A 72,089-nucleotide genomic window follows, 5' to 3' on the forward strand; every position below is an offset into this window, starting at 1 on the left:
TCAAAACGTCTAACCGTTGTCTCACTCTCTGCCTCTGCAGTGTGCATGTACAAGGAACCTTCGCTGCACGAGATCGCGGATAAGCGCAGCTTACAAGGCTCAGGACCAGGGACACCGAGCATGAACGGAAGGAAAGAGCCGACCCAGGACTTGACCCAGCAGGATGGCTCATAGCTGCTCAATCACACAATAATACACTCGCACACACACTCACAATCACACACACCTACTCCACTATACATACAGCACCTCCCGGAGCTCGCACCTCAGCAGGAGAAAAAAAACCCCCCAGAAACCCGACAATAGAAAGCAGACTGAATCCTGCGATCCTGTGAATGTCTCCGAAAGGGAAAAAAAAGCCTGGATTTGAAATCAGGACATTTTATGCAAAGCCTGTCAAGTGTGTGTACGTTACCTCGGACACAGAACAACGATAGTGTGTGTGTGTGTGGATGTCTCTGCGTGATAGTGTGTGTGTGGTTGTGTGTTTGTATGGAAGTTTAAGCTTTAAAGCCATGTACCCAATCCTCACGTGTCTGTTCGCAGTTGCACTTTCATGCGCTTAAGTACGTGTGTACGTGTGTATGTGTACGTGTGAGTGTGTGTATGCGTATGCCGTGACCATCGCTAGCGATCATGCGTCTCAAGTCCTGCTCTTCAACCCGATCCGCTTGAGTGGCGTGCTGTGACTGGCTGATGGGCTGTGTTGTGATCTCAGTGGTATAAAAGCGACATCATACGAGAAGTAAAAGGCACATTCAGGAGTATTTGTGTTAAAATCTAGTCACATTTTACATCCGCATACAATACGGTACTGTATGTCGCTACCACGTTACCACGTTACATAAAAGCTTTAAACGATAGTTATATTTTTTAGCCTTATAGTCAGATCTGACTAAGACTGTCTGATCTATCGTGTGTTTTAATTCTAATAATTTTTTAATGAATTTTTAAACCCCTTTTTGCACCTTTAAGACTCATTATGCTGTTATTTACTAAAGCTACTTAATATTAGCCTGCCTCATTTAAAATCATGCATGAGCATGTCTGATCTCATCCCATCTCATCTCATCATGCCTGACGTCTTACTTTCTGAATATAATCATGTCGCCTAGTGTCTAATCTGACTAATTAATCTCTAATTAATCTCTCTGTCTAATAATATTTCGCTGCATGATAGATACGTTAGATTTCTCGACCATTTTTTCACATCTCTTGCTGCCTTTTGTTCAATTTGTCCACTCAACATCTGATATACACCCTCCAAGCACTTTATTACTATCTCTATGTTAGTCTATTACTGTGTATGTTCTCTACATTGTCTGATCTGATCTCATTTCTGTGATTGGTGGCTGCATATCTCGTCCCACCTCCATCTACATTGTGCCAAACACATTTCACATGCATCTCTGGATCTTAAGCCAAATCCATATCAACTTTTTGTCTCTAAAATCTCTCAGGATGATTTCTCCAGATCTGATCTTTCCTGTCCTATGTGGTTTTACTGTGTCTAATCTCTTTAGTATATCTGCTTATGTTACATCTGTCTGATCTGGTTCTATATATATATTTTAATCTCATATCATTGCATGAATCTATTTATCAGCAGTCGGTTGAATTTGTCCATGTCTGATCTTTTATTTGTTGATCAACATCTGATTGCGATGCGAGCACTTTATTAGGTACACCTATCTGGCACATACATTCATTAATTATTTTACCGTAAGCTACAGCTAACATATTATGTTATTTTAGGGGTAAATGATTAATGATGTTGCCCATCTGTTGCTCTGTACATTTTGACACCCCTGTACCTCATTTATCAAGCAAAAAAAAAAGATCCGCAAGGGACTCGTACTGACCAGATGTTATTCGGGTTGTGGAACATTCTCAGAACTGCAACGACACTAACATGGTCAAAGCATGGTAGTGTGTGTTGTACTGCTATAAGTATATCAGGTGCAGCAGTGTTGTTGGGATTTTTAAACACGTCATTGTCAGTGCTGGGAGGAGAACAGTGCTCCAACCAAACATATAAAACCAGCAGTGTCCGGTGATCATAAAATCTCCACTAATAAACGACTAGAGGACGATTAAAAAAGAAGACAGGCTGGTCTCTAACTGTACACCTACACCACTGTAACGTGGCATGTGTTCCTAATAAAGAGGCCAGCAAGTTTAAACAGTATTTAATATCCTAATAACACTGCTGCACTTGATACACTCATCCCAGAACAACACACACTACCATATTTAAACGTTAGTGTCATTGCTGTGCTGATAATGGTCCGCCACCCAAATATCAACTGGTCACTGGGGTCCTACTGGGATCTTGTTCGACTGTCAAATAGGGTGCAAGGTGTACCTAATAAAGTGCTCGGTGAGTGTATGTCCACTGCTACATCATCTCCTTCATGTCAGCTCTCTTTCCCTGCCTAATATCTCATTGTTTGATGCCATTACATCTGCTTTTGCCTTGTTTTGTGTCTAAACTTTCATTTTTAGGTCTAATTTGATCTGATCTCTGTCTGGTGGCTCTTTGAAGTCATTGTGTCTGATCTGTGTGTGATCAGACTAATGATTATAGCACTCTTTTCCCTCTGTGAGGCAGAGTGTGTTTTCCTGCCAAAAGCACAGACTGCCCTTTACACACACACACACACACACACACACAACACACTAGCCACACCACACTGAAAGCAGGGGTTAAGCAAGCTTGAGGATATAATTGGCCACTGAGATCACACTTCATTTATCTCATTGGTTAGACTGACATATGAAGTAGCCAAATAGCGGTCTGTAGTCAATGTGGTGGGGTTTGTAAGAAGTCTTCCATTAGAAGAGCAGCACCAGCATCCGCTGCACAGGTTAGGGATCAGGGGTCTGAGGTTTTGGGCTCGTGTGGGTGTCCCTGACTGGTAACTAAAGATGTCTGCCTGCATTTAAAGAAGATTGTAATTTTTAATGACTGCCTCAAGCTGGGCGATCATCTGTGTTTGCAAGCCTGAATGTTTCTTTGTGTTTATATTAATGTTTGCACCTTAATTAATTAATGAATGAATTGAAAAATGCAGATGTTTAATGTACAAACAGTGTGTGAACAATGCAGTGTGTGCACACAAGGCTAACCATCAGGACAGCCAGATCATTTACATTAAATTAATAAATCCAAATCAGTGTATCAATGTTTGATTCTCTGCACGCACACACACACATAAACCAGACGTCGTCGCATCAGGATTTCGCCTCATAGGGGATCCCCGGCTATTTCTAAGCCAGCTGTGAAATCGAATTGTTGTAGCGGATCTTGGATCTGTCCCATCAACTCCATCGCGTGGGATGTGACTTAAACAGCTCTAGCAGGAGCCGACCAGAAAGCATTCTTCAATTTGCTTTAATTAGTCCAAGGCCCTTATGAATTACCAATCTCTTTGTCCTGTCATAAAAAATAAATTCCAAACACCCCTGCTGCACTTGATACACTCATCCCAGAACAACACATTGCAATATTATTACCAGAAAGTGTCCTTCAATTTGCTTCTCTTAATCTGTAAGATCAGAGGGTCTAGTCCAAGGCACTTATGAATTACCAATCTCTTTGTCCTGTCATTAACAGTACAGTGCTGTGAAAAAGGAATTGCCCCTTCATAATTTCTTCTATATTTTGCATATTTGCATATACATCAAACTATTATACTAATATTAAGCAGTCAAAGATGCTGCTTAGCACTATTTATCCCTGTGTAAACTAAATTCAGCAGTTAACCAAATTCAGTTGACATTTTGGTTCACTTTACTAGCCACACCCAGACATGATCACTGCCAGACCTGTTCAATTAAAACATTACTTAAAATAGCAGGCTAGAAGATCTCAAAAAGCAGCACAGGATGCCACATTTTACTGAGGTTCCAATACTGATTTAAACTTTTGGAGAAGGTTATAAAGCCACTGCTAAGCGTCTGGGACCCACTATCCACAAATAGAGAAAACTTGGAACAGCGGTGAACCCTCCTAGAGGGTGATGAAGTGCTTTGATGAAGTGCTTTGAAAAACTGGTTCTGAAGCACATACAGTCTTCACTCCCGCCCACCCTGGACCAACATCAGTTTGCCTACAAAGGCAACAGGTCAACAGAAGACGCCATCAACACTGCTCTCCACGTGGCACTGACTCACCTGGAACATCAGGGAACATATGTGAGGATGCTGTTCGTGGATTTCAGCTCTGCGTTTAATACAGTTATTCCCAGCAGACTGGTATCCAAGCTGCTAAACCTGGGTGTCAGCCAGCACACATGCAGGTGGATTGAGGACTTTTTAACAAACCGCCCACAGTCTGTTAGGATGGGGGCCCATCTCTCCCCTGTTCTGACACTGAGTACTGGAGTTCCACAGGGCTGTGTGCTGAGCCCTCTTCTTTACTCCCTCTACACCCATGACTGTACACCAACCCACAGCACAAACTCAATCATCAAGTTTGCAGATGACACCACTGTAATTGGATTAATACAGAATGGAGATGAGTCTGCCTACAGGGAAGAAGTCCTCAAACTGTTTGAATGGTGCTCCATTAACAACCTGGCACTCAACACCTCTAAAACAAAAGAAATGGTCATCAGCTTCAGGAGACAGAGAGAGGAACCTACACCCTTAGACATCGGAGGAAACACAGTAGAGAGAGTGTCTAATTTCAAATTCCTAGGCACACACATCTCCCAGGACCTCACATGGACCACCAACACCACCTCTCTAGTGAAAAAAGCACAGAAGCGGCTCTACTTTTTAAGGACACTAAGAAAGGCCAACCTGTCCAAGCAGCTACTGGTGTCCTTCTATCGCAGCACGGTGGAAAGCATACTCACCCATGGCATTCTGGTGTGGTATGCCAGCTGCTCTGAGGCTGACAAGAAGGCTCTTCAGAGGGTAATCAAATCAGCTCAGAGAACCATCAACACTGAGCTGCCTTCACTAGAGAACATTTACAAAACCCGATGCCTGCGTCGGGCCACAAACATCATAAAGGACTCATTTCACCCTTGTTGCAACCTGTTCTCCTTGTTGCCCTCTGGTAGGCGCTATGGGAGTATCAAGGCCCGTACTTCCAGACTCCTGAAAAGCTTTTACCCCTCCGCCATAAAAACACTAAACTATCAAACTTTACATCCTAGGAAATAATGTGCAATTTATAGAGACCGTGCAATAACCTTCTTCTTCTTTTCTTTTCTGGAAAGTTCTTAAAACCACACGTTTATTTCTGTATCTAGATGTGTATATGTTTATTTTGTAAATACATGTGTATATATATGTCTGTGTGTACATACATGTACCGTCAAGGAGATGCTCAAAAAATTTCGTTGTGCACTGTGCAATGACAATAAAGGCATTCTATTCTATTCTATTCTATTCTATTCTATTCTAGAGGAAACTGTCCTTCCAAAATTCAACATTTTAGCTCCTTTTGCAATTGCAAGTTAAAATCAACGTTTGTTTAAAAGAATTTTAAAAATCGACCAACATTTCGACAATTGACTGAGTTATAGGCAAAGGTAAAATGGTCGCATTTTGAGTCAAAGTGAGTTACTTTATTACTGCTGACAGTGTGGGCATGTTGATATGTCATCACATGTCTAGAAGTCCCATTTTGACTTATTGTAGTTTTTACAGATGCAGTTGTTTACATCTGCAACGTGGGGCGGCACGGTGGCTCAGTGGGTAGCACTGTCGCCTCACAGCAAGAAGAAGATATACTTCATTTGTCATATATACATATACAGGTGTACAGTACAATGAAATTCTTTCTTCGCATATCCCAGCTTGTTTGGAAGCTGTGGTCAGAGCGCAGGGTCAGCCATCGTACGGCGCCTCTGGAGCAGAGAGGGTTAAGGGCCTTGCTCAAGGACCCAACAGTGGCTGCATAGCAGAGCCTGGATTTAAACCGCTAATCTTCCGGTTGATAGTCCAATGCTCTACCCACTAGGCCACCACTGTCCCCCTGGGTTCAAGGTCCTGGGTTCAATCCCCAGGTGGGGCGGCCCGGGTCCTTTCTGTGTGGAGTTTGCATGTTCTCCCCGTGTCCGCATGGGTTTCATCCCACAGTCCAAAGACATGCAAATGAGGTGAATTGGAGACACTAAATTGTCCATGACTGTGTTCCATATAACCTTGTGTAATGAGTAACTACCGTTTCCAGTCATTAATGTAACTAAAGTGTAAAACATGACGTTAATAAAACATCTACAGTGTGAGTTGTTGGTGTTAAGCTTTAGTGGGGCCCATGATGGGTCTTTTTCACTGTAAGGTTTAGTCAAATAGTGAAACATTCAGCGAGTTTTTGTGTAGCTTGACTTTGACAGGCTTAAAGCTTGTTTTCTTTAAAACATTTGTGCTCTTTGTCTGGTCTTCCTAAGCAAGAACTAACTAGATGTTCGTATTTATTTTGTAATTTGTCCCCGTCGAGGTATATGGCTAACGGTAACTGACTACCTGAAACTACACATCCCACAGTCCTCTGCGCTCAGCTTGCCTGCGTCACGCAGGCAAGCTGAAGCGCAGGGGACTGTGGGATGTGTAGTTTCAGTCAGTGCGGGGTTTTCCACGGGAGGAGCTTGACCGCACGTCGGATTTCACAACGTTTCCGTTCATCCAGAGTTGAGCAGAGGAGAGCTGAGCTGAAGCCCTTCTGAAGACGTTCAGAAATGCGAACCAGAACCGAATCGGTACCTCCGAGGAGCCGAATGAACTGTGCTGTCAGGTAAGAGTCTCAAACTCCGAGAGCTGCGTGTGTGTGTGTGTAAACTTCAGGTTTATGAACTATCATCTAATGTACATGATTTATATGAGTCCTAATGAATCCTAATTCTACAGAACAAGACAAGTTATACACCTTATATTTATATACATTCATATACATTAGGACCACTTGTCCAAAAATGTGCATGGTAATGCCTATTGCGTAACAGTTGTTCATGTCATGGTCAGTGACTTGTCAGATGTTGGGCTGATGGTATGAACTCAAGAATTATATATATCATTAAGCATTGAGTGACATTGATAAGGACCGGATTGTTAGGACCAGGCGACTGGGTTAAAACAGAAGGGGTGCTTACAGGCAGTGGTCCGAGGAGGGACAAGCAACAAACCACTGACAGGTTGTTGGCCAGCCAAGATTTAACAACACACATGGCATCAGTGCCCAAGCGTACACCTGCCCACCATCTGAAATACCTACAATCGACACACACTCATCAGAAAGGACATCTAAGTGATGGAGGAAGGTGGACTGGTCGGATGAATCCTCTTCTCTTTAACATCATGCGGACAGCCTGGCACCAGGACGATCCACCTTTCAACAAACAAGCTGGTAATGTCCAGAGTGTTATGGAGCTCTCATTGGTCGTACCAATAGCCGTACCTGCTTTGTCACGTAAACGTCCGTATGCATAAAATCGTACATACACGGGTAAAAAGCTTCAGGTAATGTTCACGTCAGACCTCAGAATAGTGAAAAAAAGGGCATCTGATACACCTTTTCCACCGACGCGGAACGGTTCCGGTTCTGGTTCGCGAACTTGATTTTGAACCGGTTCCACGTGTTTTCACCAAAAAAAAAAAAGAGGTTCCAGACAGCGAACTAGCGTTCTAATCTGGCACCACAGAATACTTCGTTTTTCAGCGCGAACCATGACGTCATCTGTGGGCGTGTCAAAGTGACCCGGACAGAACGAACACCGCTTAACGTGAAAAATCAAGCGTAACGTGGCTTGTTGTACTAAAACAACGACCGATGAATTTGGGTAGTACAGAGCACTTATAACCAGTAATAACGGTGAGAAATGTAGTGTTTTTATGTCGTGCTTTTAGTACATTCATCCACATTACGCTTTATATTTTACGTGAAGCTTGGCTGCAACAACTGGCTGGTCTTTCAATGTCAGAAACTGATTTTTACATTTACATATTGACAGTACAGTACTATGACAGTATATTGTCTAAGCAATTAAAGGTTAATGGTTTTGCTTAAGGCAGCATTGGGGCTTGAACCAGCGACCTTTCGATTACCAGTCCAGTTCCTTAACCATTAGGCTACAAGTAGTGGTTAAGGAGCTGGACTAGTAAGAGTTCACACAAAGACATTTACATTTTTATACCCTGGTATGAAAATGAAAATGAATCCCATCAGTGGTGGAATGAAATGGAACCTGTTGTGATCTTTGGAATGGTTGTAAAAAGTGGTCACTCACCGCCTCACACTCGGATCACGTTTTTCCCATTTCTGATGTTTAATGTGACGCTCCTTCCCCGAGTCTTCACGCTTTTATGGGTTTTGCTTCTGCAGCGTGACTGGACTGACTGATTGGCTAATTACCATGTCTGTGGGGACTTTTGCATATTTTTCCTGCGTCCATATCAGTTTTCTTTGGGTATTCTCCCCCCCCCCCCTCCCAATGTGTATTAGACACACTGATTTATCATTCACAGCCCAGACATTAAAAAGTACGTGAACCCTCGCGTCGTAGACGTGTGCGTAACGTGTCTGATCCGACAGCAATCTGTTTTAATGGTTACGAGGATTTATAACACATGCTGCCACTGCAAGTGTGTGGGAGGGCGTCCTCCCTCCTCTTACCCCCCTTCTCCCTTCTATTTTCCATCTGATTGGCTGGCTATTAGGGGCTTTAAGACCAGCCCGATGTACAGGCCGTACACACCTTGTGTCTCCCTCTTTTCCATCCTGTTCGTCCACCGTGCAGCACCGCTCATAGGTAGGAAACGCTCTCGTTCTGTCTATAAATCTAGTGTCAGGAGGTGTGTTTGGGGGAGTGTTTATTACATTTAGTGCTACCACTATTTTTAGTAGTGTTAGTAGGGTTTTCTTACAGGTCTGAAGTATCTTTTGTGTGTAAGGATGGATATAGCAGTCGGGGCTATTAAGGTTTATTTACTGATATTTTAGATCTGATTAATATTAACCTGATGTAACCAGAAGTGCCTGACTACTCAGACCCGATCGATAAATAAAATGCTGGGACAAAATACATAGGATGAAATATACGTGGATGGATGGAGGGAGGCAAACAAGGTATAAACTGTGTGGGGACTCTGATGACCACGCTTATAATTCAGAACTGTATAATGATTTATAACTGTGTGCACACACACACACATACATTTAAGAAACAAAGTTGTCCAACACCTATATTACCTTAGCTGAGTGCACCACCTTAAACAGCAAAGACTGCAACAAAAAATTTTCTATGACAAAATGCCAGTGTTTTGGGCATGAACGTCTCTTCTCAGGTCTCACTACAGCATCTCAATTGAGTTTAAGTCTGTACCATGACTAGACCCCTCCAAAACCTCACCTTCCTTTCTTTTTTGACCTTCCATTTGATCGGATCGGGGCGGCACGGTGGCTCGGTGGGTAGCACTGTCGCCTCACAGCATGAAGGTCCTGGGTTTGATCCCCGGGTGGGCTGATCTTGGTCCTTTCTGTGTGGAGTTTGCATGTTCTCCCTGTGTCTAAGTGGGTTTCCTCCCACAGTCCAAAGAAGTGCAGTCAGGTTAATTGGAGACACTGAATTGCCCTATAGGTGAATGGGTGTGTGTGTGTGTGTATATGTGTCTGCCCTGCGTTGGACTGGCGCCCTGTCCAGGGTGTTACTGTGTGCCTTGCACCCATTGAAAATCTGGGATAGGCGCCAGCACACCCCCACCGCCCGGAGTGGCTGTTCTTCCACCACAGTCATGTTTAAATGTCTGTTTTTTTTACAACATGCTGTCCAGATCGTTCAAATTTGGACTGGTCTTCCTGTAGAACATTTATTATACCTTAAAGGTTTGGAGATGATCCATCACATCCAGTGAAAGAACTTCAACGTTTATGCATGAGAGCAGACTAGATGCTGAAGGTTATTCATCTTATTCATTTTAATCAGGGTCTGACGCCACCCGTAAACACTCGGGTCCCGGTCCTCGAGATATTTTCGGCCCTGCTTAGACTCTGGCCCCCAGCAGCTATCTGTGCAGGAAATTGTGTGTTTGTGTGTAACCACCAGCTCATCGATCATCCTACCTTATCCAATTAATCTCTCTTTGTGTGTGTATGTGTGTGTGTGTTTGGTGTGTGTGTGTGTGTGTGTGTGGGGGGGTGCTTTTTAACCGAATCAATGAATAGTACTTGTAGTGTTAGTGTAATAAGCATAATTAGTATTCCAGTTCTCCCATGATGCATTGCAGTGAAAGTGAAGTACACCGGTCTGGTGGCTTTATCTACTGTGTGTGTGTGTGTGTGTGTGTGTGTGTGTGTGTGTGTGTGTGTCACTTAGCGTAATCTAATTTTCCTGAATAAACCTCCATTAGGAAAAGTGTGTGTGTGTGTGTGTGTGTGTGTGTAAAAACTTCAAGCTCGGCATTTTTACTGCTCCCCCCCCAGGACGCTCATTCCTCCGTCTGTTCACGATCCCAATTCATCCCATCCACCTTCTGTGTCCTCACTGCCCTTACCAGCTCATTTCCTACATCCTTCCATTCCATCTATTCCTATTATTGATACCACTGTTTTTTTTTAATTTAATTGTGGTTAATACTTGCACTGTTTTTTTTAAATGTATATATTTTTTCATGCCAATAAAGCTACGTTTGAGTTTGAGTTTAATTCCACTCCTTTTGTCGCTCACACATCATGTCGGCGCCCTTTAATGCATCTGAAGTCGCTTCATTTTCGTCTTTACTTTAACCTCACACCCCAATATTCATATTTCCTCACTTCCCCTTCATCCTCACACCCTTCATCACACCCATTCCTACTCCTCTATCCCTCCATGCTCATTCCTACCATCTACACTGTGTGTGTGTGTGTGTGTAGACATTTTAGGCTTAGTGATGGATGTTTCTGTGTTAATACTGTGGGTGCATCGCTCTTGTCCCTTCATTGGATCCTCCATTACTGTCTGTCAATTACACACACACACACACACACACACACACACACACACACGCGGCCCTATCTCTCACCCATATTAAATCATCCCCCCTCGCTCTTTAAACCTCGCTGCTCTAAAGCCGATACCCACTCTTTTCTCCCTCTCTTCAGAATGCTGATCCTCTTCCTTCGCATGATGTGGGCAGTTCGTTCCACCCCGCTAGATACCTCACCCGCCACCCAGTTAGGTAAGAGCTCTGTTCAGAGCTGGTTTTCATTTCGGGACTCAATCGTCCCTTCACTTACTGTTAGGGGATTAGTTGTGCTGAAAGGGGTTTGGTCAGGTTTTATTCCCACACCAATGTACACCGCTGTGATTCCGAGCTGGTGGTCATAGGGTGTTATGTAATTTATTTCATGCATTTACCACCAATATTTTTAAAATCCAAGCATCACAACCTGATCTGTTTACAAAGTGCAAGTCAGTAATATGCTAGTGTATGAAACTATAATGTTTTGGGCCTTCAAAGTGCGACTGTCACCTCAGGTGCTTCACCTTTGCTTTATGCCTTGTTCACACTACACTTCGCTCACCGACTGGTCTAGATTTGCAACTCGGCGTTCGCTCGGTGATCGAAACTCAGCTCTCAATCGCTTTGTGTGAACTATTAACAACTCGATTCAAGCAACTGAACAAAGATATCTAGCCTGTCAAATATCTGGATCTGAGTTGCCCGAAAGGCAATGAGTGCTATATCAAACAGCCAATGAGAACGCAATACAGTGTGAGGGGAAACGCAGGGGAGGAGTGTAAAAAAGTGGGACAGGGGCGTAATATAGTTTATATCAGAATACATCAGCACACAGTTATACAGTATTTCTGACCTTATCGTTCTCTACAAAACGTAACACCCACGCTGCATTGCAGAAAATATTTATTAACCTCCAACTCACTATAGAGCAATCCCTGCTGTTCATCAGCGCACAAACTTTGATCGCTCGTTACTTGTTGACGTGTGTTTTTGGACGTGGTATCATTAAACCCCTCGTCACTTCTCACATTTGTTTCAGTGACAAAACGTAGTTTGGGAGACCAGATAAGCTCGCCTGCGATTCCATTTGGTGATAGATGGTGTAGTGTGAAACCCCCTATCACCACCGATCAGTCGTGTAGTGTGAAATACACACCGACTTTAAAGACTCCCGATTACAAGAGATCCAGTCTCCTAAACTACGGTTAGTCACAAAAACAAACGTGAGAAGTGACGAGGGGTTTAATGATACCACGTCCAAAAATACACGTCAACAAGTAGCGAGTGATCAAAGTTTGTGAGCTGATGCGCAGCGTAAAATCAAGGAGAAAAAATAAATAAATCTGAGTGGATTCAAATAAGTGGCAGAAATGACACAGTGAAACGTTATTGCTCCGACACCTCTACCTGCCTAGAATGCGATTTTTTTGAGTATCACCGTGTCGGGAAAACTTTAGGAAAGCCGAAAGCGCCGTCGTTCCTAACACGAACACAAGATTATTCGTTGCAGTCTTTGTTCTGTTTCATAGGTGTGCTGATTAATCACCGCTGGCTCTTCAGGTAAAGCTATCATGTGTGGCACTATGTAGTAAACAGGACGTGGTTTAGGACAGGATGTGATGTGTGGTACGGCACTGCGGTTTATTCACCCAGAAACTCTGGTAATTGAAGTAAATGGAGCAAACCAAGTAGCGTGTGTGTGTGTGTGCGTGTGTGCGTGTGTGTTAATACAGACCGGGTTATACTGTATCGTCAGGCTTGATGCGGCATTGTAAATCAGATTTATACGCAGTGTGATCCAGCAGGCGGTAAGTGTACAGGCCGCATTAGCATAAAGCAAAATGCCTTTAATTGACCTGATTTTTATATCTGATTGTGTCAGAATGCACATTTTACACACACTCGCCGGCCACTTTATTAGGTACACTTATCAGGTCTGTATATGTACATTCATTGATTACTTTATAACCTACATCTACCATACAGATGAACATTGTGGGTATACAGCTACTGACTGTAGACTGTAGATATATTGCTGTGTATAATTTGCCCCCTCCCCCCCCACCCACCGACTGTTCTGGGATGAGTGTATCCGGTATAAACTGCTGATACCCCTGATAAACCTGATACACTCATACCGCATACTCAGAACCACACACACTACCATGTTATTACCATGTTTTAGTCATTGTTACCCCTGCTATGGCACAAGTACTCCCCCATACCATGAAACATCCGGGCATTTGACTGTGATGCTGCTAACAATCCACTCTGACCCTTAGGTGGGTCACAAGCCAAAAAATGGGTCGCAGAAAAAAATAATAATAATGAAATAAACGAATTTTAACAGGCACATAAACACGAAACGAACTTGAGGTTAAAATCCTAAATAAAACTGCTCAGGTGGCACAGCGGTAAAACACACGCTGTTCACCAGAGCTGAGATCTCGAATACATCGTATCGAATCTCAGCTCTGCCTTGCCGGCTGAGGCTGAGTGGCTACATGAACAACGATTGGCCTGTTGTTCAGATAGGGGCGGGACTAAGCCGGATGGGGTCTCTCTCTCAGACTAGTGCGATTACGACCTCTGCTGGCTGGTTGGTGGCGCCTGCACGGAGATGGGGAAGGAGTGCGGTAGAGGGTGTGGCCTTCCGTACACAGCGCTGTCCTGCACTGCACTCAAGTGTAGGTGATAAGATGTTCGATTGCTGTGCACGTGTCGGAGGGGGCGTGGAGCAGCCTCGTCCTCCTCAATCAGGAGCAGGGACCAGCATTAGTGAGAGGATGATTGACGGGCAGAAATTGGATGCGCTAAAAAAGTGGGAGAAAAAGGGGTAAAATACAAAATAAATAAATATATATAAAAATAGAAAATCCTAATAAGGCATGTTTAGGATTACCTGTTTAAAATTTTCAATCTTCCTAGTGTTATATTTTGCTTTTGTTTACCTTTGTACATTATATAAATATAATTAAGGTAATAAGTCATAGAAAATATTAAATGTTTTTTGTCTGTTTTCATTTAACTCACGTGCTGTCTCAACATTTTCTGGAATTCTCCCTCACTCTTCCCCTCTCCCTCTCTCTTCTGCTCTCTCTCGCTCCTTTTCTGTGGATCTGTTAAAGCTATGAAGATGAAGAGTTATTAAAATGTTTATGCGGCTATAATTGACTCGGACTTCATTAGGTTTAACTGTATATCATATATTTTATAGCTCAGTTAGTGAATATTGATTAGGAGCAGGTGTGTGTGTGTGTGTGTGTGTGTGCGTGCGTGTGAATTAATGTCAGAGTCAGGGATAAAAGTGTGTTATTGATTTTCTGTTGGTTATCGCTCAGACTGAACCCTCTGTTCCCATTGGTCATCACCCACAGCCTGCTCAGGTGTGAGTCTTCACCTAAATCAGGATTCAGTAGAATTGTATTTGAATGGTAAATAAACCTGTTATAAAGCGATTCAGTTTGTAAAACCTCCCTGACATCCCAGCACAGGGAGGGAGGAAAGGTTGGAGGGTGTGAATGTGACCGGGATAAAGTGGTGGATATAAAACGAATAAATGATGTTTGTGTTTGTTTTCAGACCCTCACTGTGTTGACTGGGGCGTGCACGTGAAGGAAACGGTGCGAGTGTACGAGGGCGAGGCGGGGAGAATACACTGCCCTCTCTTCTCACACCCGAAGCTCTATAACTACTCTCAGATCCAGAGCTCTGGACACATGCTCTTTTGGTATCGACACACACGCTCACACACGTCTGACCACGAGCCGGAGGAGCCGGTTGACCTGAGCCTGCGCACGGTTCTCAAATACAGAGGTGCGCTGTGGATCCAGCTAGCCAGCATGCAGGACAGCGGAATGTACATCTGCATGTTGAGGTACGTTCACGCCGGATATAAAGACAGTGAGGGCGCGTTCACATGAGAAGCGACAAAACGGCTTTTGTTTTCACTTTTTGTTTGCCGCTGACCTTTTCAAAGCTCCTCCGATGAGACGAACTGTTTGATATGATGCAGTAAAAGCTGCTCAGGCCATACAAACAACGCTTAACGTGAACAAAGCTTAATGTGACTTCTTGTACTAGAACTACGAGCAAGGAGTTTAATTAGTAGAGAACTTATGAGCGGTAATAATGAAGAGAAGTTTAGTGCTGCTGTCTAATTTTTTTTGTACATTAAACCACGTTAAGCTTTATTTTTAACGATAAGCATTTTAGACTTTGGGAAAAGCTGATTCTCACAATTTCTCAAAACCCTGAGCTATAACACAAGTTTAAAAGTGAAACAGTGAGGAAAATGCAGCTTAATATAGATACAGATACATGTAGATACCTTTCAGGTCGGCTTCGCATACGGAGGGCCACACCCCGGTCTCTGCGCTCATCTACTTTCTGTACAGGCAACCAAGGTCCTTAAACAGTGTTGATTACCCCTCACCTTGGTCAGGTCTTTCCCATCCAGCAGACTGGAAGCCAGTTTTGTCTGCTGCAGGCATTGTCCAGTTGTGTCTGCTAGGGGGTGCCCAGAATCTCTGCGGATTATTCCACTGCGCCACACCTACCATAACTTTAGAAAATGCTCAGGTAGTTCATATACCACTAACCTCTGTAGTAATTGTGTATGTGTGTGTGTGTGTGTAGGAACATGACGTCGTGTGTGAAGATCAGCGTGAGGTTGGAGGTGTTCCCCCCCAACAGTCTGTGCAACGACACCCTGCAACACAAGATCTCCGTCCCCATCCAGAGCAACTACACACTCCGCTGTCCCAACCTGCAGCACCTACCCAGCAACACTTACAATGTCACCTGGTACTACGTGAGTGAGTGAGTGTGTGTGTTTGAGTGGGGTCTCTGTTATGAATCATGAGAGAATCTTACACGTGTGTGTGTGTGTTTATAGGAATGTAGGAGCAACATTATTAACAGCTATATGATGGAAGTGCATGGCGATGAGGTGGTGATCTATCAGATGCTGACCATGTACGCCGGCTTGTACACGTGCGTCGTCCACTACCAGAGCAACGGACACACGTTCCACTACTCGCACGGCATCAACGTCAAAGCCGTGTGTATGACACACACTCACACACACACACACACACACACGAGAATAACACAACAATGCACAGTGAAATTTGTTAAATTGTAATAAGCTGCGAAGAAGTTTGGAAACAGTAGCTCAGAGGTTAAGGTACTAGACTAGTGATCAGAAGGTTGCTGGTTTAATCCCTAATATTGTCAAACTACCACTGTTGTGATTTTAAACAAGGCTCTTAACCCTCAGCTGTTTGCATTGTATACATTCATAACTGTGAGTCGCTTTGGATAAAAGTGTAAATTTAATATGGTTAAGGCTACGCTTACAACACCCAGCGCTCTCAGACACGAGGCTCTGGATCTAAAGCTTTCTGCTTTCAATTACACGCACAGTTCACTTGCATTCTGTGTGAAAACCCCGGGTGTTATTTATGCAACCGGCGTACGAGCCCAAAGGGACCGTTTACGTGACGTGCTCAGCTCCTTAAGCGAATGCAAATAAGAAAGGAGCCTTTAAATGCACAAAACAATCAGATAGTGCAAAGAATCTGATAATAATCATCTTATCTGTTCGAGAGAATCTGATTTCAGAATCTCGAGCTACTTACCTTATCCAGCATCCCAAATCACAGAGTGGCATACTTTTAAATCTCCAGTTTCCAAATAGGCACCTTTGAACCCGACGTGGACAAAGAACATGGCAGTGTCAAGCTTGCTTGCTAGTGGACAGTGTGTCGTGTATTGGTGCCTCTTGAATTCCGTCTCACAATTCTGAATTTGGGTTTTGTTTCCAATCTTACCAAGAGACCACTGTTCCACCTACCTCGCAATAGATGCGGTCAAACTAGCCCTGTTTGTATGGGCGCAGAAAAGTCCAGCTGTGGTCATTAATTAAGTTGCTGTGTGTATTTTTTGACCCTGAGATTTTTAGAAAGCCCTGTGGAAGGTTCTGTGAACTGGGGTTGCAGATATCATTACAATACCGAGACCTGTATGTCATTTACTTGTCAAACTTTGACTACAACTGAACATAATGCTTTTAAACACTTGTAACATTGGTATTGTAGTTCATTTGTGTGTGTGTGTGTGTGTGTGTGTAGCCAGTAAAGGACCCAAACAGCCTAAGATTCTGAATCCTGCAGTTGGTGAGACCAACACAGTCACAGTTGGTGAGTTTAGTTTTACACTAAGTTTTCTGATGGAAGAAAGTCTTGCATACTGTATTTAACATATGAATGTGTTCTGTAGACAGTCTCTACCATACCGATAGACCTCAGAGACAGGCTGTTTAATTGTCGACAGATTTTAAAACGCTAATAAGAGATTAAATGTTAAATTCGGTCCGTGTGGTGATGCAAAGTGTGACGTGTGAAGTGATGTGTTTCCATGGCAACTCTGCAGGCAAGAAGGCAGATTTTGTCTGTCGGGCCTTTCTGCCGTACCTCGACGACGAGCAAGGACAAGTGTGGTGGAGCATCAACAACAAGACGCTGGAGGAGCTGTCCGACTCCCGATACACCTCACCTGCATTTAGGTGCGCACACACTCACACACACCCGAGCACCTCTTAACTTGTGTTTGTTTTTACATATACTTACGTATACCTACAGTGCATATATCCACCTCATATTTACATGCAATGCTTAATTTTGAAATGAAAGAAGCTTGGCACAGCCCTCAATCTTTCTAGATCTGTTCGTTGAGCCAAACTGGGCATCATGGCATAAAGAACACAGCAGTCAGGCATGTCCAAGCATTAAAAATCTATTTAAAATCACACACTTCACCTCACTTGACTTTGGACTGTGGGAGGAAACCGGAGCTCCCGGAGGAAACCCCTGCAGACATGGGGAGAACATGCAAACTCCACACAGAAAGGACTCAGACCGCTGCACCTGGCAGTGCTACCCACCAAGCCACCGTGCCACCCTGTAAATGTGTGTGTGTGCAACCAGTATATAAAATCTTGCTTTGTGTGCAGGGTGCTGTTGAATTATCACGATGATCTTACCGTGGAGAGAGTTCTGAATGTGTCTCAGTTTAACGCAGACGATCTGAGCAAAGAGTTTCGCTGCTACGTCCACAACAGCCAGGGGATCGCCAGCAGAGCCATCACACTGACGGAGGAGGGTAAACGAACTCATGCATGTAGTGGCCTTGTGGCAAACAGCAAGTAAAATACATCAGTTATCATTTATGCCAAACAGGGGAGGGGTGTGAATGCTTAGCTTTAATAAACAAGGTCAGGGTGGGGTGGGACAAAATAATAGCAACATGTAACAATACAGTATATGAGGATTGACGGGTTTGGTGTGACCTGCACATAGACCCTGAACTCAACCACATGAATTACAATCTAGGTCTTGTAGTCTAATCTGAGTGTCTGACACCACAAATGCTCTCAAAAAGCTCCTCAATTCTAAGCCTGTTTGGGCAATCAGACATATTTATGACAAGTTAAAAAGTAAAAGTGAAATGAGGTTTTGTTTTTTTTGTGCCACTAACAGTGTGTGTGTGTGTGTGTGTGTGCAGTGTACATTCCCTCTGTAGAGCTTGGCTGTGGACTGGGCGTGACTCTCGCCCTTGCGTTGCTGCTCTTTGTGTTGTATCGTGTTTTTTGGCTGGAGGTGCACCTGCTGTACCGCTCCTGGTTCGGCACGGACGAAAGAGACACAGGTAACACACACACACACACACACACACACACACACATCTTGTGTCTAAGGTGCAGTGGTTTATTATGTTAGCCCACCACTGCTGAGATCAGGGCTTTAATATCAGCTGTGCTATCAGCCATCTGGGTGTCTACACAGACATGATTGGGTTCATCTGAGTGGCAGACATGCAGTGGATTGGCGCCCTTTCTTCCTTGTGCCCAGTGTTTCCCCTGGGAACGCCGCACCCACTGCAGCCCTGACCAGAATAAAGCGCCAATGCCAAATTACCATTACTCTTGGGCCCTATGATTGTGTGCTGGAGCTTCAAGATGCTTTGGATAACCATGATCAGTTCACTTTAGAATATTAATGAAGTGATTTGTTTGATTGTGTGTGTGTGTGCAGATGATAAGGAGTACGATGTGTATATTTCTTACGCTCGCAACACTGAGGAGGAGGAGTTCGTCATGACAACGCTAAGGCACGTGCTGGAGTCGGAGTTCGGGTACACAGTGTGTATATTCGACAGGGACAGCCTACCTGGAGGAAGTAAGTACACACACACACATCCGACACACACACACACTTACACTATATGAACTGAGCGTGTGTATAATATGTGTGTGCATTTGTGTAGCTGTAACCGAGGAGACTTTGCAGTTCGTGAGTCGTAGTCGGCGCTTGCTGGTAATACTCAGTGCATGCAGTGCTTTTCGGGATGGCCAGGCTCTCCTGGAGTTCCGGGCGGGTGTAGCCGCTATGCTTCATGGGGCCAGCGTAAAGCTGGTCCTGATCCAGTTCAAATCGGGTAACAAAGACACGACAAAGCACACGAGTAAAACGCACACGTGTGTGAAAGAGCTGCAGCGGGCTCGCATCGCCCTGGCGGTGGTGCGCTGGGAGGGAGAGAAGTCCACCCCGCTCACGTCTCACTTCTGGAAAAGACTGCGGCTGCAGCTGCCCGTCCGCACATCTGTACACGCGACAACAAATCACACAGAGCACAATCAGACTGCAAAACACACACACAACACCAAACAGCAGAGTCCAGAGACTGCAGAGCTAATGATGGAGACAATACAACACAGCTGACACACACAACCACAAAAGTCTGAGACTTTTGCTTGAAATTCAGTAGCGTCCGATAATCAGATGCCATCAGATCTGGTGCCTTGATGGAATCAGACTCAAGTAAATGTGACCTTTTATTAATAAAAGGGCCTCAAGCCAAGAAAGTGATTATTGAAATTACCTGTGTATTTAAACGGGTATTAGAGAAGTGTGTGTGTGTGTGTGTATTCACGTCTTATTTATTTTACATTTGTTCAAGGTTCTTACTTCAGTACATTTTATGTTATTGTGTTAATAAAATTTTTGTTTTAATATTCAGACTTATGCATTTCATGTGTGTGTGTGTGTGTGTGTGTGTATTTATGTCCTGTTTATGTTACATTTGTTTCTTATTCATTCATGAATTCTGTGATGTCATTTCAGTAAATATTTATGTTTACACATTTGTGTTATTGTTTTAATAAAATCTTTATTTCCATATTCAGTCGACTCATGCATTTCATTTGTTTGTGTGTGTGTGTGTGTGTGTGTGTTGGGGGGTTTGCTGCAAACTCTGGTTCCATCTCACCTCGTAAAACATAAAAATAAAATAAACATGATTTAGCCTATTTTGATTTTAGCCAGTGACAGAATCTCGGCTGGTAACACAACCGCACATTAAATAAGCTTTTTGCACATTATACCAAAAATGTCATAAGTTATTGTATGCACCGAGTAGAACAGTCCTTATTGTTGAAGGATTTAATTACTTTGTTTACACGCACCTGCACGTTGCAGCCCTTCATGTCGCGGCATCTTGAACTTTTCTCCTTTTTTGCATCTATACTGTCTCAGCGTTTTTATCAACCGGTCGGGTGTCTGTACAGGCACGTTTGGCTAATGTCTGAGGTTGGGTGGCATGAAACAGCCTAGCCATTGGGGGAGGGGGGGTGCTTATGTCAGTGCACTCTTAGTGCCGGTCCCAAGCCCTGATAAAAACAGGAGGGTTGCATCAGTTCACCAACACACACAGAAACTGGACTGACAAAAATAGCATAAATAGACATAACAGCATAAATTTTGCAGGCTGCGTTGGAATAGCTGAAAAAATACCTTTAGTATTATTCCTTCTGGTTTTAATCTTTGTCAATTGCAAGTCATGGCTGTATGATTTTATGCACCTATTAGCAATGGGTGTGGCTGGAATAGTACTAAACAGTGTCTATGTACTTTGGCCTTGTACAGTATGTGTTCTGTTATCTCTTTATGTGTGATTGTGTGTGTCAGACTTGGCAGAGTCCATCCTCAGGTCAATGCAGTTGAGTCGGCGGCTGTTGGTGGTCCAGAGCGGCACATGCGTCTGTGAGAAGAGCGAGCAGCTCCTGGAGTGCCGCTTGTGCGTATACCTGCACAGTACCTGGGGCACCCCGCTCATCAGAGTGCGGCGGCATCGCTCACCCACCGCCCCCTGCTGCCCAGAGCTGACAGAGTTGCGCAGGCGCGCCATTTGTGTGCACTGGCACGAAGAGCATTCGCAACACCACACTTCACACTTTTGGAAACGTCTGCGGCTTTCGCTGCCACTCCGGCCAATCGCTCTTGGCCCGAGGCTCATAGACAGCACATCGTCACACTCTGACCTGGCAACGGTGGCGCTGCGGCGCACACATGCTTCCTCAGGACCAGAGAGATCACGTGGCTACATGACACGTGCGAACAGACATAAACAAACCAACAGTGAAATACCGAGCACACACTGCTAACACACACACACACACCCCTTTCAGTACAGTACATGTGTTCTTTACAGTGTTGGGGTTACATTTTTCCATACCAAAACAACTTTGCTGTGTGGTAAAAGTTCTAATTTCTTTATGGCCATTGCCGTTTATGCAATGCTTCGACTAGCTGCAAAACACTCCCAGAAAACAGTACTATCACCACTATGCTTTACAGGAGGTACAGTGTTGTTAGGTTTGACCATGTTACCGTTTCTCCTACAAACATCCTTCTTGTTATTGCAGCTAAATTACTTAATCTAGACATGAAAAGTGATACCTGTGCCCAGCAGCTTTTAATTCACAGAAAGACCTGTAGAATATGTTAAAGAAAACAAATTTGGCGTGGCATACATGTCCCTTACAAGTGTGTTTAAACGTCGACACACAGCACACAAAGAGTAGCTACTGTACATATACATGTACACGAACTACTGTATAGATCTTACACTGTGGACACACACACACAACTAAATGTTTTTAAGGCCTAAAATAAAATAAATCAACAAATGACTTTATCACTGTGTGGTGTTTCACACTGAGACACTAGAGAGCAGCACCATCATATACAACCACCGCTAGCAATGCAACCGATTTAAAGCCTGCGTCTCAAAATCTAAATATTTATTTATATTATGAGATTAGTAGTAGATTAAAGGCAAAATTGTCAGATATTTAGTCACAATTTTGATTTAATGGATAAGAATGTTAAATAAGTCAAAACGTCACTGTTATAAGTCAAAATTAGCTTGCTAATGACTTGCTATTAGCTGAGTGTTTATTCTGAGTGTTTATCTGCCCAAATGAACTTTTGTTAACACTAGTATTATTAATATAAGAAGCCAAAATTTGGTTTAAATGTTTTTGTAAAGAATACTGTGCAATACATAGGCTATTAATTAAAATATTTGAATAATATTAATAATGTTATTTGTGGGGCAGTTGTAGTCTAGTTGTTAAGGTGCTGGACTAGTAAGCAGAAGGTTGCTGGTTCAAACCCCACCACTGCCAGGTCGCCACTGTTGGGCCCTTGAGCAAGGCCCATAACCCTAAATTGCTTAGACTGTGTACTGTAAGTCGCTTTGGATAAAAGCATCTGCTAAATGCTGAAACTGAAAATGTACATGTACCGAACTGTAGATTGGAAGGTTGAGAGTTTTTGACCCACCACTGCCACTGTTCAGGGGACTTAACACTCAGTTGTTTGGACTGGGCCCTGTCACAACTGAACACAGCTTTGGATTGAAGTATCTTAGAATATTGAAGTGTGTGTGTGTGTGTGTGTGTGTTGGGGCGGTTATTGTTACCACAGGGGTTAAGGTACCAAACTGTAGATTTGAAGGTTGAGTGTTTTTGGCCCACCACTGCCACTGATCAGAGGACTTAACACTCAGTTGTTTGGATGGAAGCATCTTCAAAAATGTTAAGTGTGTGTGTATGTGTGTGTGAGCACTGTGTAGTCTCTGATGATGTATATGAGGTTTTAATGTGGTTTATTGCCATGGACAGTGTGCAGTTTCCATGACGTTTCATTATGGAAGTAAAACTGATTGAGCAGCAAACACTTATTAAAATATACATTCGTTTCCCATTCCTGAGATGAACAGTATGCTGGCCAGTGTTGTGTCCAGTACACGAGTGTCCCCGACGAACAAACCTACAAACTAAGTTTATACTTGTGTGGACAGAAGACAATAAAAAATCTAATTTTACAAAATGTCCCAAGTTTTCTGGAAATGGGGTTTGTACTTAGGGACATTATTAATATAACGGAAACCTTTAAACAGTAGTGAATCTACCCAGGAGTGCCATGCCTTACTGGTAGTGTATTGTTGTGTCTGTATACCTAAACCATTTGCTGTTATAAGGGAATTCTACTCAATCAGAAAATTTTTGGGGAGAATGAAAGGTCATCAGTTTGTAGGTTGATGCTGAGGCATGGTGGTGCACAGCGTGGTGCAACAATATTATTATCCAAAATTATTATCCTAATTTAGTGACTAAGTCCTGACTTGAATCCAATTGAGATGCTGTGGCATGCCATTGAATGAGCAGTTCACATCTAAAATCAGCAGGGTATCTGATCTAGAGCAGTTCTGCAATCAACAGTGGGCTCCAGATTCTTCCATAGTCATGTGAGAGATTAACAGCAAATGACAGAAAGTGTTTAGTTGCAGTCATTGCTGCTAAAGGTGCTATAAGCAGATACTGAGTTATAGGTCCATTATAAAGGTGCTGGATAAGTTTGTCCCTTGAATAAATACAATAATGTTTTACAAAACGTGTTGTTGTTTTAAATTAAGATTTGTGTGTGATAATCATGTTTTGTTAAAACTCTATAATCAGTGTGACAGATCAGTGTGTCAGCTAAATGCTGACCAAAAACATACTGTACGTACATAACATACCGTATAACAAAGGGACAACAACTATATCACTTTTATTTTAATAACCCTCACCTGTAGCATCAATGCCATTAAATGTGTGTGTATTTGTGTGGATGCGTCGCCGATGCACATTTCAGTTTTTCTTAAGCTAATGAGAATAATTTTTACGGTCATTGGAATCAGACTGTTACTCCATGACGTCATGTATGTAGTTTAAACCTGTTTAGAGGTTTTCATGGGAACTGGGGGGTGGAGTCTGACTGTAAACACACACACACACATAATTTATGCAACTCTTCTGTTCTTTTTCTGTAATTAAATGATTGAAAGAATGATTTATAAGTTCACAGTGTGTGTGTGTGTGTGTTTTAAATATGACATTTGTGCTTGGTTACAAGAAGATATTACACTTCTCTAAAATCTCTTTTTCACCCACGACCTTTGGGCACAACCTTTGAATCTTTGACCACTCGACGATCAGCAGAACTGGTTCCACCAAATCTGTTTGCTTGACCTTTCAGTCTTTACATTCCAGATTTTCTCATTAAATCATAAGAATAAACCATCAAAAGCTTAGTTTTAGCCTATTTGTTGAGTGGTTTGGGTAACTGTGCTGCCACAAAACCAGATTTGAGTAGAGTCTGAGTTTACTTTTATTACTTTATTCACTTCGTGCGGCGCATCAGTTTAACTAGCAGCAGAACACAGGTTTCATCTGACTAGTGTCTCCTCCATTAGGTTTTCTAATGTCCAAGAACTTCAGCAAGCTTTCGTCAAGTTTTTAGGCAAGCTTAACACTGTAAAGCTGGTTTGATTGGAAAAAATGACCCCTGTACTTTAGCAGCTTTTAATTGATGGCAGACCTGTTCATTGGTGCTTCTTGGGTACCTCTGACCGTCCGGATGAACTTTCTTTCAGTTGGTTAAAGTTGGTTAAACACATGCCCCTGAGATCTGAATCTGTTTGTTAATGACTTCAAATGCCACTCCTGACCTTTACAAATATTTTTTATACTGTTTGATTGTAATGTGTATAGCTCTGTCTAATGGGTGCCATATCCTTTATATACGGTCATACAGAAGTACCAAGGAATGAAGAGGTCATGCCACAAAGTTACATGACATTTTGGACGTTTCTACACCGCCAAACATAAGTTGTGTTAAATAACGTGTTAAATAACGTGTTTCTAAAATACATTGTTTTACAAAATGTGTGTTTTGCTCAAGTTCCTTTAACACGTCTAATATTATGTTTTGTTCAGTTACCAGAAATTACCTTAGTGTGACAAATATACAGTTTTTATTTGGATTCAACAGTTCAAGTTCGATGTCAAACACAGTCACAGCCAATTTTGTATCTTCAATTCACCTCATACATCTTTGGACTGTGGGAAGAAACCCATGTAGACAAGGGGAGAACATGCAAACTCCACACAGAAAGAACCTAGACTGCTCCCCTGAGCCACTGTGCTGCCCCCACAAATTTAGTAACTGAGGCAATCAGAAAGAAATGACCTCAGTGTATATGTACTTTAAAGGAAAGTTATAAATGTCTGGGTTCAGTCACCTTTATAGTAATTGATTAAAAAGATGGAAAGTCAGTGGTGTTTCTTGTATAATAGAATCTGTTTAAGGATAAAATCCCCCTAAATCCCTAAGGAATAAGGAATGAAGCGCGTCACTAAACGCACATGTAGGTGGGATGAGGGTGTTAAGGGGAATCGGCGTGTATTCAGATAATTTATGCCTGTCATATTAGTCATTCACGTCACCCTCCACTGTGTATTTCAGTCGATATTAAGTGATGCACAGATCACCACGCAAACCGAAACTAAATCGTGAAACATTTGAGAACACATATAGACCTGATTCATTTACTGAGTCTGCTACATTTCCCCTTTTACTTTAAATGGTGTATATTTGACCTCAGATTAATAAAGGCCTTCTTTGACTTAAATTTGAAAGTTATTTAGGAAAATAAAACATGTCCAGCATTCAGCATGTGTCAGCATGATTCCTGTGCAAAGATGGGAAAAACCGAGGCTTAGTAAGATGTTGGAGCAGAGCCAGCCAGCCAGCGAAACTGCTGGAATTCTACCTAAAGAAAAGAACACCCAACTTCCAGAGGACCTTTCCTTAACTGTCTGACACATCACTACAAAATCCTCAACTGTCAGCTCTGAAAGTCATACTATTCCCATTATTTTCATACTAATGACACCTGTGAATTTGAGCATTGTTATCTTGGAAGACACCACTCCCATCAGGATATGATTTAGAATAAATAAACCCTTTTTCTTGGGTAACAAGTGGACCTGATAAGGCAGTCATGGTGAGTACCGAGTCTGATAAGAGACAAACCACAAACCAGATTTGGCATCCGGTACAGACCAACAGAAGAGCTACTGTGACTCAGAATCCTGGTGATGAGATAAATGTGTTACACCACACACTGCGTGGAACCCTCTGGTGCGACATAGTTAGGCCAGTCAAAAGTTCCCATACTAACCTGTACATTCCATTATCACACAGGCATCAGAACTGGGCACACAGGCACTTGAACAGGACATTGGATCAATGGAAAATGGTCGACTGGTTTGAAAAATCCTGTTTTCGCCAAGACCATGAGGCTGGCAGGGCATCAATGAGTGCTTTACCTGCTTGGATTGTGTTTAGAAGTTGCTTTAAATAAGTGTTTCCTACACAGGTGGTGCTTTATTGTTAAAAAAGTGTACATTTTCCTCAATCTTTTGTAAATAAATGATGACACACGTGTATAAATCTGTAGTCCATGCACTTTGGTGTGAAAGACATGTTATATCATCTTCATTTTGGAAATTTGCTTGAATTTTGAAAACAAAACATTTGACTGAATTCCCAGTCATATTAACTTTAGTGTGTCTCAAACCACATCTGCACGTCTTGTAATATTGCACAATATTTATGTGGTTGGAAACACTAAACATGTGCTTATATGTGCTTAAAGATTTTGTGTAAGAAAGGTTTATAACATAGTAGGTCCAAAACTAAAGAAGCTGTTGGGCTGAATAAGTGAAAATAAATTAGTAACAATTTTAAATGCTTGTTATATTGACTTAAGCTTAATACACACTTTTGTATCGTTACTGCAATACCAAACAATGACTTAAAGCAATTTATAATTATTCTAGATTTTTAGATACAGGGTGTACAAGATTACATTACGTTAAAGGTAGCAAAACTGTCAGGTAAAACTTAACAAAGTCTAGACTTCTTGATTACATTTACTTTATTTCCCCTTTTTTGGAGTCCCACTTCAGATATGCTCAACTTCCCCTTCCATCCACTTAGAAAACCTTTGTTGGCTGCACAGAATCCTGACTGAATCTTAACCGGAGCGTGAGAGCCACAATTGCAGGGTTGCTTTACCACATTTGGTTTTTGGTCCTTTAGATAGGGTCAGTTGTTTCTGTTGAGCAGCCAGCCAGGCCATTAGCACAGCTGAGACACAAAACCAAGGTTAAGGACCAAGGAATTAAGGGACCGTGCAATGACATTATGGAACCTGGAAGCTTTATGTAAACTTTGATCCGGCAATTTTTGTCTTTTATTTATGAGGGTAATATGTGTTAAATAATGTGTTTCTAATATAAATAGCTTTACTTGCTCGCAGCATTCTTAAGGACTCCTCCCATCCTGCACATAGACTGTTTGCCCTCTTGTCCTCAGGCAGGCACTTCAGGAGCCTCCGGACCAAGACCAGCAGATTGAGGAACAGCTTTTCCCCCAGAGCTGTCTCCTTACTGAACTCTGTCCCCTGTTAACCCCCCCACATCTCTCCTCTTGGTAAATGTTGCACTACAAACCTTTTTCTGCTTAGTATAATATATCATTTGTACATACTTCATACCTCATTTGTACATATCTCATTTTTCATAATTTCTATCTATACCGTATACATTCGTCTATTACGTTCATAGCACCTTAATCTGTTTCTGTTGAGCAGCCAGCCAGGCCATTAGCACAGCCAAGATACAAAACCAAGGTTTAGGACCAAGAAATTAAGGGTCCGTGCAACGTAGTTACATGACATTATGGAACCTGGAAGCTGCTTTTTCTGCTTAGTATAATATATCATTTATACATATCTCATTTTTCATAATTTCCAGATATACCGTGTACATTCGTCTATTATGTTCATATCACCTTAATCCTAATCTGCACCTTAATCTGTATATTATGTCTATAGCACTCCCATCTATGTATATATTATGTTTATAGTACATTCAATAATATATTCACCTGTATATCTTGTTCATACCACTGCCCATACTCTGCAAATAATGTATATTGTAGATGCTGTACATCCTGCACTTGCTGCTTATTGCACTTCTGGTTAGATGCTAAACTGCATGTTGTTGCCTTGTACTTGTACATGTGTAATGACTTTAAAGTTGAATCTAATCTTATCTAATCTAATCTACAAAATGTGTTTTATTTGTTGCTCCAGTTCGTTTTGTGTTATATTATGTTTTGTTTAATGACCAGAAATAATTTTGTGCGACACATATACAGTTTTATTTGTTTGTTTTGTTTTATTAAGATTTTAACATCGTGTTTTACACTTTGGTTGTGTTCGAGACTTGCAAACCCAAATATGACGACCTGGAAACTAAATATTTGAACAGAATGGTCTAATGCGCTAACCAACTTTTGCTGAGCTCTATCGACCTGGCCGGGTGCCCACACTGGCACAATGGGCCGTGCCTGAGAGAGAAAATAGGTCACCCTAAATGGCCTCTGGGTTTGTTTACATTACCTGTACAGATCCACTTCTATTATTCTACCACCTACACCTTAGTTAAAGGAAAGTAAATTATAAGAGGAAGAAACAAAGCCATAGATGAAAAGACTGGAGAGGTGGGAAAGCCCTAAAATTCCTCTAACTTCCTTGTAAGTTTGTGTGTGTGTGTGTGTGTGTGTGTGTGTGTGTGTGTGAGGTTGCATTATGGGAAATGTAGTTCAAATTTAGTGTTGATGGTAAAGTGAAGAGTTGGGAGGAGCCTGAGTGAGCAAAACAGATAATAAGAATCTGTGTTCCCCTTAGAGAAACCCCCGTCATCCCACCTACGCACTACACACACACACACACACACACACACACACATAACCTTTAAAGTATGACCCATACAATTCAGGGAATTCTATTAGGGAAGAGAAAGTGACACTTTTAAGTGTACTCAGCATGTTAAGTTTAAAAGATTCACCAGCTCATTATGAATTGTAGCAGGTTTTTAAAATCATGATCATTTCCCCCCCCTAATTTTGTTTGTTTGTGAGCATTTTTCTGAAGTATAAGTTGATCTAAGCAGAGTGTCTTAACCACCGGGCTTCAAAGTGCCCTTTTGTGGAAAAGCCTGAAGGTTCTTGTATTCAAAATGTATGTAAAATGTAATTAATTATAATGGAATTTGCAGCAATACATAATTTTACTTTGTACTGTATTTTACGGTGCAAACATGAACAGCCGAACTTAATCTGTGTATTTGTGTCTGCAGTCGGTAGAATAACTGTGCTGGTGTGTAGACCTCAAACTTAACTGAGTATATTTGTTATAAATAGTTTCCATCCTGATTACAAATTATTCCATAAAAAATGTAGAGACATGGTTTGCAATTAGTCAGGAGGCTAAAATAGAAAGATTTGAATGTGTACGTGTATTTTATAATTCTGTTTTTTTGGTTCACGATGGCCAGGTTAGTTTAGCTTGCTCGACCAGGCATTAAAGACAGAACTGGAGTGGGCGATTCTTGTCAATCAGGTGCTGTCTAATAGTCTAATGCCTAGTTTACACTACACGATTTTTGCCCTGATTTTCACTCGCCGACTGGTCTAGATTTGCCGGCTCGGGAGCAACTTGGTGTTTGCTTGGCGATCGAAACTCGGCTCTCAATCGCTATGTGTGAACTAGTGAACAACTCCATCCGAAGAGAGATATCTAGCTTGTCAAATATCTGAATCCGAGTTGCACGACTGGCAATGAGTGCTATGTCGAACAGCCGGTGAGAACGCAAGATACGGTGTGAGGGGAAACGCAGGGGAGAAGTTGTAAAAAGGTGGGACAGGGGAATAATATAGTTTATATCAGAATACATCGGCACACACACAGTTATACAGTATTTCTGACCTTATCATTTTCTACAAAACGCCAACGCTGCATTGCAAAAAATATTTATTAACCTCCAACTCACTATAGAAAAATCCATGCTGCTCGCGTTGCCAAATTCAGATTCATTTATTTTTTCTCCTTGAGAAGCTCGCCTGTGATTTCAGTTGGTGATAGATGGTGTAGTGTGAAAGCCACACTGACTTGAAAGACTCCCAATTACAAGAGATCCAGTTGTCCAGTGTGAACTTGGCATAACAAGCACCAACTTCTCAGCTGTTTCTTTATTTTTGTGTCTATTCATGTAACAAAGTAATAGGGTTAAGATTAGGATCAGGGTTAGGGATCTAGAATCATAAAACACACAGTACATGACTTTTCAGGGCACACCAACAGATCCATTAATGCCATTAGAATGACCCGGCCACATTAAAACATTACATTTATTAGACAGCATTCACCTCGTCAAGGTTCAGCAACAGAGCAGCTTTCAGAAATGCTGTGCTCTACCAGGGTGAGTAATAGAGAAGATTTAGACAACAGCCCACACTATTCAAATGATTCAACCCCACAGCCATGTAACAGGGTCAGATTTGCCTAAAAGGGTCACTAAGAACAATCCATTGCTATGGATGGCTTGAAAAGACTCCACCCCAGCAGCCTCGTAAAACAGTCCATCCGTGCAGGCCTTGCTATCAGAACTGATTAAAAATAGAATAAAATGTCTTTATTTGTCATATATACGTATATATACTCATGTACAGTACAACTAAATTCTTTCTTCACATATCCCAGCTTGTTAGGAAGCTGGGGTCAGAGCGCAGGGTCAGCCATTGTACGGCGCCCCTGGAGCAGAGAGGGTTAAGAGCCTTGCTCAAGGGCCCAACATGGCTGCAAGACAGAGCTAAGACTCTTAACCTTTCAGTTGACAGCCCAAAGCCCTTCCCACTAGTCTACCACTCATGGTTTAATAAAAGACTCTTTGTTTGTTTTGCATGCAGGGTTATAAAAAGCAAGCCACAAACACCGCAATGGAACTGCGCCTCAGCAGCTCATATCATCACAAAGCCTCCATTTGTTCTGCATATTATATTACTAAGCTACTGACGAGTTTGGTTGGATTATAAGTGCATGCCACGCCTTTAACTATAGTGGATCAGAGTGATTGGGTGGGGGGGACTCTTAGAATGTTGGGCTGAAGATCAGGGAAGGGAGGCTCCCTCTTTTTTGATGCTGTATCACCGACATTCAATATTCATTTCATCATAGGGCCCATCCCGAGACATAGCCAACCGTGTCTGCATGGACGTCCGGCTGGCTGACAGCACAGTTGAGACTCGAATCCAAATCTCAGAAGTTGTGGGCTTGCTTAAGAGACCAAGGCTCAGAATCACAAGTGCACATTCATGGCATTTTATTGGCACTTATGTGCTTATGTTGGTGTGACTTAAATTATTAAAGCTTAATGTATAATGTTTACTTGAATGTATACTTTATTATATACTTCTAAGCTTTAATTTATACTCATTTTGTACTTGAATGTAAATACTAACCTCCCTGAGTGAATCATTTCTAGCGCACCAGCTTTCTAATCAGCAGCCGGACGTCTCTGACCTCTCATCCTGTTTGCTTCACTAATTTTACTCTGTGTATTAATACTCTTAAAACTCCTCTGATGACATAGATCACACATTATAATTAAGGGAAACAGTGGAACGGACTAAAAAGGGCCTAAAACAAGAACTTTGCATTCTAGAAAGTGAAAAGGGGACACCCAGAGGGACACTCAGAGGGACACTCAGGGACATTCGGAGGGACACTCATTTCTGATGTGCATAATTATGTTTACTCTGCATTCAAGGTCTTAATACATGATACCTGAACATAACTTTAAAATATTCTTTCATTCAGCAACAAGAGTGGTACTGTGCTCAGGAGGATACAGTCTGGCTTTAGTCTGCATTCCAATTCATCCCAAATGAACTAAATGGGCTGAGGTCAGAGCCTTTTTAGGGACTTCAGAATCAGAATAAATAACTGAATTTATAAAATAATGACATTAATAAAACACCTTTTAAATAAATATGCCTGGCAGTCAATGCTGAACAGTCAGTTGTTATTATATTATATTAAGATTTCTACAAACAATAAACAAAGCCACAGTCAGTGCATGTACTTCCTTGTGGAAATGGTTTCGGTGAGCTTAGCAGACTGGAACGAATAGCAAATAATACAAACACTCAGTTCTATTAAATAGGGTTTTGGGGTTTAAGGTTATGGGTATATAGGTGTAGTAGGGGACCAGAGTGTTGAATAGAAGCATATAGGAGGAAGGAAGTACAGAGTTGTTGGAGGTTTTTAAATAAATCTGCTCTCTTTATTATCTCCTTCTGTTACGTAAACACATATCACTGTGAGCAGAAGAATGAAACCCAGTAAAACATCTCCTCCCCTTCAGAACTAGTAATGGAACACATCTGCTTAACTGAGCTTCAGTTTTATTTACGGCATGACTGAGGAAACATCACACTTACTGGTAGGAAGAAAATTCTTTACAGTTTATTGTTTTTTAGTCTTAAGATCTATGGGTTATTTAGGGGTTCATTCATTATTGATTCTGAGTTGAAGTACATGGATTATTATTTATTTGGGTTTATGGATTTGGTGTTTGGGTTAAATGTTTGTGGAGGTTTGTTTGGGTTTAGGTGTAGTGTACCCAAATTATTAGTTTAGGTTTAGGGTTAAAATACACAGATTATTTGTTTGCATTTAGGCTTAATGTACACTATGTTTTTTGGTATAGTGTTAATATACAATATAAGATCATTTGACTGGGTTTAAGGTTAGTGAACACTGATTATAAGTTTAAGTTTAGGGTTTGGTGTACACAGATTATTGGTTCAGGTTTAGGATTATTGTACACAGATTATTGGTTTAGGTTTAGTCTATACATATGGGTTTAGGGTTTAGTGTACACAGATTGTTCGGATTTGGGTTTAGTGAAAACAGATTATTGTTTAGGTTTAGTGTAGACAGATTATGGGTTTAGGTTTAGTGTACACAGATTATGGGTTTAGGTTTAGTGTAGACAGATTATGTGTTTAGGTTTAGTGTACACCGATTATGGGTTTAAGTTTAGTGTAGACAGATTATGGGTTTAGGTTTAGTGTACACAGATTATGGGTTTAGGTTTAGTGTAGACAGATTATTGGTTTAGGTTTAGTGTACACCGATTATGGGTTTAGGTTTAGTGTACACAGATTATGGGTTTAGGTTTAGTGTACACCGATTATGGGTTTAAGTTTAGTGTAGACAGATTATGGGTTTAGGGTTTAGTGTAGACAGATTATGGGTTTAGGTTTAGTGTAGACAGTTTATGGGTTTAGGTTTAGTGTACACCGATTATGGGTTTAGGTTTAGTGTACACCGATTATGGGTTTAGTGTACAAAGATTATTGTTTAGGTTTAGGATTATTGTACACAGATTATTAATTAGGATTAGGCTTAGTGTACACTGATTATTGGTTTAGGATTAGGTTTAGTGCACACAAATTATGGGTTTAGGTTTAGGATTATTGTACACAGATTATTGGTTTAGTGTTTGGTGTACACATCATTGGTTTAGGTTTAGGATTATTGTTGAGGTTTAGGTTTAGTGTACACAGATTATTGGTTTCGGTTTAGTGGAGTCAGATTACTGTTTAGATTTAGGGTACAAAGATTATTGGTTTAGGATTAGGGTTAGTGTACACAGATTATGGGTTTAGGGTTAGTGCACACAGATTATGGGTTTAGATTTAGGATTATTGTACACAGATTATGGGTTTAGGTTTATGATTATTGTACACAGATTATTGGTTTAGTGTTTGGTGTACACATCATTGGTTTAGGTTTAGGATTATTGTTGAGGATTAGGTTTAGTGTACACAGATTATTGCTTAAGGTTTAGTGGACAGAGATTATTGTTTAGATTCGGGTTTAGTGTGCACAGATTATGGGTTTAGGTTTAATGTACACAGATTATTGGTGGTGTGTAATAGTTAAAGCATTAGTGGTTTTAGTAAAGACATTTTATTGTGTTATAGTGAGTGAGTGAGTGTGTGACGTTCCGCGATAGACGCGCCCTGGTGAAAAGAATTCAGATACGCCCACACATCCATACACGTGTGTGTTTCTTATTTTTATTTTTAATATTTCCCTGTAACTTGCTTTGGCAATATGAATGTCCTTATTTGTCATGCCAATAAAGCTTCTTTTGAGTTTGAGTGTGTGTGTGTGTGTGTGAGAGAGAGAGAGAGAGAGAGAGAGAGAAAGCGAGAGAGAGAGAGAGAGAGAGAAAGCGAGAGAGAGAGAGAGAGAGACAATAAGCACGAGATGAGATGAGAGCATTTTGGGGTTTCCCTCTGACGTTGGTGATCCGTCCCTCGAAACTAAAGGTTCCTCTTTTCAATTCTCCAGAGACGTTCATTCCACACATTCTGAAGCTGCTGTCTGCTGGAACCAACCATGCTGCTCAACATTCTGTGAGTACACAACTGCACAACACTCTACTAAACACACCACATACACAACACACAACACACACACACACACACACACACAAGAACCATAAAACCTCTTTACAAGTGTAATGTGGGGTGTGTGTTTGGTGTGTATAATGTGTATATGAAGGGAATTGGCTCGAGTACATAACAGGACAGAACAACCACAGTACTAAAGCCAGTAGGCAACAACAGACAGACATTAGACAGAAAAAAGCAGAAGTGCAATGACAAAGGCATGTCAGGGTATTTGTAGCTCAGTGGTTAAGGTACTGGACTAGTGATCCAGTAATCCAGGTCACTGTTGGGCTCCTGAGCAAGAAGGATGCCTTTATTTGACATATATACATATATTTGGAAGCTTGGGTCAGAGCGCAGGGTCAGCTGCTGTACGGATTGCACAGATTATTGTTTGGATTTGGGTTAAATGTACACAGATTATTGTTTGGGTTTTAGGATTATTAGGGTTTAGGATTATTGTACACAGATTATTGGTTTAGGTTCAGTGTAGACAGATTATTGGTTTAGGTTTGGTGTAGACAGATTATTGGTTTAGGTTCAGTGTAGACAGATTATTGGTTTAGGTTTAGGATTAGTGTACACAGATTATTGGTTTAGGGTTAGTGTACACTGATTATTGGTTTAGGTTTAGGTTTGGTGTACACAGATTATTGGTTTATGTTTAGGTTTGGTGTACACAGATTATTGGTTTAGGTTTGGTGTACACAGATTATTGGTTTAGGTTTAGGTTTGGTGTACACGCATTATAGGTTTAGGTTTGGTGTACACAGATTATTGGTTTAGGTTTGGTGTACACAGATTATAGGTTTAGGTTTAGGTTTGGTGTACACGGATTATAGGTTTAGGTTTGGTGTACACTGATTATTGGTTCAGGTTTAGGATTATTGTACACAGATTATTGGTTTAGGATTATTGTACACAGATTACATATATTTGGAAGCTGGGGTCAGAGCGCAGGGTCAGCCATTGTACGACGCCCCTGGAGCAGACAGGGTTAAGGACCTTGCTCAAGGGCCCAACAGTGGCTGCATGGCAGAGCTGGGATTCGAACTCTCAACCTTTCAGTTGATAGCCCAAAGCCCTACCTACTAGGCTACTACTGTCCAGAGCTAGGTCCTTAACCATCTGTATCTCCAGTTGTATTCAGTGATAGTTGTGTGGACAGGTAGTTGCACAGTAATTGAAAGCCGTGGCCTAGTGGTTAAGGTACTGGACTAATAATTAGAAGGTTGCTGGTTCAAGCCCCACCACTGCCAGGTTGCTGCTGTTGGGCCTCAATTGCTCAGACTGTGTATACTGTAATATAAATCGCTTTGGATGAAGGCATCTGCTAAGTGCAGAAAATGTGTGTGTGTGAAGTCAAATTACAGTGAAATTAGATGTGTTTGTTTAGCGCTTATAACAATGAACACTGCGATTCCACGTCCAAAAACCCCTAATGAGTAATCCTGGTGCGAGAGAGGCAAGGAAAAACACCCTAAATATTATAAGGAAGAAACCCTAAGAAAAAAAACAGAATCAAAACACACCTTCATCCTTGTTGGGTGGCCAAGTAGATAATAGAAAGAATAAAGCACTAATAGCAAACAGATACTAAACAAATAATCCACAAAGTTGAATCAGTTCATCTGGACACAAGTTTGTTGTAGAGATACGTTTCGTCACTCAATCCGAATGACTTCTTCAGTCTGAGCTGGTGTTGAATACCCCAACCTTATATGCAGTTGATTTGCATAACGACCGATCACCGCCCATTGGATTTGTGTACCTGGATTATTTATCAACAGATAAACAAATAATCGATTAAAATAAGAAGCATAATGAAAATTACAACAGATCATCACACTTTAATATTCTGCTTACAGCATGTTAGTGTGTTTACAGTGTGTGTTAATAATGTGTGTACACTATATAAACATTATCTACACCTTCCACACATTCACACCGGAACAGGATTGATGCAATAATGCAAGCGTGCCAGAAAGAATCTCCTGCTCCAAAATCAACACAGCAAAGCTTGAGTGACGTTTGTTGCTGATCACATGAGCTGAACTAAATGGAACAGGGAGCTTTTAAAAGCATGGACAGGGCACCAATCCAACTCAGGGCGTCACACCCTCACTATTTCACTAACCCACTGACTTATTGATCCACAGCTGGGGAAATTTTGATGAGCTCATTCTCCTTCTTTTCCTTTTCACACGGTTGCTGTACCACACCCAGGCTGTCAGCCGTGCCACTGTGTTACAAACAATCCACATACACACTCTACACAATATATACACATCAAACACTTATATAAAGTATCTTTATACACTGATCAGCCATAACATTAAAACCAGCACATACCAGCACAACACACACCAACACACCACCACCATGTCAGTGTCACTGCAGTGTTGAGAATGATCCACCACCTAAATAATACCTGCTCTGTGGGGGTCCTGACCATTTATGAACAGCATGAAAGGGGGCTAACAAAGCGTGTAGAGAAACAGATGGACTAAAGTTAGTAATTGTAGAACTACAAAGTGCTTTTATATGGTAAGTGGAGCTGATAAAATGGACAGTGAGTGTAGAAACAAGGAGGTGGTCATAATGTATACACAGTGTATAAAGTATCTATTCTATATAATTCACAATAATGTAGGCACTTGGGTGGTATACTATGCTAACACATTACTACAGTTCTAGGGATGCAGTTCTAATCCATCATTTACATTTTTGGCATTTAGCAGATGCTTTTATCCAAAGTGACTTACATTATACAGTCCAAGCAATTAAGGGTTAAGGGCCTTGCTCAAGAGCCCGACAGTGGTAACCAGGCAGTGGTGGGGTTTGAACCAGCAACCTTCTGCTTACTAGTCGAGTACCTTAACCGCTAGGCTACACCTGCCACATAAGTCGTGCTATCAGCCAGTCAGGCGTCTACATACAGACTTGATTGGCCAAATCTGGGGAAAGGGGTCCCTGTCCACTGTCCACCAGAATAAAGCGGTAGTAAAAAACTGAAAATAAGAAATGGAATAATTCATGTATAGTGTGTGTAAGTGTGTAATGTACGTAGTGTAAAGAGTAAATACAAGAGACTATACATGCACACATTATACACTCTTCATAGATTACACTACATACTATACACTCTATATAGGGTGTGTACCATCGCTATATGATGTATGTGCAGTATGTGTATATGTTGTGTTTGGGATGTCTGCTGTGTCTTTTGCCACAAATACCACTAAAGCTGAAAGGCTTCAGGCTGAAATCGGTCACATCAGACCACAGGACTTTCATAAAGACCCTTTTTATGTAACATTTTACATTTGGCTGCCCAGAATGACAGTTGTTATGTTACTTTAGTCACTTTAGTCAGTCTGTTCCAGGCAGTGTGGCTGTAATTTCATATTTTCTGAACTTGTTTTTGATGCACTGAAATGAGCTTCTGATGTGGTCTTGTATTCTTTATCAGGAACACCATATTAATACTGGGTTGGGCTCTCGGAACAACCTGTGTTCTTTGTGTCATTGACTTCCGCTGTGGTTTGAATGCATGATTTGTCAGCTGCACTTCAATAATCAGTGGATTCAGATCTGATGACTGGGTAGATCATTAAAGCACACTTGAATTTATTGTCATTTTCATGGAATCATGAATGTGCTTTGTTTAGATGATGGAGCAATATTATGCTTATATATATATAATAGTATTAATGATTTTATTCATTGTCTGTTTTACTATCATTTTATCCTGGTTAAGGTCTCAGTGGGTGCAACTCCCTGAAAGCACCCCGGACAGATCGCCAGTCTATGACAGGGCAAAGTTTACACTGGTGTTTTCTGACATTAGTGTCGTTTTTACAGGATTGTAAGCAGACATTTATAGTGTAACATGCAGTCAGACTCCAGACTGACACTAAACAGCTTTTATTTGTGATTTAATACATATTAGTTTCAGTGTTCATTATTTAAATGATGTAAACACATAAAAAACTCCAAATGTGTCTGTACACAGAGCTGGCAGATGCACACTGAGGGTGGGTAAGGGTCGATTCAAATCAGCATTCTCACTCTGTAGTGATGTGTAACTCAGCTATTGATTGCAACCAAACAACCACTTCTATGTTGGTTAACTGGTTAATCAGTGACGTCTCTAGACGTAAATAAATCCCATTTTTTCTGTTTTCTGTTTTTTATGTGGACATTAATTGAAGTTCCTGACCATGTCTGTATAACTTTAGACCTTGTGGTGCTGCTACATGACAGGCTGATGTGTACAGTGTTCCTAATAAAGTGGCTGGTGATTATTTTTATTCTCTAGTTGTGATTGGTGTTGATTTCGGCTCATTGTGATTGTGCATTTTGACACAATGCTTGATCCCACACTTTCTTTCTGGGTTTACTTTATAAAAGATGTACAAACTTACTGACCATTAAATATGAAATAGTTCAGCCGACTGAATACGCTACATGGCCAAAAGTATGTGGACACCCTCTTAATTATTAGCTTTGGGGAGGGGGAGGGGTATACAGCAAAACCCATTGCTAGCATGTTTACACAATTCATTATACCTTTACACAACAAACAACATGCTTTCAACAGTTTGGGAAAGTCCCTTTCCTGTTTAAGCATGAAAGCAAGGTCCATAAAGACATTTTTATTTAATGGCACTGATCTGAACACTGAGTATCAGTGTCATCAGTGTGTTTGGCTAAATGGGCACGAATTCCCACAGTCACGCTCCAATAAAGTAAGCCCTTCCAGAAGAGTGGAGGCCGTGCTTAACTCATAAATAATGCACATATGACGTCAATAAGCTCATGATCAGGTGTCTATTTACTTTTGTATTTGGGATTTCCCAATCAAGTGATTGTGTGTGTGTGTGTTTGTCTTTATATCAAATAAAGTGTATATAAATCAGAACTGGAATGTCTCTCTCACTTCCTGATACATAATAGGCAGAAAATAAAAGCTCTATCTCGCTTTCCATCTCTCTCTCTCTCTCTCTGTCTCTCTCTCTCTCGCTTTCCTTCTCTCTCTCGCTTTCCTTCTCTCTCTCGCTTTCCTTCTCTCTCTCGCTTTCTTTCTCTCTCTCTGTGTGGCACTAAAACACACACACACACACACACACACACACACACACACACACATACACACACACTCTCTGTCTCTCTCATACACACACAAACATACAAACACACACTCTCATTCTCTCTATAGACAAACTTAACTTCCTATAAACAACAGTCGACAGTTCTGGCTGTTGGGAGTGCTCCTTCTTGTTTTTAGTCCCGACTCAATTCCTGTGAAGTGTGGGCGTACATAGATGCCGTGTTTAAAATGTGAAAGGGCATCTATTCACCCGGTCACGTCTGACTGAAACGTTTGCTCATCACCATACAGCAGTTGTTGTCACAATGCAATGGGTGTGAGGAAATAACTCAACTATATTCAGAAGTGCTGACCAGATACTTTTGGCCATGTAGTACGGGTGCCACACAGCAACAGTTGGATATTCTACCGGGTCCTCATGGTTTTCCTCCTTGTACTGTGGTTTCAGAAGGAGGAGAGTAAAGTAAAGATAGTTGAATGATTGATTGAATGAATGAATTAATTAATTAATAAAATAGTGTTTTTATTTTTGATTGACAATCTAATGATCAGATTAACTTCATGTAATCTGCATTATTAATATTGCTTTTGTGTTCTTGTGGATGTTTCAGGTTCCTGTTTGTCCTCAGCACACTGCTGCAGATGGGAAGCACTGGTAATACACACACACATTATAGTGAACCACCAAACCATTTGTCATTGTAATTTTATTACACTGGCCGGCCATAATAGACAAATATCAGTGTCAAATATCCAGTTTGTAAACAGGCCAACCCTCAACTGGCAACAGGCTTGGCTAAAACAAGCTTTAAGGTGGAAAAAAGGCTACAAGATTTAATAGTCAACCTTTTATTTCTCCCTAAATGGAAAATATTGGCTCTTGTAAGATCTACTTTAAATGTAGCTGTTTTTGCTGTGAATGGACAAAATAAAAAAGCATTCTGACAGTACAGTTGACCTTAAAGTGGACAAATCACACCCACAATCACACCTTTTGAATTAAAGGTCAGTGTGCAAAGACACTTTATTTAGTGTAAGGAACACAAAACCTGAACCCCTGAGCAATAAAAACAACTATTATAGGTTCTTATACCAGTAACTACCCCGCAGTAACAACCCCGGAAAGTACGGCAGTCTATTGCAGAGTCTTGTCCACTCCTTTTTCCAGACACAACTAATCATGTCTGTGTGTAGACGCCCAGTCAATCGATGGCACCACTGGGGATTTGAACACTGCTAGCATAACTAACCACTGTTCCACCTGAGCACACATAATAATAAATAATAATAACAATAATAAGTTAGATTTATATAGCGCCTTTATCATACTCAAGGTCGCTTTATAAGAAAAGTTTTCAGACAGGTTACAAGCTGTTACAAACAGGTGTGATTTAGGTTGAGTTTTAAAGGATGAAAGTGATGAACAGAGACGGAGAGATTGTGGTAAAGAGTTCCAAAGTTTAGGGGCCATGACACTGGAAGATCTTCCCCCTGCTGAGACCAGTCTGAAAGTAGGGATGGCGAGGAGGCCAGCATCAGTGGACAGACAGGGTTACCTTTAGCCCATAATCTCTCTTGCTAACTGTTAATCAGTTGTGGTACCGACAGCCATCTGATTTCAACTGTTAGGTGCCCGGATTGTTTAGTATGTGTAGAACAGGGCCAGATGCACCCTATGGTGCGAACACTGTTTTTTTTCTGTTACCATGTTTTGCAGATATAATGCTGAAGCCAATTTGATTTTGTGCACATATTCGTCTATTCAATGCTGATCCGTACCAACCGTGTGTGTAATGGGTTTCGCTGGGTATTAAGTAGGTTTATAGTAGAGCCACGGTCGATGATCTCTGGGGTCTGAGTGAGCACTGGTGAAATACTGGTAATGAGCAGAAAGTTGTGCTAGGAACTTTTTGACTTGAGAAGTGGGTCATTAATGTTTAAAGAGCTAAGCGGGCTAATATAACCATGTATTGGTCACTGACTGATCCATGAAGTTCCGGTTGTTGCAGAAATCATTCAAATGTGCATTTAGACTTGACATTGTACCAGGTCATATTATTGAGTTTGTTTATAACTAGCATTACAGGCTACTAAGAAACCCTGACTGATCTGTGTGTGTTTACATGTGGATGAGCACAGACGTTGTCGCAGAGCTTCATGTGCACGGGATTGTGGGAGAAAGTGTACATCTGCAATGTATTGTGAGTGATTCCCGCTCCATTACACGAGTATACTTTCAGAAGGAGGGAGAGAAAGAGGCGATCTTCTTGAATGGTTTTGAGCGTTCGCCAGTATCTGACTCTGTCAAAGCCTATGTCAAAGACTATGTGAATCGGACAGTCGTCGACAGAACCAGGATGAGCATGGAGTTGCTCCATATTTCACTTGCGGATGAAGGAGTCTACACGTGCGTCGCCTTTTATGAACCGAAGCCTCATGTAGTCTTACACAATGACACAGTGATTCACCTCAATGTCACAGGTACACAAACTACTCTCGTCTGTCAGAAACAGAATATACTGTCTCAGAATGTCTCATTTATCGACTCTCCTCTTTGTCTGGCAGCCAATTACAGCGTTCCTGAGATCTCCATCGATCGGTGCAGCGATGGTCCCACCCCACAGAGCTCGAAGATCTGCGTCTTCAGTTGCTCCTCCTCAGGAGGATTCCCTCTCAAAAACATAAACTGGTTTGTGTCTGAACACAAGAACAGCTTGCTGAGGGAGAACGGGGATGGTGTGAATGTGAGAGACCCAGTGTCGGGGGTTTGGAACGTGTCCCAGAGTGTAACGCTCAACTGCAGCCAGCCGGTCAACATCAGCTGCTCTGTAGGGGGCGCCGTCTCAGAGCTCCTTCATGTGTGTGAGTGTCACAAGAAATTAGATCCTTATTTATTGCATAGTTAGTGTTTTTACAGCAGAATCAGGTTCTATCAGTAAAATAAAATGCACTATAAGGGCTGTATACAATCAGTTGTATTAAAGGAATTAGATACTTAACAGTGTAGGAAAGCACATTCAGAATGCCAAGTCACACAAATGCTCCAGTGACAGAATTGACACAAATTACTACAGACATACTTGTACTTATAATTTTGTGGATTTTTGTGTGGGCATTATTGGCGATGGTTTAACACTGGGATGTCCACATACTTGTGGCCATATAATATACAGTGGGTCATGAAGCTATACAGCAACTCCACCAGATAGCGCCAGAGTGTCATTTACATTTACATTTACATTTAGCAGACACTTTTATCCAAAGCGACTTACAGTACTGTGATAGTATACTTTCTAAGAAATTGAGGGTTAAGGGCCTTGTTCAAGGGCCCAACAGTGGCAACCTGGCAGTGGTGGGGCTTGAACCAGCGACCTTTCGATTACTAGTCCACTGCCTTAACCACTGAGCTACCACTGCCCTCATTTAATTTATTTAGTTGGCATTCTGCATTTATAAAATCTCTTTTTAAACATTTTTAATTCCACAAACCCAGAATTACTTTCAAATAATAATAATAATAATCAATAAATAATAATAATAATTTTATTATTATCACAAATTCAATTTCTAGTGTTTAGTTGGCAGGCAGTGCAGCAGTTTGTAGGGTAAGGGGGCATCAGCAAAGCTTATTTGGGTGTTTGATATTTTTGTTCATAAATTTAATAAATTAAATAATGTTTTATAAAATGTTTTTCCCTCAAACTCCCTTCGGGTAATGTGTTTATTTAATGATGTGAAATCACTTAGTGCAGCAAATGTACAGTAAAGGAGGCAAATAGGATGTGATCCATGTGCTCTAACAAATGACTTGTGTGTGTGTGTGTGTGTGTGTGTGTGTGTGTGTGTGTGTGTGTGTGTATCGTGCAGGTCTGGATGCACCCTCCGATTCACACCCTGATTGGTTAGTGTTTGTCGTGGGTGCCGTGTTACTTCTCATCACCTTTATTATAGCAGTCGTTCTCATAAAGAGACGCAGAACACAGCAGCACCAAGGTACACACACTATACACACTATACCTCTCTTCCACCCCAACTGAGATAACCTCACACACACTAATTAAACACACCAATACCAGTTTATGTGAGATTATCAGAATGTGAGATTTGAACTCGTGATCCCCAGACCTCAGCAGTAGCAGGTTAATGTACAGTACTTTACCACAGAGCCACTCGAGGAGCTAAATTAACCAAAGAGTCTCTTAATAACATATAACATTCTTACATAAACATATTTTACATTTACCCTCATACACATACCTCATTTACTCATCTATTCACTGACAGCTTTTATTAAAACACCTTACTGTTATACATCATATACATATGTTAATGTATACATGTGTAACTCATGTAATAAACTACACGTGTAACTCAGTATTTTCACAGGTCTTTAGTTTACAAGCTTATAACTTTTTGTCTCTTTTACAGCAGAATCAGCAGAAATGGAGAATTTAAAGTAAGTACATGTTCCTCTTTTTATGTTTTAATGCTTTTAATTAACTTTTTTTTTTTCCTTATGTAAAGCACTTTGAATTGCCACTGTGTATGAAAGGTGCTATACAAATAAACTTGCCTTGCCTTGCCTTTTTAAATAATACCCAAAGTCAAAAGTTTGCATACACTTGTAGGAGATATTTTATGTCTTGGGAATCTAAATGTTTGTCAAAACAAACACTTTTGTAAATGTAACAACATTTATTAAGTAAAATATATATATACACACATGCATTGCCAGAGTACAGTACTACCCCTATCATTCTTTTTTTCTATTTATTGATGCATTTTCTCCCGATTTTAGAGTAGTCAGTTTGTCTTCCGCTGCTGTGGATACCTGATTGCATTCGAGGAAGGTATATTTCCTGCTCACGCCTCCTCCGACCTGTGCGCAGTCCTTAGCGGACCCTTTCTTTTTCACCCATGCACTCTGCACAGGCGCCTCTATCTGCCAGTCAGGGTCCTTGGGCAGCGTTTGAAGACCCCACCCACATAGTCCCTCCCTAGCAGACACGGTAGCCAAGTTATGCAGGCAATGCCAGCTATGCCCGCTAGATAGATAGATAGATAGATAGATAGATAGATAGATAGATAGATAGATAGATAGATAGATAGATAGATAGATAGATAGATAGATAGATAGATACTTTATTGATCCCGAAGGAAATTAAAGCCCCAGTAGCATAAAACAACAAATAATTAACAGTACAAAACAAAACAAAAGCAAACAGAAAAGTAAAAATAGAACAGAGTCTTCCCTGTGATTAACATAAAATGAATAACTGGTAACTGTAATGATGCATGAGGTATATTGCTAGTGTAAAAATTGAATAGTAATTAAATTATTAAATTATTAAATAGTAAAGTGACGTGACAATATTGCACAATGAGGCCAATATAGCCAAATATATACATACACATATACACCCATATACATACATATTCACACATGCAAATACATACACATATATACTCATGTACACATATGCAAATACCTACACACATATATACATACGTATATATATATACACCTGCACATGCACACAAGTGCATACAAGTGCATACGAGTACGTACACACATGGCTACACTAGAAACCCTCAGTCTTTAGCTACAGTCAGCCGTCCCTACCTGGTGGAGTTGTAGAGCCTAATGGCTCTGGGTACGAATGACTTTCTAAGCCTGTCCGTGGAGCAGCTCTGAGACAGCAGCCTGTCACTGAGCATGCTCCTCTGTTTAATAATCACTGTATACAGTGGGTGACTGACATTGTCCATGATAGAATAGAGTTTACACAGTGTCCTCTTTTCTGCCACTGTTACCAGTTCAATGCCTACCACTGCACCAGCTCGTCTAATCAGTTTGTCCAGTCTTGCTTCGTCTTTCTTTTTAATGCTGCCACCCCAGCACAGCACCGCATAAAAAAGAACACTGGCTACAACAGATTGGTAGAACATATTCAGGAGTTTGTTGCATACATTAAAGGACCTTAACCTTCTAAGAAAATAGAGCCGGCTCTGTCCCTTTTTGTATAGAGTGTCAGTATTCACTGACCAGTCCAGTTTGTCATCCAGTTGCACCCCTAGGTATCTGTAGCTCCTGACAACTTCCACAGCATTCCCGTCGATGGATACTGGTTGCGTAGGCCAATCTGACCTGCGAAAGTCCACTACCATCTCCTTTGTCTTTGATGCATTGAGTTGTAGATGATTCACATCGCACCATCCAACAAAGTCTCTTACCAGGTTAATGTATTCCTCTTCCTGTCCATCTCTAACACACCCAACAATAACAGTATCATCCGAGAACTTCTGCATATGGCAGGTTTCCGAGTTGTAGTTAAAGTCTGATGTGTAGATTGTGAAAAGGAAAGGGGAAAGTACAGTCCCCTGTGGTACTCCTGTGTTGCTGACAACAGTCTCCGATGTACAGACATTAGCGATGTACAGACATTAGATGGCGCCCAGCCGACCGGTGGCAAAGCTGAGTTTTGAACAGAGGCGTTCAGAATCTCGGTGCTGGTGTGCTAGCAGAATATCCCGCTGCACCACCTGAGCGGCTCTACTATTCTTGAGAGTAGGTACAGGATTGTTGGGTATACCGCGTCACTTTTTCTTCTCCAAACATACTTCTGGTTATTGTGGCCAAGTAACTTAATCTTTGTATAATCTGACCACATAACTGTCCTTCATAACACTTACTCCTTATCCATGTGATCAGCAACAAACCTCAAGCTTCAAGGTGCTGATTTGAAAGAATGGCCTTTAAGACCACGACAACGTAAAGCTCGCTCGAATGTGGAAGCCTGTGAATGGTAATATCTGTTTTAGGAGCTTAAGTTGTTTCACTCATTCAGTCAAAGAGAAAGAACAGTTACAGGCGTACATGTTCACTAGAAGTGTATGTAAACTTTTGACCTGATATGTAAATACACACACATTAGTAATTCCTGCTCATACACGCTCTTATACCATCTCTCTGTCTGTCTCTCAGCAGAACATCGAATGGGGTCTAAGCCTTTAAAGTGAGAGTGTGTTAGTATGTTCTCCAACTACAGTCTTATATGAAAGACTCTCACACTTGTACGAAAGCGAGCTGAATGACGGTGCGTGTGCGTGTGATGGACTGACGGATTACGGAGCAGACGACCTGTCACATGTCCGGTGTGTTTAATATGCTGGAAGAAGCTGCTTGTTCAGGCTAACATCAGGGGATGTTCTTAAGTTTGTGTTACATTTTGTGGGTGTTTTTTTTTTTTTTTACCAAAAAGGTTTTTTTTATACCTTTAATTTATATTTCATATTGAATGCTGTCAAATTTAGGGAAGGTTTTTCCTAAAGTTTTTAAACATGGCTAAATTAGTTTAGCTAGCTTAGCCTTCAGCTTTCAGGATAACATTTTAAAATAATAATAATAGCCCAGGACTCGACTTCACTCGACTTTATTCAGAGACGAAGAAGAAACGTTGCCTAGAATTCAGGGAAATTCAGAATAATCAGGTTGGTGCTCAAGTTTTGTGTCAGAACTTGAATAAGATTAGCTGGCCATTCAGGTTTTAGATCAAACGACAGTAAAATTCAGTTTGTATTCTGATTTTTAGCCACTTCAGAAACAAAAATAGCAAAACGTTTATTTCGATCAGTTTAGCATTTATTCAGAACCCTAGATTATTAATACTTACTTGATCTGTTTCTCCTCCAGTTTTACTGTAGTTGTACTCTGGATACGTTTAGTATTTATCTCTGTCAACTTGTTTACTTCAGCATTCGTCTTCCTTACATTCCTGTACAGTTCATAGCATCGCCTTGCACAACTTTGCACATTAGTGAGCGATTCTACTGCCATGATTTATTTTTTAAACATTAAGCCATTATAGTTGGTAAACTATTCAGAATTAAGACACAGTTTAAAGATTAATATTTTTTACGTTTTAAATGTAAATCATGAGCTGTGTATGTTTTAGGGTTAAAACTGGCTTGGTACTATTATACACCATTTCAATGAGCCAAAGAAAAACAAGGTTTGTGTCGTTTAATGATATTTATTGTGTCATTTTTAAATGTGAAACTGAAACTTCCAAATGAAACAAATTAATCTTAAGGGTCTTAATTACCGAGCAATTGTTAGTTAAGGTTACAAGACAGAAAACCAGGATTATACACTCACACACTTTATTAACCGCTTATCTAATCAGGGTCGCGTTGGTCCTGGAGCCTATCCCAGGTTTTCAATGGGCACAAGGCACACAGTAACACCCTGGACGGGGCGCCAGTCCGTCGCAGGGCAGACACACACACACATACACACACCCATTCACCTATAGGGCAATTCAGTGTCTCCAATTAACCTGACTGCACGTTTTTGGACTGTGGGAGGAAACCGGAGCTCCCGGAGGAAACCCACGGAGACACGGGGAGAACATGCAAACTCCACACAGAAAGGACCCGGATCGGCCCGTCTGGGGATTAAGCTCAGGACCTTCTTGCTGTGACGCGAGTGCTACCCACCGAGCCACCGTGCCGGGATTATATACTACTGAACTAAATAGTTTATCTAATTATAGTACCACTAATAGAATTGTAACTTATGTGTACTTACTATTTATTATGATAGTGCAGAGTTTGATAGATAGAAAGCCAGCCTTGTTTTATTAATAGCCTAAATTCTGTCTCTGTGTATTATGCTCACGTTTACCTGGGTAAAACGTTGCCTAAATTCCTAAGATTGAGCTAACCAGACGTAAATTGATTGAACACATTGTGCTATTGTCACTGTAGCAATTCCTCTGTTTTTATTCTGAGAGTCGGGTCGACCTGACCTGAGAAACACCCAACAACAACACAGTGATGCTGACCTGTTTCCTCTGGATAATGTGAACCAATAAAAATGCATTTATAATAAAAAACAAGCAGTATTTCAGAACCTTAAATAAAGTCCTCTTATTTATATTGACCGTCTCAGTTCTCAGAATCAGTAAATAGTTCTTAAATCAGCGTTTACAGTTGGGCTGGGTGCTATATATTTATATATACACAGTGAATTCAGAAAGTATTCAGATCCCTAGACTGTTTGCGCGTTTACTGTGTTGTGGATGTGATTTTTAATGGTTATGATCACAATTGTCAACTATTAATCTTGACATATTTACAAAATATTCAGATTCATTATTCTACTAGTACTTTGTAGAAGCTCCTTTGTCGGCAATTACTGCTGGAAGTCTTCCTTGATATGCATCTGCTAGCTTTGCACGCCTAGATTTAGGCAGTTTATCCCATTCTTCATGTCTGATCCTTTCAGGCTTCGTCAGACTGGATGGTGAGCGCCTGTGAAGTGCTGTCTTCAGCTCTCTCACAGTTCAGTGGGGTTTGGCTGGGTCATTTAGTGTTGTTTTGGTTATGTGCTTCGAGTCGTTGTCATGTTGAAAGGTGAACTGTCACCTCAGTTTTGAGTTTGAGTGCATTCTAGAGGTGATTTTCTGTAAGGATTTGTCCCTCAGTTCTTGCCCACAGTGTGATGCTGCCATCACCAGGTTTCATTGTGAGGATGGTATTAGTCCTGGTGCCAACAGACAGCCAACTCTTGTCAGGTTCAAGGTTGTGGCAAACATCTTTAATGTTAAAATGATTGTGGTCTTATAAACACTCAAGAGCTTTAGATATTGTTAGATATGTTTGCTCTGGTACAATTTAAATGCAGAAATCCAGAAAGACTTCATTGGACTTAATGGTTTGTTTTGTTTATGTAGATACTTTAAAAACCTGGCGAACATGCTAAGCGCCATCACATCACAGCCTCGCGACTCTAGTATGTTCCTTTGTTAGCTTGGCCGTTTTACTGAACAATGTCATGCCTTAAATGAGTTTATCATGTTTATTAGCATTCCTGTGAACTGCTCTGTATGCTGTATGGTCAAAAGTATGTGGACACCTGACGATAAGGTCATAAGCATGAGGGGACAGTACTTGCCCCCCCACGCCTCATTTGCTGCTTTAATAACCTTCATTTTTTAGCTCAGGCACTTATGCTGGATGAGAAAGCGTGGCTGGAAAATGACATTTCACTTTGTTCCAAATGTGAGTAATGGGGTTGAGGTCAGGGCTCTGTACTGACCACCTGAGTTCATGAATTTGAAAGAAGATCGTTTATTTGATATCATTTTTATTTCATTATTTTTAAACCTGTTGGGAGTGGGTGTGGCTGAAACACCCGTCTTCTCCACATACTTAAAAATGACCCTGTGGTCCGGCTGTTAATTCCTTTTATTTATGTAATCTTGTTTTCTCTGGACCATTCGATTAATATTCATCAATTGCTTTTGTGGCCAATGTCATACTTGTAATGCATATTTATAATGTTGTGTATTTATAAAGTGCAATAAAATGTTTAAGATTCTTCATCACCTGTGTTCAGACGTACTTATACACACGTCTTTTTGGAAAATTTAAAGTTTAATTTTTATCTTCATTTAATACAAAAGCGTCCTTAAATAACGGTCACGTTCTTTATATTCTGTTTACATTTTTACAAAGATAAATTAGCATTTCATTATTTTACATCACAACACAAATAGAAGCTACAAAAAACAGTCTTTACAGGCACATTAATCCAGAAGTACTTCATGGCATTCAGGAAAGGTGTGTGTGTGTGTGTGTGTGTGTGTGTGTGTATGTGTCACTTTAATACACACACATGTTCGATTGTCTTGCACGATGTTCAACCAACTTTAAAAATTCTGCTTCAATCTACTTAAGACCAGAATCTGTAGCTCTAGAGTAGAACAATTCACAGTCGTGTTTCTGGACACTGAACCAGCACATTTTTAAGATTGAGAACACTAAATCTGATCGCTGGGATCTACGATACCAAACCAGACAGGTTCTAAACATCTGCAATGCTAAAACCAGGCGGGTTAAAGTTCTAGAATGCTAAACAATGCAAGGGTTTAGGTTTGCAGCATTTATATATCATATACACCGATCAGCCATAACATTAAAACCACCTCCTTGTTTCTACACTCACTGTCCATTTTATCAGCTCCACTTACCATATAGAAGCACTTTGTAGTTCTACAATTACTGACTGTAGTCCATCTGTTTCTCCATATACTTTTTTAACCTACTTTCACCCTGTTCTTCAATGGTCAGGACCCCCACAGGACCACCACAGAGCAGGTATTATTTAGGTGGTGGATCATTCTCAGCACTGCAGTGACACTGACATGGTGGTGGTGTGTTAGTGTGTGTTGTGTTGGTATGAGTGGATCAGACAGCAGCGCTGCTGGAGTTTTTAAATACCGTGTCCACTCACTGTCCACTCTATTAGACACTCCTACCTGGTTGATCCACCTTGTAGATGTAAAGTCAGAGACGATCGCTCATCTATTGCTGCTGTTTGAGTCGGTCATCTTCTAGACCTTCATCAGTAGTCACAGGACGCTGCACATGGGGCGCTGTTGGCTGGATATTTTTGGTTGGTGGACTATTCTCAGTCCAGCAGTGACAGTGAGGTGTTTAAAAACTCCAGCAGCACTGCCGTGTCTGATCCACTCATACCAGCACAACACACACTAACACACCACCACCATGTCAGTGTCACTGCAGTGCTGAGAATGATCCACCACCTAAATAATACCTGCTCTGTGGTGGTCCTGTGGGGGTCCTGACCATTGAAGAACAGGGTGAAAGCAGGTTAAAAAAGTATGCAGAGAAACAGATGGACTACAGTCAGTAATTGTAGAACTACAATGTGCTTCTATATGGTAAGTGGGGCTGATAAAATGAACTAAACATGCTAACACAGGCAAACAATATAAATCCAGACAGTGTTATAATACTACACTAGATAATCCTCTACAGCAGGGTAATCAAACCTTTTTTTCCAACCCACCCACATTTAGTCCATGATTTTCCATCAACACAAACAATGAATCAAAACGAAACACTGGTTGGAACCCAAGATGTAACGTAAACCTCCACATGGGGGCGTACGTGGACAATTTATTTTCGTGCCGGTTAAAATTAGTTTATTCAATTATTGTTGTCGCCTCACAGCAAGAATGGCCTGGGTTCGATCCCTTCTGTGTGGCGTTTGCATGTTCTCCCCGTGTCTCCCCCGGGAGCTCCGGTTTCCTCCCACAGTCCAAAGACGTGCAGTCAGGTTAATTGAAGACACTGAATTACCCTATGGGTGTGTGTGTGTCTGCCCTGAGATGGACTGCCACCCCGTCCAGGGTGTTACTGTGTGCCTTGCACCCATTGAAAAGCTGGGATAAGCTCCAGCACCCCCAGCGACCCTAGATTTCGGCTCTGAACCCATTTTTTGGCTCACGACCCACCCAAGCGTCGTGAGCGCTCTACAGGGGGGTATGAAGCGGGGTATAAGTTTTTAGGAACACTAGACCCTAGCTCTAGAGCGCTAAACAAGGCAGGTTTCTAGAGTAAATGCTAGACTAAAAGCCTTCTAGAATTCAAGCCTATAGTCCTGAAGGTCCACTGCACTTCACAGGTTCACATTTTGTCCTGCTTCCTGCAAACCTAATACACCTCATGGGTTAAATAATATGCTTCTGAAACCTGAAACTATACAGGGCAGGGGCCCTTCTGGACTGAGATTAAGAACCCCTGTTAAACCAAACTGTAGACTGCTAAACCAAAATGGGTCCTTAAAGCCAAACGAGGCAGAATTCTAAGTAATATCTAAAGCACTCATGAGGACTAGCATCCAAATGATGTACACTAGCAGGTAGGAAAGAGCTATAATGCAGCATAGTGTTCAAACACATCCACAGCCAGTATGGTCAAGTGTTTGTAGTGGTGCACATGGTATGTTAAATATGGCCAGGCATGTGTGATGGTGTTTATATTCTACGTAGCAACCATAATGTGTGGTTTGGGTTCTGTCCAAAGTCGACTGATGATAGTAGAAGTGTTTATCCATTCCTGAACACCCGTTATGTTCCACAGATTAGCAAGCTTCATAGTGATGATTTACATTTACATTTATCCAAAGCGACTTACAGTTGTGCCAGTATACAATCTAAGCAATTGAAGGTTAAGGGACCAACAGTGGCAACCGGCAACTTTCTGATTACTGGGCCAGTACCTTAACCACTAAGCTACAACTTCCCTTGATCATGATTCAATGCTGAATCCTAATCCAGAGGACACAAAGCTCGAGATATTTAAGTCTTAATGTGAGGTAAGTGGTGCTGTGCTGTTTGTTGAGAAGTGTAAGAACTACATTTCCCAGGTGTCTTTGTGGCAGGCAGTATTACCACAGTATAAAGAGAGCAAGAGATCTAAAATGGAAGGCACTTCAGCTCATTGTCCAGAGAGAATACATAACTTCCTGTTGCAACACAACGTCCAGTTCCTGCATTTCCTTTGCGTTTTTTTTTTTCGTCCAGTGTAAAAACGATCAACTTGTCCACAGGAAACAAACAACGCTGCTTCGAGAGTCCGGAAATGCACTGACAACAAGTCGCCACCGAGAGGAGCTGTTGTGTCGTCGATCTTATTCAGCCTCACGTCTCTCATACCACAGTCTCGTTTCCCTTTCCGTTTTTGGTCGTGTGGTTCCTTCGGGCCGAGCTCTGTGGGCGTAACAGGCGGAGCACGCGGCGTTTCCAGGTGTGCAGCGTCTTGGCGGACCACACCCACATGCCGCAGGTGACGCCCACCAGGAGGGACATAAAGATCCGTAACATCTCCGCAGCGGCGTACGAGTCGTGCGGTGCACGCTGGAAGTCCGACCAGTTGGAGACGCGGTAGAAATAACAGGCCACGACACACGACGCCGGGACGGTGTAGAGCACCGAGAAGACGCCGATCTTCACCATGAGACGCTCCAGCTTGTCCGTCTTGGTCCCGTCCTTCTGCAAGTTCGACCTGATTTTGAATAAGGAAACAAGTCCGGCGGCGATGAACAACGTCCCGACGGCTAGGTACGTGAACAGCGGCGCCACTACGAAACCCGTGAGCGCTTCCAGGTTCTGGTTTCCGACGTAGCACAGACCGGTGAGGTCGTCCGCATCCACCAGGCGCATAACGAGCACCACGATGGTCTTGATCGCAGGAATGGCCCAGGCGGCCACGTGAAAGTAGGTGCTGTGCATCTCGATAGCCTCGTGACCCCACTTCAACCCGGCGGCAAGAAACCAGGTCAGAGTGAGCACCACCCACCAGACAGAGCTTGCCATGCCGAAGAAGTAGGCCAACAGGAAGACCACCGCGCACCCGGAGTTCTTCAAGCCGTCCCGAGTCAGGACGGGGACGGCCGCTTCCTCGATGTCACAAGACACGCGCTCACGCCCGGCAGCCAACAGCACCAAGAACGCGGCGCTGTATGCGTTATAGCACACGCTCAAAAATGCGATGGGACGCTCCGGGTAGGAAAACCGCCCCGAGTCCAAAAGAAAAGTCAGCACCGTGAAGGAGGTGGACACGAAGCAAAGCCCCGCCCACAAAGCCATCCAGGCGTCCGCGAACGTCTTGGCGGCGCGGCTGTACAGCCCAGAGTCGTAGCCGCACTGCAGGACACACGCGCCGCTACGCTTGGACCAGATGTAGCGGTCCAGGTCGGCGTGGTCGTCACCGTGCTCGAGCGGCAGGCACTCGGTCTCCTGGCCGTACCGCGGCCGCGACGTGCGCACGGACGGCACCCGGGTATCCGCGTCCTCCTCCTCCTCGGGTGGCCCTTCCATGCACATGTGGTTGTGGTCGTTGTTGGGAGGGAACAGGCTGCAGTTGAGGAGGTCGGGCCAGGAGAAGCCGAAGTCCTGCAGCACAGGTAGACACTTCCTCTGCACGGACAGACACATGCTGCCGCACGGGCCGATCAGCTCCGGGACCTTCTCCGTACACATGGGGGCGTAGACGGCGCACAGGAAGAACTGAGAGAGAGAGAGACAGAGAAAATAGTGTTACTTAAACCTACAATGCATAATCCTAATACAGACCTTTCTCTTTTGGTTTTCAAAAAACAGGACACACATTCACATCATCACTGAGATTAGATAGATTATAAATATGTAGGTAGACAGACAGACAGACAGATATACACCGACCAGGCATAACATTATGAGCACTGGCAGGTGAAGTGAATAACACTGATTATCTCTTCATCACGGCACCTGTTAGTGGGGGGATATATTACTCAGCGAGTGAACATTTGATCCTCAAAGTTGATGTTAGAAGCAGGAAAAATTGGCGAGCGTGAGGATTTGAGCGAGTTTGACGAGGGCCAAATTGTGATGGCTAGACGACCGGGTCAGAGCATCTCCAAAACTGCAGCTCTTGTGGGGTGTTTCCCGGTCTGCAGTGGTCAGTATCTATCAAAAGCGGTCCAAGGAAGGAACAGTGGTAAACCGGCGACAGGGTCATGGGCGGCCAAGGCTCACTGATGCACGTGTGGTCCGATCCAACAGACGAGCTAGTTTTTAATTAATGCTGGTTCTGATAGAAAGGTGTCAGATAGTTGGTTGTGTATGATCACAGTTGGTTGTGTATGGGCCAACACAATATTAAGAAGGTGGTCATAATGTTATGCCAGATTGGTGTCGATACTTTATTAATCCCGAAGGAAATTAAGGGCTAAAATGAAGTGCTTTTCTGTTGGTCTGTACCAGCCGTCATGTTCTCTGGCATCAATGACTCTTTGCCAACTATCATCTGCCTAACATCTAATATTTCTCTGAGCATCACATGCACCAATGTTATGAAGTAATAGACACTGGCATGCACGTTTTGGGGGGTAGCTATCATTTGACTGATCAGTGTTTGTACCATGCGTCAGAAATCTAAGCGTATATACAGTATGTAACATCAAAATTCTAATAAATCAATGTTTGTTTGGATTTTACACTTTGGTTACATTCATGACAGAAACGGTAGTTAGATTCATCAGTTCGACGATTTAGTATCTCCAGTTCACCTCATATGCATGTCTTTGGACTGTGGGAGGAAACCGGAGCACCCGGACCACCCCACTTGGGGATCGAAACCAGGACCTTCTTGCTGTGAGGCGACAGTGCTACACACCGAGTCACCATGCCGCTCCATTTATACAGAGACACGGTGTGTACACGAGAGTGTGTGTGTGTGATTCCTAATCCTGACTGTGACCACAACTAAGCAACATTCATCTGTTGTACCGATAACACACCGTGTGTTTCTAACTTTATTATTTCCATAACACAGCCAGTCTGGACAAAACATTAGCTTGTTAGCTGGGTCATAACAAAGTCACCTGTGACCCGTCCCTGACCTCCCTTCCCCTCTTTTCCCCTAAATCAGGCTTTTTTGCTTGTGCTTTGCCCTTATTTTCCCCAACTTAAGTGGTTTGTTTTAATCCACCGCGCCAAGGAAATAAAATAACAATAACAATATTAAGATGATGATTAAAAACCTTTGAGTAAATCCCATTTTAGATATGTTCTCTCTGACATGGGGCAGTTGTAGCCTAGCGGTTAAGGTACTTAGGTTGCAGAAGGTTGCTGGTTCAAGCCGCACCACTGCCAGATTACTGCTGTTTGGGCCCTTGAGCAAGGCCCTTATCCCTCAATTGCATAGACTGTATACTGTCACAGTACTGTTAGTCGCTTTGGATAAAAGCGTCAGCTAAATGCAGAAAATGTAAATCACACACACACTTTCTCTTACACACACACACACACACACACACACTTTGTCTCTCTCTCACTTACACACACACACTTTGTCTCTCTCTCTCTCACTTACACACACACACACAGACTAATGCGCTCACACACTTTCCCTCACACACAGACTCAGACACACTTTACTTTTACACAGTTTTCTCTCTGACACACTTTCTCTCTCACACAGACGTTTTCTTTCTCACATGGCTTCTCTCACACACTTTTTCCACACACTACTGCTTGTTCACGAGCGTTTTTTCTCACACACACTTCTGCTGATTAGTTTCTGCCCAGTGCCCAGTTTTTAAAAATCCGAACCCTACAGACACACAAAAAGACTTTGGTGCATTTTAACATTTTAACTCTCATTATCTCCTCTGTCATTGTTCCTCATCTCCTCTACAGAGCAGTTCTGTCCAGATGATCTCAGATCAGCAGATCTAATGATGATCTACTTCTATAACAGATTACAGAATTTTCCAACCTCACACTACTTATCCCTGATCTTAGTCCTGATCGGTGGGTCGAACTGGTCCTGATCATGTTCCCTGATACTATAGTATGTGATGATGTAGACGCTTTTGCCTCGACACACTCCCACGCACACACACACACACACACACACACACTCACCATGCCTGGCTAAACATAAACACGGGCTACCTCTCGCACGACAGAGTGAAACGCAACACTGCACACACACACACACACCCTGTAAGAAAATCAGGGTACTGTAATCACTGCAAGACCTAAAGTTATCACACACACACACACACACACACACACTGTAAGAAAATCAGGGTACTGTAAGTGGTGCAAGACCTAAAGTTATCACACACACACACACACACACACTGTAAGTGCAAGACCCTTACACACACACACACACACACACACACACTGTAAGAAAATCAGGGTACTGTAAGTGGTGCAAGACCTAAAGTTATCACACACACACACACACTGTAGGAAAATCAGGGTACTATAATCACTGCAAGACCTAAAGTTATCACACACACACACACACACACACTGTAAGAAAATCAGGGTAATGTAAGCACTGCAAGACCTAAAGTTATCACACACACACACACACACTGTAAGAAAATCAGGGTACTGTAAGTGGTGCAAGACCTAAAGTTATCACACACACACACACACACACTGTAAGAAAATCAGGGTAATGTAAGCACTGCAAGACCTAAAGTTATCACACACACACACACACACTGTAAGAAAATCAGGGTACTGTAAGTGGTGCAAGACCTAAAGTTATCACACACACACACACACACACTGTAAGAAAATCAGGGTACTGTAAGTGGTGCAAGACCTAAAGTTATCACACACACACACACACACACACACACACACACACACACTGTAAGTGCAAGACCCTTACACACACACACACACACACACACACACTGTAGGAACATCAGGGTACTGTAAGCAGTGCAAGACCTAAAGTTATCACACACACACACACACACACACATACACACTGTAGGAAAATCAGGGTACTATAATCACTGCAAGACCTAAAGTTATCACACACACACACACACACACTGTAAGTGCAAGACCCTTACACACACACACACACACACACACTGTAGGAACATCAGGGTAATGTAAGCAGTGCAAGACCTAAAGTTATCACACACACACACACACACACACACCCTGTAAGTGCCAGACCCTTACACACACACACACACACACACACACACATACATACTGTAGGAACATCAGGGTAATGTAAGCAGTGCAAGACCTAAAGTTATCACACACACACACACACACACACACACACCCTGTAAGTGCAAGACCCTTACACACACACACACACACACACACACACACACTGTAGGAACATCAGGGTAATGTAAGCAGTGCAAGACCTAAAGTTATCACACACACACACACACACACACACCCTGTAAGTGCAAGACCCTTACACACACACACACACACACACACACACACTGTAGGAACATCAGGGTAATGTAAGCAGTGCAAGACCTAAAGTTATCACACACACACACACACACACTGTAAGTGCAAGACCCTTACACACACACACACACACACACACACACACACACACACACTGTAGGAACATCAGGGTAATGTAAGCAGTGCAAGACCTAAAGTTATCACACACACACACACACACACACACCCTGTAAGTGCAAGACCCTTACACACACACACACACACACACTGTAGGAACATCAGGGTACTGTAAGCAGTGCAAGACCTAAAGTTATCACACACACACACACACACGCCGTTATGAATGGAAAGTGGAAATCTGTAGCGCGCACACACACACACACGCGCGCGCGCACACACACGCACTGCGCTCGTACCCGCAGCTGACTGGAACAGCCGTACTGGATGAGCGGGTTGAAGGTGGAGAGCTGCAGCTCCGCGTCCGCCTGCAGCACGTTCCCGACCAGGTTGGGCATGCGCGTGACGTTGTAGCCCAGGTCGCGGCACATGGACATGCGGATGGGCTCGCACGCGGACTCCGACTCCTCCTCCTCCGCGCCCGCACCGAAGGCGCGCGCCAGTCCGGCCGCTCCGCTCAGCAGCATCCACGCCGCGAGCAGCAGCGCGCCGGAGCGCGAGATCCCAGCCATCGTGCCGCGCGCGCGCATCCAACTTTACCCGGAGTGTGTAAATAGTCCAGCAGAAGTCCAGACTGAGTTAAATAGTAATAATAGAACCAGGATGCACTTAAATATTACTGTTAATGATGATGATCTTCTTCATGCACCTTCAGACACACACTAACTTAAGCCCAGCACGAGACTGAAGCTCTCACAGGTCCGACTGAAGATCTAGTGCAGGAGGTGGAGCTACTGCAGGAGTAGAGGCTGGATCAACCAATCACAAAACAGACTCCTAGAGAGTGGACGGACACATCAATAAAAAGAAAAATATTTATTAGGATTTTAACATCATGCTTTACACACTTTGGTTACACTCATGACAGAACAGGTAATTAGGTTGCAGAAGGTTGCTGGTTCAAGCCTCACATCTGCCAGCTTGCCACTGTTGGGCCCCCTGAGCAAGGCCCCTAACCCTCAGTTGCTTGCAGTGTATACAGTCTCAATTGTACTGTACATTGAGATGTAGAGCTCATTTGCACGTCTTTGGACTGTGAGAGGAAACCGGAGCTCCTGGAGGAAACCCACACAGACACGGGGAGAACATGCAAACTCCACACAGAAAGGACCCGGACCGCTCCACCTGGGGATCGAACCCAGGATTTTCTTGCTGTAACATCATCACTTCACAACATCAATAACATCATCACATTACATTAATATTAAAAACAATCACAATAATAAGGGCGGCTGTCAGCTTTGAGACAATGTATATTGTAAAAAGCGCTATCTAAATAAAGAAGTTGACTCAGAGCAGGAAGGGTCTGGGTTCAAAGAATTGGACCCACTGCGACCCTGACCAGGGCAAAGCGATGGTAAAACAGACGATGAATAAATGACTGATGATTATATTACTATTACAAACCCATTTTCCAGAAAAGTTGGGACATTTTGTGAGTGTCAGCAGTTAAAGTACAGGACTAGTAATCAGAAGGTTGCTGGTTTAAGCCTCACATCTGCCAGCTTGACACTGTTGGGCCCGTGAGCAAGGCCCCTAACCCTCAGTTGCAGTTGTCTGTGGTTTGTTGATTCTTTTAAATCTTCATTTCACAGCCAAAATACAAAGAAATACAAAGAGCTTTTAATGTTTCCATTATTTTAACCAATTTATTTTGTAAATATATAAAAAAAAATCAATCTGATGCCTGTAGAACACTCAAAAAAGCAAAATAAGAGGATTCAAGTATATTTAGGATGCACTGTGAAACATTCCACAACAAGCAGTGGACCCAGAGGAAGTCGTACATCAATTCTGTGCACAAACATCCCAGAGTTCTCCGAGCCAAACTCATATCAGATGAACCATCTACAGAAAAACGACAACAATAATCATATTTTCATTTTTGTTTTACCACTAATGTATCCTGTTCAGGGTCACGGTGGGTCCGGGTTCCCTTTGGCCAACCCTCCCCAGGCGTAGCCAACCCTATCAAATCAAGTCAAGTCAAATGTATTTATATAGCACTTTTTACAATGTACATCGTCTCAAAGCAACATTACAGAATCCAGGACCAACAGACCAAAAACCCCTGTTGAGCAAGCCGAGGGCGACAGTGGCAAGAAAAAACTCCCTCAAAAATACAGGAAGAAACCTTGAGAGGAACCAGACTCAGCAGGGACCTCCATCCTTCTTGGGTGGCCTGGAGGATAATTTAAATAAACAGGATTTACACAAATCATACAAACACTAAATTAAATTGAACTGAAAGCTGTAACTAGCAAATAATTGGAGTTCTTCATTGTTCAGTCCAGTCTGTGATGAAGTTCGTTGTAAGTTCTGGACATTTTCGTGCAAACACGCCAGGTTTACCATCACATCAAGTAGGAGCAGCATTGTTGGCACTGCAGTCTCGACTTGCAGTCTTTAACCCCGAGATGGTGAACAGGTTTCAATGCAGAGATGTTCACAAGTCACAAAATACGAGTCCGAGTTGAGTCATGAGTCTTTAGGCTAGAGTCCGAGTCAAGTCATGAGTCAATATAATCTATACAAAACATATATTGGAAATGTAGCGCAGAAACAAATGAATAATCTGTAAATTCAGATAAAACACAACAACAGATTAGCCAGTGTATTTTGCCGTTTTACTTCGTGCTTTTACTTTCCTAGGTTCCAGTTAAAAGCTTAAACTGACGTTCTGTTTTCATTGCAAATTACGGCACAGCGGTCAAAATCCCAAACACGGCAAAAAATCCATAACTGCTGCTTACCTTAGCTTCTGTTCTTCCAGATGCTATTACATTTATAAGCGTGTGTCCCATTAGGAATAGAATCCGTTATTTTGTAAATGTGCTTATTATTAAAAACCTCCAAACTTTTCCCGGTTGTGAAGTAAAACACGAACTCGTTAGAAAGCCGATCGAGCGTTTCATTACCACGTCATCTGTGTGACGCAAACTGAATAAATGCAAATAACAGCATTTCTTACTAACAATTACAATCAGAGGCTCTGATTGGTTCAGAAAGCGTTTCTTAAAATCATAAGCGCCAATTCTGTAGGAGCGTTCCATTCACATGATCTGTTGCTGTGAAGTGCACTACGTAGGGTATTCCACCATTTTAAGTAGGGAGCGATGCTTCATCACTACGCCGGAAGCTATATATATATATATATATATATATATATATATATATATATATATATATATATATATATATATATATTTAATAGTCACACGTAACTAATGTTTGCGAGTCACGAGTCGAGTCCGAGTCATTTGAAACGAGTCCGAGTCGAGTCTGAAGTCGCTGGAGTTGCAGACTCGAGTCCTCATCTCTGTTACAGTGTGAAATCGTTAAGAGTAAAATATCAGTTTTACAGAGAGTAGCTTTAGACTCCAGCACCCCTCATTATCACAGCATAACTAAGTTTGCTGTTTAGTTTGACAAGACAAATCAAAAGCCTGAGTAAATAAGTATGTTTTCAATCTAGACTCGAACATTTAGACGTGTCCGAGTCCCGGACAGAGGCAGGGAGATTATTCCAAAGTTGTGGAGCTTTGTAAGAAAATGCCAGAACTATAAGTAACCCTGCATCTTGTATCTGAAGTGAACGTGCAGGTTTGTAGTGATTAATAAGTTCTGTCTGTATCACGCTGAGAGCACAGCTGGGGATTCGAACCCTGGATCCCAGTGGCAGCAAAACAGCTTAATTTACCGCTATGCCACTTGAGCATGTATAGGGAGTTTATAAGCTGTCCGGTGTGATGAAACGGAATGCACCCGAGAGTGTTTGGGGAGGGAGTTTCGGTGCGTTATTTAATGAAGGCGGATCAGAATCTGTACTGATGCATCTGGTGAAACGACACATGGAGTGCGGGTGTCGTAAACAACGTGAGCTGCTGTGCGTGACTTCATCCTAAAGCTATATATACACAGAGACGGCGAGAGAGACGGGGAGGTTACAGGAATGCTGGGAGTTTTCTTTCCATCTTCTTTTGTTGACTTTTGTTTACATCACGGCGGCTTCAGAAAAGATAGCAGAGACGGAGAGTGTGAAGTTACCCGTTAGGCCTTAAATCCCACCTCCCCCTTTCTTGTGACCCCTGGGGTGAAGGGTCAGGGGTAATTAGCAGGTTCAGGCTCACACAGCCAGAGGCCGGACACACACACACGCACACACACACACACACACACACACACACACACACACACAATTTAAAGCTGTTAAGCATGATAACACAGTGAGTGTAATAACATTCTTTAACACTGATCATTTAAATAAATCTGAATGAACCAGATGGAGACTGGAAATGTGATTATTCAGCACAGTTAACCTTCATCCTCTCATTTATATCAGATTTTTACAACTGATCATGTGATTGTGCAGAAACACCGCTCATTCATCGCAGGCTGCGTTTTAACAAAAGCTCATTTGCAGTTGGGTCGCTGGATAATCTGATCAATGGCAAACTTTGACCTGCTCTTACTTCTAAATGACTGAAGCTTTTGTTAATGCTGCTTTTGTCCTCAAATATATCAGCATCACCTGTAAAAAGGTATAAAACAGGTGCTTTTAATCGTTCCACAAACATCCCGGTCCTACATTGTCCCTGTCCTAACATGATGTGAAATCTGTGTGTGTGTGTGTGTGTGCTGTATAGGTCCAAAGCCACCCAGCAAAGCAAGGTGTGCCAATCCATCGCAAAGCATCACCCATTCTGTCACACACACACACACACACACACACACACACACACACACACACACACACACACACAGGAGGAATTTAGACTACCCAATCCCCCCTCTGCATGTTTTAATGACATGTCAAATCCAGGGTCAGATTATGGTTAAAAGGTTTCAACCTAAACCCACAAGATCTACATTATGGTACCACACCCACACCACATACTGCAGGGTTTAATGAAAGTCATTTCTGGAAATATATACAAACCCTACTATTCCATGTTAAAATGGAACGGCCATAGACAGACAGACAGACAGACAGACAGACAGACAGACAGACAGACAGACAGACAGACAGACAGACAGACAGATAGATAGACAGATAGATAGATAGATAGATAGATAGATAGATAGATAGATAGATAGATAGATAGATAGATAGATAGACAGACAGACAGACAGACAGACAGACAGACAGACAGACAGATACTTCATCCTGAGGGAAATTTTTGAAAGCTCCAGTTCACCTGACTGCACATCTTGGACTTGTGGATGGAAACCGGATCTCCCAGAGGAAACCCATGCAGACACATGACATGAGAACATGCAAACACAGTAAGGACCCTGACTGACCGGTGGGGGAATCAAACCCACTCCGCCACCGTGCCGCCATAAAGATGTAACAGAGATTTTTGACTTACATGAAGTGTTTAGAATGTGTTAGAGGTGCACTTTCACCCCTCACTGCTGCATTTTACTACCCGCCTCCCTGACTGATGGAGAACTACAAACATCCTACTGCACCAGGGAACAGCGAGCGCTCTGATCTTTGTGATGTTTGTATCCAGCTGCTCTCAGACTCTACTGGACTCTTACTGTAACCTTCTGTAGCCGTGGATGAGACACGTGATTTATGTGTGATGGCAGGATATACAAGTGTGTGAGTGTCCACTGTGTGTGTGTGTGTGTGCTGATATAAATGACTTATTCATAGTCCAGTATGTGGGATCCTCCTGCACATTCTCTCCATTCCAGCCACACACAAATATGAATGAACACACACACACACACACACACACACACACATGGATCATGTCTGTAAGTTTCACACCTAATTTTTTTCACAGCCCTAACTGTGAGATAAGTCTCATATAAAGATATAAACACACACACACACACACACACACACACGATCATATTCACCAAGAACTAAACACCTCACACTGTTAGATTCTGCTCATTATTCAGAGCTCTGATTGATAGTCAGGACCTGAGATATTACAGTATGTTCTTGGCAACTTGATGATAATGGGGCTTAAACCAGCAACCTTCTGATCACTCATTCGATACCTTGACCTTCTTTTCGCCCATGCACTCTGCACAGACGCCTTTCTACACAGCGTTTGAAGACCTCACCCACATAGTCCGGTCATCCCGCCCTAGCAGACACGGTGGCCAATCAGTGTCTGCTGCAGGCACTGCCAATTATGCTGGCTAGATGGCGTCCAGCCGACCGGTGGCAACGCCGAGTTTTAAACCGAAGAGTTTAGATACATTTAATGACTGAAAATCCACAGACAATTAAATATACGTAGATAATCATTAGTAAGCAATACTGTTATGATTAAAGGTATTAAAGGATGTGTTTTATTCCATGCAAACACACACACACCCACACACACGGGTTATATCAGCATGTATGGTCTCGGTATGGTTGCCCTCATTAACAGGCTCATGTAAAAGCTCGTTCCCTGAATCATATGACTCCCAGCACAAATATTCTCATTTATAACGGGGGGTGTGTGTGTCCTCACTCAGACGCCAGCTCGTCTCTCTGGCTCGCTCTCAGGCCCGGTAGTTTAAAACACTTATTTGATTTATTTATTTATTTATTTAAATCTATTTTCCGATCACAGTCAATTTTTCTTCTGAAGACGGATTTTTGGCAACCCGAGTAAAAGCCGTTCCTTCTGTGAGCGTTTCTGTCTCAGCGTCTCTTCTGATGAACTGGGAACGATTTCACATTAACTGCTCGTTTATTTCTCCTGGATCTGCATCCAGAGTTTCCACTGCGGTGTGTTTGTGTGTGTGTGTGTGTGTGTGTGTGTGTGAATGTTGTTATTATTACACAAATACTATATTAAATTGATATGCTTTATTCTGATCAGGGTTGAAGTGGGTCTGGAGCCTCTTAGGAAGCACAGAGCACACGATGGGAATACAGGGCAGAGAAATTCTGAGCAACAATCCACCTTCTGCATGTTTCTGGAAGGTGGTAGGTTAGGTGGCGATAATGGGGCTTAAACCAGCAACCTTCTGATCACTAATTTAATACCTTAACTAGTGAGCTACTCAACTACTGCTTTATATAAACAAGCATAACTTTCTGTGCTAACAGCAAAATGTTTTTGTATGATAAAGGAATTGGAATGCTGACTGCCACATTTCCTTTAAGGTGAAGGGAACAGCCTCTTAGGAAGCACAGACACAGGGCGGGAATACAGGGCACAGGAATTCTGAGCAACAATCCACCTTCTGCATGTTTCTGGAAGGTCGTAGGCTCTAGGCAAGCCGTAGCCTAGTGGTTAAGGTACTGGGTAATCAGATGGGCGCTGGTTCAAGTCCCATCACTGCCAGGCAAGGCCCTTAACCCTCTATTGCTCAGACTGTATACTGTAACTGTAATGGTTGTTGCTTTGGCGTCTGCTAAATGCCTAAAATGTAAATGATAGGTGACTGGAGGAAAGGAAAGGAAATATACAAAGAGAGAACATACCAAACATCTTACAGACAACGACTGAAGGAGATCCTTGATACTTTGTGCCACATTACATTTAAATTTCATTACATTTTCGACATTTAGCAGATGCTTTTATCCAAAGAGACTTACAATTATCATTTACATCATTTTGAGCAATTGAGGGTTGAGAGCCTTGCTCAGGGGCCCAACAGTGGCAGTAATGGGGCTTGAACTGGCAACCTTCGAATTACTAGTCAAGTACCTTAACTACTGAACTACCAACACAAACTAAAAGCAACATTAACAAAATGCTGTTAGCAGTCCGGCGGTGCAGGAGCCGCTATAAATAATATAAAATGACATTGAGCTGTTAACCATCTAACATTGTGGAACACACACACACACACACACACACACACACACACACACACACACACACACACACACACATACAGACTGCCAGTAACTTCATGTACATTTCCAGAAATAATATTAGCGTCCCACCACCCAGGACACACACACACACACACCCACACACACACACACACATTTTTCTGTAGCTAGATAACTGCGCCAAAGGGCTGAAAACACTGTGTGTGTGTGTGTGTGTGTGTGTGTGTGAGTTGGACAGAAGCTTTAAAAGCAGTTTGGAAACGATTGTCAGGGTAATGGTTCTTGGGCTTCTCGATTTAGGTTTCACACACACACACACACACACACACACACACACACACACACACACACACGCTGTAGTTACAGATACTAATGGGAACATACTTTCTTGCTTCCACTGGGGCTTGTGAAATTCTTACACACATACGTATACAGAGTGTGTGTGTGTGTGTGTGTGTGAGAGAGAGAGTGCACATGTGTTTATAGTGTTCTCTAAGTGTTAACAGTGTTTTAATAGCTAACACACACACTCTGTTGTTACCTTAGGTCTCTCGGTCTGGCTCTGTATCTTTTCATTCTTACGTTCAGGTTATGAAGTTCATGTTCGTGGCGGCTTGTCGATCATCCGCTGATCCGGAGTTCCTTTCAAATGTAAATAATTCTTATTGATGTTTAATTTGTATAAAGGTGCACAAGTGTCGTTTATTTATAAATTCAGGCTCGTCAGGGACAGGTTAACCGATGGTATGGATCTTTATGTATGTGTGTGTATAAGTGTGTAGCAGTGTGTATCTTGTTTATGTACATATTTCCCCTACACACACACTTATACACACACACTTATACACAGACATACATAAACACACTAAAACACACATATTGAACCACACTTGCAACACACTTGCAACACACTAAAACACATTAAAACACACTAATACACACACACACATATATAAACACACTGTCATAAACACACTGATACACACTAATACACACACAGTCATAAACACACTGATACACTCTGATACACACATACATAAACACACTGATACACTCTGATACACACTCATGCATAAACACACTAATAGACACACATACATAAACACACTGATACACACACATACTGAACCACACTTGTAACACACTAAAACACACACTCACACTGAGAAACACACACATACTGAAACACACACATACATAAATACACTAATACACTGATACACACTTATACACACACATACATAAACACACTGATACACACTGACACACACTAATACACACTGATACACACTTATACACACATACATAAACACACTAATACACACTGATACACACTTATACACACACATACATAAACACACTGATACACACTGATACACACTAATACACACTGATACACACTTATACACACATACATAAACACACTGATACACACACATACTGAACCACACTTGTAACACACTAAAACACACACTCACACTGAGAAACACACACATACTGAAACACACACATACATAAATACACTAATACACTGATACACACTTATACACACACATACATAAACACACTGATACACACTGACACACACTAATACACACTGATACACACTTATACACACATACATAAACACACTAATACACACTGATACACACTTATACACACACATACATAAACACACTGATACACACTGACACACACTAATACACACTGATACACACTTATACACACATACATAAACACACTGATACACACACATACTGAACCACACTTGTAACACACTGATACACACTTATACACACACATACATAAACACACTAATACACACTTATACACACACACATACATAAACACACTGATACACACTGACACAAGCATACTGAACCACACTTGTAACACACTAATACACACTGATACACACTTATACACACTCAAACACACTAATACACACTGAAACACACTAACACACACTAATACACACTGAAACACTCATACACACTAATACTTACTGAAACACACTAATACACACTGAAACACACTAATACACACTGAAACACACTAATACACACTAATACTTACTGAAACACACTAATACACACTGAAACACACTAATACACACTAATACTTACTGAAACACACTAATACACACTGAAACACACTAATACACACTAATACTTACTGAAACACACTAATACACACCGAAACACTCATACACACTAATACTTACTGAAACACACTAATACACACTGAAACACACTAATACACACTGAAACACACTAATACACACTAATACTTACTGAAACACACTAATACACACCGAAACACTCATACACACTAATACTTACTGAAACACACTAATACACACTGAAACACACTAATACACACTAATACTTACTGAAACACACTAATACACACCGAAACACTCATACACACTAATACTTACTGAAACACACTAATACACACTGAAACACACTAATACACACTGAAACACACTAATACACACTAATACTTACTGAAACACACTAATACTTACTGAAACACACTAATACACACGGAAACACACTAATACACACTAATACTTACTGAAACACACTAATACACACTGAAACACACTCAAACACACTAATACACACTGAAACACACTAATACACACTGAAACACACTGAAACACACTAATACACACTAATACTTACTGAAACACACTAATACACACTCAAACACACTAATACACACTGAAACACACTGAAACACACTAATACACACTGAAACACACTCAAACACACTAATACACACTGAAACACACTAATACACACTGAAACACACTCAAACACACTAATACACACTAATACTTACTGAAACACACTAATACACACTGAAACACACTAATACACACTGATACACACTAAATCACATCATGGCAGCTGTTATGAGAATAAAGACTCCATTATTATCTCTCACTGTCTCTGTTGTATCTGGGTCTAGTCCGGGTTGGTACTGGTCTACTCTTGGTATTGATTGATATGGTCCTGGTTTTATCTGGGTTTTATTTTTTGCCAACTGAGACTGTCTTGATGACAACACTGGTGTGTGTGTGTGTGTGTGTGTGTGTGCATGATAACCTCCATTCAGCAGCCGTTTGACCCCTCACACACACTGACCATTTATTTCCTTCTCTATCATGATAGAGGCCTGAAACTGCAGATCGGTCTTGTCAGTCTTCGGGTCACAGCCTCTGACTTCTGCCCTCTTCCTCCTCCCAGTGTGTGTGTGTGTGTGTGTGTGTGTGTGAGAGGGCACTGTGGGAATCCCCCTGCAGGAACAGAGCAAGGGAATTCTCCATCATCTGAACAGGAAGAAGAATGGTCAGATCTGACCTTTAGCCTTAGCAATGCTAATCACGGTCTACAGTTACACACACACACACACACACACACACACACACACACACACAAACACACACACACTGCATTAACAGCTTAACTGAACATAAACATGCACACTGGTAGTCTGTATTTTGGAGCCACATGCATTACATGTCTCCTCAGTAAAGATGTTGCTGCTTTACTGATATTCTGAGGTATCCAATCATCTCGCAGCATTTTTAAACTTGGTCCGAACTGTTGAGCCACAAAAATTTAGGAAGAAAAAGCTGGTTGTGCTTCATGAAACACACCAAAGCTAACAGACTTCACTGGTGAAAAATCCCCAAACTGTTGTGGAGGTGCAGTGACTCAGTGGTGAGATTAGACTGGATATTAAAAACAGACCTCGGCTAAACCTAGTAGTTACAATCCAACAATTACAAACATACAATCATTACATCCACAGACGTGTTTAGTTTATTACTTATTCTCATGTTTTAAACACTGACGTGGTGACAGACGTCCTAATAAATACTAAACACTGATTATCACCAGCAACCGAGTCGACTGAAACCTGAAACACTGAAGCCTGTACGTACGATTCTGAGTCTGATACGAAAGGAAAAAGTCTGCTCACTTTCCCAGTAGAGCCGTTACCTTTTACCCAGTCAGTCACACACACACGCACACACACACACACACACACACACAAGCAGCAGGAATTGGGAGTTTTCCCAACTGTGATTAGTGAGGGGAAACCGGTCAGACAGAGCAGGAGAAAGCATTAACCCCAACCCAACCTGTGTGTGTGTGTGTGTGTGTGTGTGGTGTATTTTCCATGACTTAAATCATACTTTTCCCTACTGCACATTTAATCACAAGCTACACAATGACACACACACTAAAAGACACACACACACACACACACACTGATACACACTAAAACACACATTAAAAAAGGACACACAGATACAAATCAATGTTTAGTGCACACACACACACACACATACACTCACACACACTGATACACACACATACATAAACACACTGATACACACTAATACACACTGAAACACACACACTGATACACACACATACATAAACACACTGATACAAACTAAAACACACTAATACACACTGAAACACACACAAACTAAACAGACACACAGATACAAATCTATGTTTAGTGTGCACACACACACACATACACACTAACACAGACACAAAACACTGATACACACACACCAAAGCACACATACACTATAACACATTAAACACACACACACACACACACACTGATTAAAAACTGATACACACTAAAACACACGTACACAAACACACTGATACTGACACACACACATACACAAACACACTGATACTGATACACACACATACACAAACACACTGACACAGAAACATACTAATACACACTGATACACAGTAATACACACTGATACACAATAATACACACTGATACACAATAATACACACTGATACACAATAGTACACACTGACACACTGATACACAATAATACACACTGATACACAATAATACACACTGATACACACATACACAAACACACTGATACTGATACACACACATACATAAACACACTGATACACAGAAACACACTGATACACAATAATACACACAGAAACACACTGATACACAATAATACACACTGATACACACTGAAAATACAGTAATACACAGTAATACACACTAACACACTAATATACAATAATACACACTGATACACACATACACAAACACACTGATACTGATACACACACATACACAAACACACTGATACTGATACACACACATACATAAACACACTGATACTGATACACACACATACATAAACACACTGATACTGATACACACACATACACAAACACACTGATACTGATACACACACATACATAAACACACTGATACTGATACACACACATACACAAACACACTGACACACAGAAACATGATACTCAATAATACACACTGATAAACAATAATAAACAATAATAAACAATAATACACAATAATACACACTGAAAATACAGTAATACACAGTAATACACACTAACACACACTGATACACACACATACATAAACACACTGATACACACATACTGAACCCACACTTGTAACACACTAATACACACTGATACACACACACACACACACACACACACACACACACACACACACACTAATACACACTAAATCACATCATGCAGCTGTTATCAGAATAAAGACTCCATTATTGTGTTACTAAATCTCTCACTGTTGTGTGTGTGTGTGTGTGTGTGTGTGGCTCCCCAGCCAGCTTCCTACTTTCCTCTTTCTGCAACTTCTACTCTTAACACACACACACACACACACACACACACACACTGATGCATGTTGTGCTTCCTCTCATTTCCTCTCCCGTGAGCTCACTCTTAATTCACAGCCTTGAACTT

The 72,089-nt window shown here is 41.8% G+C and overlaps 4 protein-coding genes across 7 annotated transcripts in view; 3 read left to right on the plus strand and 1 right to left on the minus strand.

The window, feature by feature from the left end:
* The window catches only part of fgf12b (fibroblast growth factor 12b), a 23,837-nt gene extending 23,053 nt beyond the window's left edge, over window positions 1-784 (plus strand). For all 3 annotated transcript variants that reach the window (XM_063017192.1, XM_063017191.1, XM_063017190.1), the window contains exon 5: window positions 41-784. In XM_063017192.1, coding sequence (XP_062873262.1) covers window positions 41-174 — 134 coding nt within the window. In that variant the 3' untranslated portion in view covers window positions 175-784. The remainder of the gene's footprint in view (window positions 1-40) is intronic.
* Window positions 785-6,659: 5,875 nt separating this feature from the next.
* Window positions 6,660-20,094, plus strand: LOC134334719 (interleukin-1 receptor accessory protein). 2 transcript variants are annotated; one of them, XM_063017153.1, is made up of 11 exons: window positions 6,660-6,751; window positions 11,093-11,169; window positions 14,536-14,830; window positions 15,592-15,766; window positions 15,851-16,019; window positions 17,088-17,156; window positions 17,389-17,521; window positions 17,969-18,117; window positions 18,520-18,663; window positions 19,050-19,193; window positions 19,282-20,094. In XM_063017153.1, the coding sequence occupies exons 1-11, from the start codon at window positions 6,696-6,698 to the stop codon at window positions 19,734-19,736; spliced, it is 1,866 nt and encodes a 621-aa protein (XP_062873223.1). In that variant the 5' UTR covers window positions 6,660-6,695; the 3' UTR covers window positions 19,737-20,094. The 2 variants fall into 2 exon arrangements, with proteins under 2 accessions (XP_062873223.1, XP_062873224.1); XM_063017154.1 differs by lacking the exon at window positions 11,093-11,169 and having other exon boundaries at window positions 6,715-6,751.
* A 790-nt stretch (window positions 20,095-20,884) lies between these two features.
* Window positions 20,885-43,454, plus strand: LOC134334281 (T-lymphocyte activation antigen CD86). Its single transcript, XM_063016521.1, has 5 exons — window positions 20,885-20,888; window positions 20,982-21,404; window positions 41,815-42,156; window positions 42,241-42,537; window positions 43,423-43,454. The coding sequence occupies exons 1-5, from the start codon at window positions 20,885-20,887 to the stop codon at window positions 43,452-43,454; spliced, it is 1,098 nt and encodes a 365-aa protein (XP_062872591.1).
* Window positions 43,455-52,402: 8,948 nt separating this feature from the next.
* Window positions 52,403-58,990, minus strand: fzd4 (frizzled class receptor 4). Its single transcript, XM_063017163.1, has 2 exons — window positions 58,700-58,990; window positions 52,403-54,557 (listed from the first exon to the last, which is right to left on the minus strand). The coding sequence occupies exons 1-2, from the start codon at window positions 58,988-58,990 to the stop codon at window positions 53,199-53,201; spliced, it is 1,650 nt and encodes a 549-aa protein (XP_062873233.1). The 3' UTR covers window positions 52,403-53,198.
* Window positions 58,991-72,089: the final 13,099 nt, after the last annotated feature.

This window comes from Trichomycterus rosablanca, chromosome 20, assembly GCF_030014385.1.
Source record: "Trichomycterus rosablanca isolate fTriRos1 chromosome 20, fTriRos1.hap1, whole genome shotgun sequence".
Lineage (NCBI taxonomy): Eukaryota > Metazoa > Chordata > Actinopteri > Siluriformes > Trichomycteridae > Trichomycterus > Trichomycterus rosablanca.

What these genes read in the sequence shown, in the direction of transcription:
- fzd4 (XM_063017163.1), bottom strand. Translation starts at nt 58,990, where the DNA reads ATGCGCGCGCGCGGCACGATGGCTGGGATCTCGCGCTCCGGCGCGCTG. An exon ending in GCTGTTCCAGTCAGCTGCGG is followed by an intron (nt 54,558 to 58,699) that starts GTACGAGCGCAG and finishes TCTCTCTCTCAG; the next exon opens with TTCTTCCTGTGCGCCGTCTA.
- LOC134334719 (XM_063017153.1), top strand. Translation starts at nt 6,696, where the DNA reads ATGCGAACCAGAACCGAATCGGTACCTCCGAGGAGCCGAATGAACTGT. An exon ending in CATCAACGTCAAAGCCGTGT is followed by an intron (nt 16,020 to 17,087) that starts GTATGACACACA and finishes GTGTGTGTGTAG; the next exon opens with CCAGTAAAGGACCCAAACAG. An exon ending in GGACAGCCTACCTGGAGGAA is followed by an intron (nt 19,194 to 19,281) that starts GTAAGTACACAC and finishes GCATTTGTGTAG; the next exon opens with CTGTAACCGAGGAGACTTTG.
- LOC134334281 (XM_063016521.1), top strand. An exon ending in ATCACGTGGCTACATGACAC is followed by an intron (nt 21,405 to 41,814) that starts GTGCGAACAGAC and finishes GGATGAGCACAG; the next exon opens with ACGTTGTCGCAGAGCTTCAT. An exon ending in CTCAGAGCTCCTTCATGTGT is followed by an intron (nt 42,538 to 43,422) that starts GTGAGTGTCACA and finishes GAAATCACTTAG; the next exon opens with TGCAGCAAATGTACAGTAAA.